Below are 59,900 nucleotides of genomic sequence, written 5' to 3' on the forward strand. Positions count from 1 at the left end.
CTACAGATCCACTACAAGTTGCCCCACTAAAAACATCATGTAAAGTTAGAGCACCGTTGACATGAATATCGTTTAAAATTACCCGATCTATAGATCAAATATTCGTCTAAAGACGAAACTAATAACTCTAATTTTGAAGAAGGGTTCTACATGCTTTGGGACTAGATTTGCATTCTAAGTAATGTAAAACCAGATTTTAAGATTTTTACAGTAAACATTACCATCTTATTGTGATAATTAACGAGTTTTTTTTTTGGTAACGGAGGAAGAATCCTACCGCCAAGCTACTCTATAGACCCAACTGAACAACCCAAATCTTCAAGGGATCTAGCGCGGCTATACCAATCACGGTCTCCCACTTACTGCAGGGTACTCACACGGTGCGAAATTGAACCCAAACCTTGAGAAGTACTCCCAAAGCCTGGGCATCTGTCCAAACCACTTGGACAACCCCCGAGTATTTACGAGAGGTTTAAATTAATTAAGTAGTCACACAAATTCCAAGAAAAAATTCCTTGAGTTACTTCTAATCAAGACAACTTTTGGTGGAAGCAAAGCAAAAAAATTAAAAAGAGTACACTAACAATAATCAGGTGATTCCATATGATTGGTAAACTTCCTGCGAGGAAATTAAAAGAAGTTAGAGGTGGAGAGAGAGAGAGATCAGAGAGTTACCACTGCTGACATATGTTCTAGAGAGAATAGATATCAATAATCTTGACAAATGAGCTAGCTAGGTAATTTTCCATCACATAACCCGCGACCAGGTGCGGGTGCGATAACGCGAGCGCGGACACGTCTTTTAAAAGACCTCCCAAACAACTAAACTTTGTGATTATGTGCAAGAATTTAGAGCACAGAGCGATTCGAAGATCGAGAATGAGAGCGAATGAGATTTTGAAGGATTATGCAACTGAGGTACTACTAATATTACAGTCTCTTCAGTCGTGGGAGCAGAGGAGAATGAGCAAACATCTCCTAATAATGTAAAGCCTCGCTCTCTCCTGCTTCAGAAACCTTCCGACTCCTCTGATGCTGCTGCTGCTGTTTGACAACCTTTTCTTTGAGCCTTCCACAGTGGCACTGCTCATTGTCATATACAGATTCTATGTATATATATATATGAAGAGAGAGAGAGAGAGAGAGGGGTTTCGTACATGCAATTGTGTGTAGGAGTAAAGAGAGAGAAGTGGAGTCTCTATCTTGAGTTGTTTCTCTCAAGGAGCTAAGCAAGAAGGGAAGTATTTAATGGTCCAAAAAGCTAGTAGGGCATGCACGGATTAATAAATGTCCATAGAATTCATTCAAGTCTCTGTAAAAAGTTCAAATTTATATCATTCAACACCACCGCTCCAACCAGGGCCACATAAAAAAGAAGAGAATCTTCTGTATTTTTAAGATTAAAGAAAATATGCGGATCAAAAAAAAAAATATTAAAGAAAATATTGAGAATTATCTCAATCTAAAGAATAAAGCAAAAAAGTATATATTTAGAATTTTCTCAATCTAACAAGAATTAATCTTACCACCTCACAAGTCCTAGGGCTGCAAACGAGCCGAGCTGAGCTCGAGCTCGGCTCGTTTTGTCCTTACAAGACGAACTTAGTCATTTACTAAATGAGCCTCTTTAATTGAGCTAAGCCTTCCTTAATGAGCAGAACCGAGCGTTAACGAATCAAGCTCGCAAGCCGCTTCGTTTATTTGTAGCCCTACTCACAACCACGAAAAATTATTGGGTGGTCTTGGGGCACCCCACTAAGCTAATATCGTAAACATTGCTCAAATCATACTTGTGGATTACATATAATCAGTACAAATGGTAAAGAAGGGTAAACAGACCTGCAAGGTCGGCCCTAACATTTCGTAGGCTTAAAGCGAATTTTGAACGACAACCCTGATTTTTTTCTTTTTGGTTTATATGATCGGTACCAAATTTTGTTCCTAATTTAGTACATTATTTTAAAGGAAATGATTTTGCCACACCTTTTTTTGATAATGCCACACCCTGCAAGTGTATTTTTACATCAAAAAATACACTTATAGGATATGACATTATCAAAAAAGGACGTGCCAAAATCACTATCCTATTTTAAAAGGCATAAAGCGACCCCGTCTCTTAAGCCTAGCTCAGGGTCGTCTCTTGGGGAAAAAAAACATGGCCCCTGCTGCCAGCCTGCCATAAAATTGTAACCCTATTTGCAAAAAGGAGCACTGGTATTTTCACCTTTTGTGACTCAATAGCATGGATTGATCAGTCCGATTGATCAGTCCGTGACCACCTATGGCTATGGAGAAAAAAAAAATTATGGGTACACCATCTGGTGGGATCTGGAGATCTGTAGGACGGGTTGGCTTACAGGATCTGTAGGGTACATCTAGACTGTCCATCTCGACGATGGATGACTCGGATTTTAATCCGAACAATGGGCGACTCAGATCAACAGAAGTTTAGATTAAATCCGAGGCGCCGGCGTCAAAATAGACGACCAGATTGGCCGCCCTACAGCCCCTTGCAATGCGAGTTGCATTGTAGGATTTCTCATTCCCATTTTCGCGTACACAATTTGTACACCGAATTGTGTGGGACACCCCTCAAAGTTTCGAACAAATGATTGTATCCTTTCATTTTAGTTAAAAACATGTTTTCAAGAGCTCGTGTAATAAATCAGCTCCATTCGGATTTCGGTAATGATTTGATCGATTTTCATTCCCTAAATTCATAAGAACAAAATCTTGAACGATTCGTCCCAAAAAAAATTTATTTTTTTTGCAAAGATTCTTAAAATAATGTTGTAAACAAATTTAACGGCTCCTATTACAAGTGTACACCGACTCCGAAATCATGAGTTCCACGCGATCTTGTGTACATTTAATGTGTACACTAAATGACGTGTACCTATAGTTGGGGTCGGTGTGGAGACTTTGAGTTTGAACGATACCTTTGTGAGTCATGTACTCTCTCTCTCTCTCTCTCTCTCTCACTCTCTCTACCGGAGCGGCAGAGCGTAATCCCAAGCTATGGTAGGCTGGCAGCCATTAAAATTGGTTAATTGCGTCCGTACCCTTTTCATGTTGGTCAAAGTTTCTCTTCTACACGGCAGTGAGGTAGAGCTGGGGGCCCTGCTGTGGTACTGTGGTACCACGTACGATGAGTAACAAATCCAAGATTTCACACACGAGGGATTCAATTTTGAATTGAATTGAATGATTGGATATCGCCAATTTATGAGAACAATTTAGAAGAATTAACAACAACAAAAAAAAACTTGTGAAGTTGTGAGGCGTTAGTGGGTTTGGGAGAGATTTTTACGAGCTGTGCGTCGTGGACAACGGAATGGATCGAGTGAAGAGAAAATAGTAGAGAGAGTAAAAAAAAATTGAGGTAAAAAAAGAGAGAGAAATTTGATAATTAGGGATTTTTCCAAACTGCCCTGGCCTCCGTAAGTCCACAATGGAGATCCGTCTTTGAGCATAATATTTTGCTCTTCCTTCAAAAGGGTCTCGTACCTGGCTCACGAGTGTTATCCGAAATTTTGATAATTTTGTCAATGAGATTGATCAGCTAACGGGACTTATGTACAACATCTTTGAGCATAATTATGCGTGTGAAATATGTTTCTTTTTTTTTTATAGAAAAAAAAATTTAAGAATTAAACTTTGAGAGATGCTTCAACATTTAATTGAACTTTGTAGGCTTAGCAATTTTATGTACAACATCGCCAATTGGCTCTAGTCTAAATGGCACATCCTTAAACCTTCTAACTATGAGGTTTTGGATTCAGATCTCGTCGTAGGCGAGGTGGTGTTGCAGTAGTGGTTTATACTCCACACCCCATTTCCTTTAGATATAGAGTAACGTAAGTTCTCCCAACGTTTGATAAAACCATTTATGTACAACATTGCTTTAACATTATAATGATTGATATCCAATCTATAAAATTGTTGCAAAAATGGAATTCTCAACAAACTTTTTAAAATATAATTAAAACGGAAAGTACACCACCTTGAAGATAGTTGAATGTGGTGTACTTTTGTTTCGATCATCATAGTTCTCCATGAGATTGCAGTCCTAAGTGATATAGTCTCACTTTTTAAATATCGAAGGGCCCCATTTGGCCTAACTTTTTGGAACTGCCTTTTCGATTGTTTTCTCTTAATTTTTAATAGATTGAGGTGTAATTCTTACATCACATTGATCAGCTTGACAAGAGAATTAAAAAGATATATAAAAAATAAAGATCAAATTGTTTGGGTCTTTTATGTTCTCAGATAGTATGCACTTTTTAAAATTGTAGTCTATATTTTCTTTTTGTGATAGGAAATTGTAGTCTATATTTTATACTTCGATTTCTCACATCAAGACAAAAAATATAATGTAAAATTTTGACCCGAATCTAGCAAATATTAAGAGAAAATAACTAAAAAAAACCGTGCTTAAAATTCATAAAAATAGGCCTAAGGGGGCCTCACTATTGTGAAGCACCGAGTTTGAACGGGGTGTTTGGGAGCTTTATTTTCGTACTTTTTATATTTTTGGCTTGTGGTCAGAATATATTATCGAATCTATAAAGTTTTTGAGAGAGAGATATGTGCAGAATGCATTTTGCAAGAGAAATATGTGTTTGGAAGATATGTGCATAATACATTCTATAAATCTTTTATATTAAACTAAAATGAGAAAAATAGAAAATGAGAAGTCAAAAAGCTCCTACCCCTCTACTGTTGTCTCCTATCGCTCTACTTTTGACTTTTGTTCTCTAACATCAAAAATCACTAATGCATTTTCATGGAATGTGTTATGGCGAAAGTCTCCCAAACAGTCAAAAATTAGAAAAGGGAAAAATGAAAATTCCAAAAAAATATGGTTTCCAAACACCCCAGAAACATAAAATGGGCCCTGAACGAGACTTGCCTAGCTAAAAGGCTGGCCCAGTAAATTTGACCAGCAAAACCCAACTAAAGATTGCTGCAGATTGAACAGCATTACGAGTCTAGGCCCAAAGCAATGATTTGGGCTATTTGGGCCGGAACCCATTTTGTTGATCCCCCTTCATTCACATTTTTGTAGATTATCCTACCTAGAAATTTTTCAATGCCAATTGGGCACCATGTGGTGTCCGAACACTGCATTCCAGCCGTTCATTTCAGTTTTGGACTTGGACAACTCGGATTTGGAGAGAGAAATAGGAGACAGAGTGATCGGATGAGAGGAGAGAGGGGTATCAATCTGGGCCGTCTAACTCAATTTTTGGACGGCCCAAATACGGTATCTGGACACCATGTGGACACGCGCCACGTGGTATCCACCCGGCACCAAAAAATTTCTCCTATCCTCAAACGTTAGATTCGTTGAATAATCATGGCCAACTGGCCGGTCCGAAACGGACATCTGGTTTCCACATCCCAAAAACCAAAACAAAAAATGCTTCCTTTCCTATGGGCGTTGAAAGCCTTCTTTGACCATTCTCATACTCTCTCTCACACACACACACGTGTAAAATGAGTAGTGTTATCCGTACCGACGGATAGCATACCGAAATTGTACCGACAGTCACAACGAGCCATCTTGGCCACCGGACATTCGATTTGAGCGGTCAAAAAATTCTAAAAAAAAACACGAGGGGCTATCGCCGGAATCAATGACATCCGATATGTGTAGGATATACATATATACACGAAAAATATGGTGTTTGGATCAAGTACCCTACACATATCGGATGCCGTTGATTCCCTCACGGGCCCCCTCGTCTTTTTTTTTTAATTTTTTGAAAGGTTCAAATCGACCGTCTGGTAGCCGAAAATAGCTTAGCACAACTGTCGGTACAATTTCGATATAGAGACTTATTACTCCCACCCGCTGACACCCCCCTCACACACCGTAGCCATTAACCAACAAGAGAAATTTACAACTCCCGGTTTGATTTTCATCTCAAAAATATTTTTTTCAAGTTTTTAACCGTTTCGTCATTCTCGTCATTTTTGTTTTTTTGTTTTTACGCTTTGTTTGTACCGGTGAATTTTTTTAGGCCCTTGTGAACTTGTTTTGAACCTGTAATGTTCGAACCGCTCATTTTATAAATCTTGTCAGAGAAGTTTTTCCACACAATTGAAGATTGATATGTATATTGACAAGTACTCTACTACATAATAGTACTAGCGAATGCCCGTGCCTGAAGGCACGGCGCAACACATTTTGAAGACAACTAAAGTTACGGGTCGAACAATGAGCAAAGGGATGACATGTTGAAAAAAATGGGTAGGAACAATGTAAAATACGGTATATTTTTGTTGTTGCAAAACTTTAATATGCTAATTACCTATGCCTGCAGCACTCCGCAACAAAAAGTTTTATTTGTTAAGCCTCTATCCGTGTGTACATCACTACCAATGATAATCCTAATCACATATACCGAGTTAATTGCATTGATAGGATACACACTGAACTATATTAATTCAAACCACAAAACTCAAAATCAATACCATGTTGCATTCATAAAATCCAATTTTAACATGCATAAAAAATCTAAAAATTTATATAGAGTCAAATCTGATACACTACGTAGAGGAAAAAAAAGGTGTTCAACATAGATCTTATTGTCTTGAAATTTGTCCCTCCATTTGCCTCTCAAGAGTTTTTGTACCAACGCATATCTACTTCATCCAAAAAGTACAATTAGGAACATGAATAACAGCCTAAAAAAATAATTAATGGGCAAGAATTTCTTCTTGTAAAAGTAAAATGATGACTAATAATAGTTACCTTAATTCTATATTTTGTTTATTCGTCTCTCAACACCATCATGGTACGATCATGACATTTGTAGATGTACTTGTGAATATACTTAACAGATTTTATTTCAGGACAAACTTCCACATTGATATGAGAATTATATTTTCTCGAAAGGTATGTATTGTATGACACCAGATTCCTTTTATCAATTCGTTGACCCCTTACAGTACAGAGGGAGTAAAGTAATAATGGCATTGGTAGGCATACCCCATGCATAAAAATACGATTAACTTCTTGCTCATCATGAATCACCACAATTACATTTTTTTCTCGAAGACGCGTAACCTTTGTACTGAAAAAATAAAACAAAGCAAATATGAATCAAATATATAAAATCAGATTAAGCAATGCAATTGAGTAAATAGTTCTTACATTTTCTGTAAGTTACCGTCGAGCTGCATAAGAAAATGAAGAATTCACCGAATGCATAGGAAACAATTAATTTGATTATTACGACCAAGGTATAAAATGAAACGGTTCAACTCACATGGCCATAGACGCTTAGATTGTCCACGATTAGTTAAGTCCCAAGAAGTTATCTGAAATTTGAAAGAGAGTAATAGTCAAAAGTTATCATGGGAATAACAACAGAAAGCATTTTAAAGATATATATAGACTCCCATAATATTAAATGAGTGACAAAAAAAAAAAGGAATACAAAACTCCAGTTTGCGATGTGTTTGGTTAACATCATAATATTTTCATCGATGCATATATGGTAATGTTTAAAAGAGTGTAAATAACAACACATGTTCTAATGAAACGAAGTTTTAAAAAATGAGAAAAAAGGTTTACAATTACTCCATTTGTTAATCTTGCAAAAAAATGTTGTTTTGACAACTATCAAGGGAAAAAAGAATAGGATGTTGCCGTTCAAAAAAAAAAGAATAGGGCGTTAATTAGTTTTGCACTCTTTCTTTTCCTATGTCAAAAAAAAAAAATGAAAGGTTTGAAGTAGCAAACGTTTGATCTTACTGTTAAAAAAAAAAAGTTTGAAAACCACCCTAATTTTCGGCATTAATTCCCTGAATCACAGGGATCCATTCTTACCCGGAAATGTGGCTGTAAGCGTTATTTTTCAATTTATGTGATAATCAATAGAAGTTTAAATGTCAATATTTGGTAAATATGGTAAAAAATTAAATCCCTGAATCACGGGGAATCAATCTCATGCATATTTTTAAATGTGGTAAAAAATTAAATCCCTGAATCACAGGAAATCAATCTCAGGGATCCTTTTTTTTTTTTTGATTAGCCGGATACCAAAATGTGATGATGATAACCCTTGAACAACCAACAGTCTAGATTTATAGATGGGACATTCTGGTCCGTTGGTTGTCTTTTGGATTCAAACCCAGTCCTCCCTTATCGATTTTGTAAAGAATGATGAAGGAGTCAACATGCATGTTCCAAACGACAAATAAAATTGGCCATGAACCTAATTAAAACGTTTATAAGTTTAACAACAAAATCATTGTGAGTGCTCTACTTGAAAAAGGATAGCAATCCAAAAAAAATTTGCAGTACCTCGAATTTAAGCTCAACGCAAGAATTCTCTAAATATATTTCTTGTGATCTTTCCTGTAGTAAAATAATAGAAAGTAAGAAGATTGTAGAATAAACAACAAAAGAAAGTAAGAAGATGGTAGAATAAACAACAAAGTTAGAATTAACGCAAAAGACCCATGCAAGGTTGTCAAAAAAAAATTTCTCGCACACTCATATTTTTTCTTTCAATTTTTGGCAAAAGAAACCCAATATGAAAATTGAACTTGCATGAGAAATGAAAAAAATCCTTTGATGTTTGAATCCCTTGCAATAAAACTAAAAAAAATTAGTCAAGAAACTCCTAATTTACGGCAAAAGAAACCCAATATGAGTAAAACTCGTCCATGAAAAAAATCAAACTTGCATGAGAACTGAAAAAATCAAACTTATATCACTATCGGTAATGGTCGTTCAGGAAGTTGTTTTTGGCAAAAGAAACCCAATATGATTAAAAATCGTTCAAGAAAGAAATCGAACTTTAGCGAGTACTAAAAAAAATCGAACTTACCTCACTATAGGTAATGGTCGTTCAGAAGTTGGAGGACATGGAAAATCTATGCATGTGACAAACAAACCCAAAAAATGTGGACTTCTAAATAGAAGGTATCAATTGCACACAGTTGGTTTTCTAAGAAACAGGGACTTCTAAAACGTAGTGATAAGTTTAAATCTTCTAAAATTTAAATCTTATGTGATAAGGAAATCACAGGGACACTCACACATTCCTAAATAGAAGGTATATTCCTTTTAGGTTGTGGACTTCTTATATATTTTACCTAATGCCTAAATAGGAGGCAAAAATGACTCCTTATATATAGTTTTGTCTATATCCCAAGTGATATGTTCATAATTCTCCTTTTAAAAATGCTAAATCAATTACCTATGGATTCCTTTTCAATTATCGATCTATGGATTTAAAATAGACTAAATCAATTCCATATATGTACGTATTCTCCTTTTCAGTTTATAGTCGATCCCATAAATCATGGGATTTCAAATGTTTGGAGATACATACAAATTGAATTTTAATTAGAAGGGCCACATGTTTTTTTTTTAATCGGAAGGAGTATTTTAGGTTTCATTTCATTAATTCTTTTCAAATATGTCGCTGGCTATACTACCCGTATATACGAATTCAAAAACTAATTACGTGTAAAAAATATGTACCAATCTAATGGTCCAAAATGTACGGATTCAAGAGATGAAATATTTACCCACCAAATCAAAGATTTAATAACTAAAAGAATTCGTTGAAAGATTTAACAAAAATCTACTGTAATTAAGCAATTACGGTGGTGTTCCAACTAAACAAAAGGAAGGTTTTGGAAAAAGGAAGATAATTTCAAGCCAAAAAATTATCTGTATACACAAATAATTTTTCTACCAATATGGATCTTGTTTGATAGATTTCATTGAGATCTTTTATACGGTGCAAGAAAAATCAAAAAATTATTTTTCATTTTCATTATATTTGAGTTTGAAAATTGAAGAAAAAGAAATTTTAAAAAAGGAAGGTTATCTGGAACACCCCTACGTTTACTCCCCAATTCTCTTCCAAAATAGAAAATAGAAGGGGAATGTGTGATTAGAAAATGGTCAAAAAAAGTTATCAATTTATGGACATGCCATTTTGTAGAATGGAGGGTAGAGATTTATGCAGGAGGAAGAGATAAATCTGGAGCGTTGGTTATCTTTTGGATTCAAACACAGCTCTGTTTTATTATATAGATTTTGTCAAAAAAAAAAAAAATTACTCCATAATAGTAGAAATCCGAGAAAATGAATAGATTTGTAAAAAATCATTTTTTTTAAAAAATAATTTGAATACACACAAATTTCACAAAGTAATGGGAGTATAAAGTCAATGGACATCGACTGATTTTTGACACGTTTATACTCAAATTTATACACAATAATTTACGCATGTAGCATCTGTACAAGCGGGGTGCAAATTAATCGAGCCGAGTTTTATAGTGTTCAAATTCGACCGAAAATTTGAGCTTCGGCTCAGCTTAGTTCGTAAATGAGCTGAGCCAGGTTAATTATCTAACGAGCATGTTTAAATGAGCCGAACTTTTGGGTGATGAACTCATCTCATTTACCCAACGAGTTCGAAACCCGAGCTCAAGCGTAATTGAGCCGAGTCAAATCGTAACAAGTCAAGCCACGAGCTATTCAGCAGTTCTATTCGTTTGCAGCCCTTACATGAAACTCAAATCTGTATCTATGTGTGTATATATATAATACACCCTTACATTCACCCCGGGCCATCATCACTTCCTCAGTCCTCAGTCGTCGACTCGTCGCCAGTGCTTTTCCCTTTCTCTCTCCTCAAAATTCCTCCTCACCAAATGGCTGCCTCTTCCTCCTCTGCCGCTCTCAGAGCCATCTCCTCCTCCGTCAAGCTACCTCCCACCACCGCCGCCGCCACGTCCCCTGCCCAAAAACTGCTTTCCTTCAAGCCCTCAAACCCACCTTTCTCCCGGAACAGCAGGCTCACCACCTCCTCTGCCACCGCCACAAGATCATTCACTTGCAAGAGCCAGAGCAACCCATCAGATGCTTCAAGATCCAGTAAGCAAATCGTTTCGTTTTCCCAAATTAACCCTCCAACTTTCCAAATTTAAAAGCGATCTGACAAAATTGATTCTCTGTTTCTTTTTTCCCTCTCTGTTTTTCAATTTCAGGTAAAGTTCAGGAGCTGTTTGTGTACGAGATCAACGAGAGAGACCGCGGAAGCCCGGCTTACCTTCGATTGAGCCAAAAGACTGTCAATTGCCTAGGCGATCTCGTCCCTTTCAGCAACAAAGTAAGTCCAATTGATCTTTTTATTCTCTGATCAAAAAAAATCTTTTTATTCCTCTGGGAAACATTTTCTTGGAAATTAACTTGTTTTTATTCAGAAAAGCGTTTTCCGATAGTATCTGGGTTAGATCGATTCCTTTACTGCAAAAAAAAAAGTCTTACTTTGAGAAAATCTGTGGAACAGTAGGATTGTTGGTTGAAAAATAAAAAATTAATTATGACTTTTATAAGAAAAAAAAATTGTAATTTTTCATAATTTAGCACTTTTAGCCCAGTATTTTTTTTTTGGGCTAAAAGTGCCAAATCTTTAAAAAAAATTAAAAAATTGGTAAAAGTCATAATCTAAAAAACTTTGACGGAAAGTTAACAAATGCTAAAAAAAGTTGAATAAGGGCAAAACAGAGGCTTTTTTCTTGAAAACTAAGCCGGAGTATAGTGTGATGTTGTGATTGAAGTCATAAGATTCCAGTAAGTGAGCGGTCGTGCGAACGTGAAAATATCTTTTAGATATACATCTGAAACTACTGAAAATTCGCAAAAAAGAGTAGAGGATTGAGAGCTCGAACACAAGACAAGAATTGAGAACGGGAGCAAAGTATAGTATTGAAAGATTATGATGCTTTGGTTGCTAAGATAATTTTTTCTTTTTCTTTTTTTTTCCGCTTGTTTCCCCGATAATTAATTATGGTGGTCAATTATTGAGTTTGTGGTCCGGGATAATTTACAAAAGTTTGGTGCAAAACAAAAAAATGCAAAAAAAAAATTAAATAAAGACAAAATAACTTATTTTCTAGTAAATTTAGGAGAACTCAACCTAATTGGCGAACTAATTCTGAAATTGGATGCAGCTCTTGACTTATGGTCCAGTCCAAAAAACAAAACAATTCAAACCATTTTGGATAACTAGGGCTCGGAGACCCCTACGCACAATTCTTAATAAATTTTTTTTATCTATCTCTCTTCATTCGTTACACTTAAAAAATTTCTTGAAAATTCAAACCGAACAGAGTTTTTGTGTCCGGTTTAGTTTACACACGGCACACCTCAACTAAGTATCAGGGGATGAATGAATTCGATCTTACAGGAGCGTGGTTGAATGGAATTCAAGACATAGCTCGTATAGATTGGCCCCGCAAGAATGTACAACTCATAGGGGAGTTTGAACCTGACTTATTAGGTGGATACAAACCTTTAGGCCTCGTTCCGCTAGGATAATAAGTACTTATTTGATTATTTTTCAAATAAGTACTTATTTGTTGAATTAAATGTGTTGTATTGTGAGAGAATGAAAAATAAGTATTGAAAAATAAGAACCTTAGGGCCTGCATGGATGGAGTAAAATTAGGGGGGGGGGGGGGGGGGAAATAAGAGGGGGTAAATGGGGTGGGGCTCATTGTTTTGCCCTTGTTTGGGAACCAAATTTAGAGGGGTCTTAGTTTTCACCCATTTTTCCTTTTCACCCATTTCAGGGATTCTCCGGTACAATTTTTGGGCACCTCTTAGCCTCCCCAAATTTAATCCGGCCGTAGAGGGGAGGAATTTGGACGAAATCACACTGCTTATCCCCTTTCTCCAACCTGAAAGACTCCTTATTTAGTTTCAAAGCTCTCTTAAGGTGCTCATTGAAAGGCTTTAGAACCAAAAATTCATTATGATCATTTAAGATAAAATGATTAAAAAAATAAGATCTTTGCACCGGTTCACACGGATTGAAAATTGGAATACTTATTTTTTTTACACCATTTATATATTAGAAAATATAGTTTAAAAATTAAATGTTCCAATTTTCAATACGTTTGAACCGATGTGAGGATCATATTTTTCTAATCATTTTATCTTAAATAGTCATAATGGATTTTTTGATCTAAGGCCTTTCAACGAGCACCCGAAGACTCCTTATTTAGTTTCAGGGCTCTCTTAGGGTGCTTATTGAAAGGTTTTAGAGCCAAAAATTCATTATGACTATTTAAGATAAAATTATCAGAAAAATAAAATTTTCGCACCGATTCAAACGGATTGAAAATCAGAATACTTATTTTTTTAACTATATTTTTAATATAAGGGTGTAAAAACGTTTTTTAATATAAAATTTTTAGAATAGACATTTTTTAATATTAATTTTTGAATTTATATATTTATTTTAATACATAATCAAATTTAACACTGCATATGGACAAAATAGTCATTTGATAGCTTTTTCCATCCTCTACCTCTTCTTATCTCCCCATTCTATAAACCATCCAAACAAAGTCAAATTTTATCATCCTATTTAATACTTCATCCAAACCACATACTATTTTATCCTCCCCTCATAAATCATCAAAATTAATACCCCTTACTATCTTATCCCTCTTCAAATTTTTTACCCCCAATTTTTTAAGCTGCAATCCAAACAGGCTCTTAGCAGAATAGGTAGTCTCGTGCATTGACCACGAAGTCAACCATTGGAGGAGAGTAATTTGTTATTCTAGCCCAAAAAAAAAAAGTCAATGGCTCAAGGTTTGACCAACTATTGGAAATGCTCTTAGCCTCCCAGCAGTAGTAAATATATGAAGGATGGGAAGTTGATTTTCCTCTATATTTGAAGAAATGGAGGATGGATAGGAGATGCCCGCAGCAAAATACTAGATATTATGCGTCTGCCATTGTTTCTTAACAAATCGAACTAAAATGGCGAGATTTGGCGAGAAACTTCAATCATTTAAGTTCTCACTCGTCTCATTCACTCATGTTTACAGCTCTACACCGGAGACCTGCAAAAGCGGTTGGGAATAACAGCCGGCCTATGCGTCTTGATAAAAAACGAACCGGAGAAGAAAGGCGACCGGTATGAGGCCACATACAGCTTCTACTTCGGCGACTACGGTCACATAGCGGTCCAGGGGGCTTACCTCACCTACCAGGACACGTTCCTCGCTGTGACCGGCGGGTCGGGCATCTTCGAGGGGGTGTTTGGCCAGGTGAAGCTGCAGCAGATTGTTTTCCCCTTCAAGCTGTTCTACACGTTCTACTTGAAGGGCATACCGGAGCTGCCGTCGGAGTTAGTTTGTACGCCGGTTCCGCCGTTGCCAACCGTGGAGCCGTCGCCGGCCGCCAAGGCGTGCGAGGCTGGGGCCACTATTTTGAACTTCACGGACTGATGGGGAAATAGTCGTGATTGTGGCGGAGGGAATGTGTGACATGATGGTTGATGATCGCGAGGAATAAAATTCGCTTTTCCTTTAGGCTGTATTTTGTTGGTTTTTGTTTTTTGTTTTTTTTTGTTTTTTTGGTATGTAAGATATTAAGAGGGGTTAGCGGTTACAACAGGAATTGAGCATCTATTTTACAAGGACTCGAACCGTGGACCTTTCTGTGGACAGTAACAAATCAACCACTCGAACTTAGGACCTCCTCCATGGGAAGTTGTCTTGATTGTGATGCAGGTTAGGGCGATGATGATCGGTAGCAATAAAATTCACTTTTTCTTGAGGCTTTTGTTTTTGTAAAAGGATTGTGATTTTAGCAATCTAAAATCGATGGAGGAACTCCAAAATTGGAATGTGTTGATACACAAAACAACGTCGTTTGTAGTCCCTCCATCAATTTTTGGAGTGTTAAAATCAAATTTCTTTGTAAAATTGGTGTTGTAGGTGTGGTGGCCCATCGGAAGGAGTTAAGAAATGGGTTATGAGAGAGTTTGGTCTAAAATTTTACGGGTGAAAGTACTTGGAGATCCCTAACAGATAAAACTGCATATACACCCCATCAACTATGTGAAATAAAAAATTACCTAACTCTATTAATGGAATGAGGTAAACTAACGATTCTACCCCTAAAAAATAGTCACACTGATCTCCTCATCCATAAAAAATTGTCCACACTTACCCATTTATCTTAACGGTCTTTTTGACAGAAGAGTGCTGATTGGTTAACGATTATAGTTGGGGGGTCTGTATGAGCGATTTTAAATATAAGGGGGTTTTCGTGAAAACAAATGATACTTGAGGAGGATTTCGTGTACCTTCACGATTCTACAATCTACACTATATAGTATAGTACTCCTATATTTTAAGCAAATGTAGTTTCCAAAAATAAAATAAAACTCTATTCTTAATTCTCTCCCCCATTTGGCATTCTCTTAATAAAGAATACCACAAGTTAAAAATAAAATAAAAAAAACCCTTTCAAACTTACTTCCATACTCAAACATTCTCTCATTAAAATTTTTACATTAAATATTAAATCATAAATAATGAGGGGTAAATAATATACCAAGACTTTACCCGTAGCTATAAATAACATTAAACACAAATTGTGTTACACAACATAATATTTTTTATACGGGTAGGATGCTTGTTTTAATTTGTCTTAATGAACTTTTGGTTATATTTCCTTCAATTTTTATTTTTCTAATCTGTAGAAAAAAACTTAAACGTATAAAAAAATTGTGATCAAGTTTTAAAAAATTCAAAAGTAATATAAAATACACAATGTCTTAAAATTCTTTTTTGTCTTTATAAATCGTTTAGGTATATTTTTTTGTGTTCATCTAATCCAGATGAATTCAATACCTTTATTATCTTTAAATAAGTTGAATGAAAAAAGTTGTTAAAATAAATTTATGACATTTTTGACGGATCTTGTAAGAATAAATTTATTTTTGAATACATGTAATTTAAAATTATACACCGTCGATGAGTCCATGACCCAACCAAAACACTCTCCCTACAAAAAGAATCAAAAAATGTTTTTTTTATCTGCATAAAAAAATGTCTTTGTATTATAAACAACAAACGTATTAATGTTTTAAGAGAAATAGATAATTACCTAACCACCCAAAGAAAACTAATCACATTCTCCTCGGATTGTTTGCTATGTTGCAAACCTAATTTCGTGGATTTAAATGTTGAATGAATCGAGCATAATTTGGACAATGGATGTTTAAATATAATAATCATGGGATTAATTGGAATAAAAGGATAAAATGGAATGGATTGCATTTTATAAAATAAAAGTTTGGGCAGTGAGTTCCTGAACGGGAATGTCGTGACACATGGACAACGGATTAAAAGTGCGTGTTTTGTTTTGGAGGTATGGTATGGTGCTGCCTGATACCCTAAGGAGATGCCGGGTCGCTCCCGACATACCGGTGTCCGTTTAGGAGATGTTGATTCCGACATGCTTAGGTGACGTTTCGCTTTCTTTTTAAATCATCTTTTTTAAAAAGAAGATAATTTCAAACTCAAATATAATCAAAATGAAAAATAAATTTTTGATTTTTTTTTTGCACCGTTTAATAGACCTCAATGAAATCTATCAAATAAGATTCATATTAATCGAAAAATTATTTACGTAAACACATGATTTTTGAGATCAAAATTACATTCTTTTCAAAAAGTACTTTTTCCAAAAAACTGGAACGGAGCCTAATTGGCCAAAAAACAAAAAAGGAATTGGAGGATTGACAGTAATCCTATTTTTTCAAAAATCGTGTTACTATTATTGCTAGAATTTCTTTTTGATAAATTATTTAACAAAGCATAAAAAAACCGTCTTGCTATTATTAGTCCAGTGGGCTGATAACAAGCACACTTAAAGACAAGAAAAACACGTATTTCTGTGTACTTTTTACCCCTTTAATACACATTCACACACTTAGGTTCCGTTCAGTAACCTTAAATAAGTACTTATTTTTTAAAAAGATAATTTCAAGCTCAAAAATAATGTATTTAAGTAAATAATTTTCCTACTAATATGAATTTTGTTTGATAAATCCCATCAAGATCTTTTATATGGTGCAAAAAAAATTAAAAAAATATTTTTCATTTACATTATTTTTAAATTTAAAAATATGAAATAAACTGCTTATTTTTTAAAAAGATTTCTGGATCGGTACTTTACTATTGTCGGCTGATTTTAGAATTTTTCTAAAAAAAAAAAGAAAATTATGGGAAAACGACAAGAAAAGACAAGACAACCTTCACTTCCGATCCTAAAATGTGGCTTTCGAGTCCCATTGACTTTCACAAGAAAACCCCCACCAATGCCTCTCTCTCTCTCTCTCTCTCTCTCTCTCTCCCCCTCCTCCCACCCCAATGGTTCCTCTCTGCGCTTCCAAACTCTCCCTCCCCCCTTCTCTCTCCTCCCCCATCTCCTCTCTCCTCTTCGACCCACACTCCCTCTCTCTCTCCCTCTCCCACCCCGACTCCTCCCTCTCCCTCTTCCCCTCTCTCTCCCCCTCCCCCCTCTCTCTCCCCTCCCCCCAAACCCTAATCCCCCCTCCCTCCTCCTCCTCCACCTTCCTCCGCCTCCAAAACCCTACCAACCCCACCACCACCACCCTCTTCCTCGTCTCCTCCCCCCTCCGCGGCGGCTCCTCCGTCCTCCTCCGCTTCTACACCCTCCTCAAAATAACCTCCCAATTCGCTAAAACCCACGTCATTTGCAATCAAACCGGGTTAAATTTCGACGAAAACAAGTCAGGAGTGGTTTTCAATGTCAGCCACGGCGTGTCGATCAAGCTCGTGGGGTCGGTTAACGTTTTTGTTATGTACTCGGTTTCGAATGCGAAGGTTTGGGTTTTTGCAGTGAAGATGATGGATGATGATGGGGTGAGTGTGAAGCTGATGAAGTGTGCTGTGATTGATTGTATTGTGCCTGTTTTCGCGGTTAGTGTTTCGTATGGGTACTTGATGTTGGGAGAGGAGAATGGGGTTAGGGTTTTTGCTTTGAGGCCACTTGTGAAAGGGAGAGTTGTTAAGAGACGTCAAGGGGAGATTAGGGAGTTGAGTAATGGGAAATTGGAAGGTCAAAGTTTACCGAACGGAGTGCATCACACAATCAGAACAATTGAAGGTGAAGGGACTATGGAGATATGTTCTAATAACGGGTACTTGGAATGGAAGAGTGATAAGCATTGCGATTCTGGTATGTACCGATGTACTGTGTTTTATTTTGTGTATGATTTGTTTTGCTAAGACCCGCATAGAAGTATGCCACTGACATGAGAAAAGCCAAAGCAACGGTAGTATTTAATCATTCATAGGTGCGGCTAACTCCCCATGAGGTAATTGTACGATTTTCCAAGGTAAAAGAGCTCCTGACAAATTCGAAACAAAAATAAAGGAACATAGTTCCAATAAAGGGTACCCGAGCTTTAGTTTCAACTTGGTATGCAGTGGCAAGTCTGCATATCTGGCAGTTAGGTCTCCACCAATGACCAAACAATGTTTTGGAACAAATTTGAATTGCTATTGTTTTGTTGAGGTTGAAAATTTGTAGTCTTGTTATGCCTATTAAGTGTTTTTGTTTGCATTTGTTGAAGCACAAGACTCACACCCATGTGCACACTATGTCTATGTGGGGCTTGAATACAATGCCTTTTCCTATTGGGGTGGCTGGAGATTAAACTTAACCTAATGGCTAGTGGTATTCAATTAGTCTGTCAGTCTCCATATACCAACTGTTAACTACGAGAATATTTAGTCTGGTTATCCACAAGTGTTTCTGTTTGCATTTGCTGAATCATAAGACACGAACCGGGGGATGGTGCTGTGTGGCACCGTGACCTTTGGATTGCTAACAGACAGCCCGGATGTGCACAGCACCATCCCCCGGAAATCACAATGTACGGGACTTGAACACAGCACCTTCCCATTTGTGAATGATGGGAGATTCAAAACTTAAGCTGACAGCTTGTGGTGTTCTGTTAGTCCCGGTGTTCTATGTTGATTTGTGTTGTGTATGATTTGTTTTGTTACGGCAATTTACGGTAGTGCCTCTTGTAGTTAGACAGCTTTAATTTCAATTTGGTATGCAGTGCCAAGTCTGCATATCTGGCAGTTAGGTTTCCACCCAACATTGCTTCTGAACAAATTTGAATTGCTGTTGTTTTGTTAAGGTTGAAAATTTGTTGTCTTGTGATGCCTGTTAAGTGTTTTTGTATGCTTTTGTTGAAGCATACAACTCACACCCATGTGCGCTCTATGTCTTTATGGGAATTGAATACACCTCCTTTCCCTGTTGAGGTGGCCGGCGATTGAACTTAACCTAATTGCTAGGGGTATTCAAGCAGTCTGTCAGTTAGGCTAAGATTCTACTATTGACTAAATCAAAATGGGCTAAATTGACTAAATGCACTTGTTTTTCCACTATTCAAGACAAGTCATTTCATCTAAGTAAATGGACTAAATGGTGTTTTTAGTGGAAACAAGTTGTCTTTTACCAACTGGTAACTTCGAAAATGTTTAGTCTTGTTATCCACATGTTTCTGTTCGCATTTGGTGAATCATAAGACACACCAACATTTGCACAATATATGGGACTTGAACACAGCACCTTCCCATTAGTGGGTGGCAGGAGATTCAAACTTAAGCTGACAGCTTGTGGTGTTCTGTCAGTCCTAGGATTTCCCATTAGTGGGTAACAGGAGATTCAAACTTAAGCTGATAGCTTGTGGTGTTCTGTCAGTCCCAGTATGCAAACAAGTATATATCAGTTTGATTGACTTTGAGATTTATATTTACTACTGGTGACTAGAAATTAGGTTACCTGCTTCATCGTTTGACAATGACATGGCCTTTCGACAGAAAGTTTATTCTGTATTTTACTATGGAAGGGAACACCAAATCTAAAACAGTAGACTTGCTTACGGCTTTCTTTTCTTTGTTTCAAAGAAATATTGTGGAAGACCCATTTTTGGTCGATTTGTACCTAAAGCAAGAGCTGAATTCATGAAACGTATTTGGTGTCTCAAGAGGACATGTTGGGCAGAGGGACACCTGGTAGACTCATACTTCAAATTGATGGCGTTAAGGGTCTTATAATTTCCAGCCAATTAATGCGAATGCCATACTGAAACAAATGGTATGCTCCTAATTTTATAAGAAGCTATTGTTGTTCCAGTTGTTTAATCTTGTTGGCATTTATGGTAGGTTTGTTTCGACTTAGTGAAATACAAGATAGTATCACCAATGAGCTCTCTCTCATGTCTCTCAGTTTCAGAAGTCGTGCTTGGTGAGTTGTGCCTAAGTCATTGATTAGCCAATCTTACTGGTGGTTCACTGCTATGTCTCGTTGACCAAATGAAAATATGGTCCGAGAACTACCAAATTTGACATGTTTGGCACTTTTAGTTTGTGCTATTTGTTGATATCTACGTCAGTTGTCACTTGTTTATTAACCTTCCTTAATACTATCACATAGTGTGATTCTGCAAATGACTAGGACATTTGTATTTTGTACTACTATTCAGTTAACCGGGTTGTTTTTGTTTGGTTATCCCTCACCGAATATTTCTTATTTATTGTATATCATTTTTGTATAATTTGATTGCGTTGTCTTTGTTCAACTACAAGTTTCTTCACTTTTGCAGCGTTCCTTATGGATGAGATCTCTGAAACTGTTCATTTTTTTCATTGCTACAGCAGCTGATAGTGCATTATAACTTGCAGTGAAGTTGAAGTCTGTAAAACTGGGACAAGACTCTAAAGGAGGGAGCACTTGTTTTGCGTCATTTAAGAACAAGGAGGTTGACAGCTACAAACTTAGTAAGGTGCCATTGCAGCCGGCAAAGGCAATTTCCATCCAGGCTTTGTCCCCGAAAAAGTTTCTGATATTGGATTCAGTAGGACAGTTGCATCTAATGTGTCTCTCACTTCCTGTCGTCCCTGTCGGCGGGTCAGATATTCATTGCCATGTGAAGCAGTTAACCAACACCATGAAAGTTGAAAAGCTGGTTGTTCTTCCTGACGTGTCAACAAGTACGCAGTAATTATTATCGTCTTCTTGACTTTTCACAATGCATCATGATGTGATGTTTTGCTCCATTCTATCAATAACTTCTCGCATGCTATAATGATTAACAGGAATAATGGAAGATGAATCTTCTTCTTGACTATCTGCAAAACATGCTTCAATTATTTTGTATCTTACTGTCTTGGGCTGGATCAATTAAGTCAACGATGGATTGTTGCTTGCTAGTTGAGAAATTGATACTTAAACCAGTCATTTCTACAATCGCTTTTCAATAATTATCAGAAGTTGATATTGTACAACAATTTCCAGAACAATTATTTATTGGAGTTAGCTTTCTCCTGATGAACTAGTTGATTCTAGATCATAAACTTCTCTTGGGTGTGCACATGATTAGGTGGGTAACCAGCCAACCTGTCAAAAGAAAACACGTACGAAAGAAACTAAAAGATGAAGAAAAGTTGGTAACATGCTAATGCTATGATCTTTTTTCCTTCGTGAAATTAGATTACACTTAATTTTCCAACTGATGTTCACCTCGTTTTTTAATAGGTTCAATCCGAAAAACTTTAATATGTAGGGAGTTTCGTTATTTGTAAAGGTTACAGCAGCGTTTATTGTCCATGAGGCTGCATTTTGTTCTGCCCCGTTACTCCTGACTTTGGAATCGTGACATATGAAAAGTCACTTGCCATGAGTTGTGGGAACCTGTTTACTTTGTTCAATTTTGCCGATGCTTCTTCTGAAAAAAAATGAGGTGGTTATTCTTGATCGCTGCCAACAGCTAAAAGGAAGTTACAATTATCTTGCAGGAACGCAAACTGTTTGGATATCAGATGGATGCCATACATTGCACATGCTGGCAGTATCTGAAATGGATACTTCTGTAGGAGAAAAAGAGAATAAAGACAGCGAGGAAAAGCCTGTGGGGATTTCAGGTCATTGCAGTTGTGACTTATATTGTTTTAAGCTCATTAATCAATCTTGCCTGATTGACGTCTTGATAAAGCCACGACTTTGTTGGGGAAAAAGGCATTTGGATGAAGTCAGGACCCTCTTTTACGTGGTTTGAACTTTTATGAGTTTGCTTTGAGATGGAGCACTGTGCTGCATGAATGACAAAATGAGGAGAACTTGTTTTGCCTGACATCTGTCTGGCTTGCAATCTCATGCCATCATTGTTGTGGTCGATGGGTCGTTAAATGATTTATTATCTGTCTGTCCAGTTTGAACTGATATTTGCATCCTGTTTTTCTGACACATTATTGTCCAGAGTTCAGTTTGATTTTTGGGCAGAACATGCAAGTATTTTGATGTGGTTCTCACTTCTCTTCAATCCTTCAAGATGTTGCCTCTGTAACAAGTTCTCATTAGAATCAAACTTATTACAACAGCATAGCTCTTCTTGTTCCTCTTCTTCAAAGGTTTTCCTTTTATCATCTCCATCCAATTAGGGATTAAAAACTCTCTAAAAATGGAACTAGAATTATTCTCCGAATCGCATGTGCCTTTAGGTTCAATTTGCATGCGCCCCAAGCACATCCTGGTATTCTATAGGGATGCAATGTGCCTCATGCACATCTACTCTCTGCGTCGCATGTGCCCTAGGCAGAATTAGCACGCGTCCCAAGCGCATCCAGGTTTTCTCCTGTGATATGATGCGGCTCAGGCACATTTACTCTGCACCTTGGACGCACTTAGTCAAATTGCCTAGATCATTCCTCTTCTGCCTTTGGCTCATTGGGACTTCATGTTAGCCATTCCTTGGGACTTCATGTTTGCACATTGGGCTCATTTTGTTTTTCCTTGTCATGCTCGGGCATGGAATTCATTTCTAAGTATTTTAGTTGAACCCCCCATGATGTGACCAACCACTTGATTAATTGGATCGTTTCTTTGTGGATTCCTATACCAATCTTTTGTAGAGGTGTCTCAGAACATTAGTTGATCATTTCGCCTAATGTCCTACTCCTACCACTGGGCTAGATGCTTCTTCCCTTGTCTCCCTGGGTAAGGAATTCATTTTCAGGTATTTTAGTCAAACCCCGGTGCAGGTGAACTGCCACTTAATATCTCCCCGCTGGGCAAGATGGCTAGTTCCTAAGTATTTTAGTTACTTTTATCTCTTGTTGTGGTTTCCATATTTCGTTTTTGGGTAAACCCAGTTAGTTGTTTTACTTGGTTTTCACAGAATTGGGAGGCTGCTTTGAGCTGTATTATTTTACATTTCATTTTTAAATAAGTGGATCTCTTGTTAGGGAACATGGTTAACATTTGTTGTCTAATTATCTCTTGCATCTTAACCTTGGATCATAACAACGGGATTCTTGGTGTTTCATAGTATGTTGGGGAATTGGAATTAAACTGTCTTGTTTTGTTTTGCTAGTTATTCAAGCCATATTTGCCTGTGAAAAGATTGAAGATGTGATTCCTTTGGCTACAAATGCAGTTTTGCTTCTTGGACAAGGTATGGTGTTGGGTTTTTTGAAGAGATTATTCCATGTCAATTGACAGATGGTACGCTGTTAGTCATACTACTGAAGAACTTTCATGGGAAATTATATCTAAGCTTTCGTCTTTGCTAATAAAACCTAATGAACTTTCAGTGCTCTAATTCAAATTACTCACTGGCGTATATTTTTGTTCATGTATTGTATATCTGGCACTAGGTTTCTTTTGTGGTTGGTAGGGGAATAATAGTTATGGGCTTGTGGCACATTTCTTCTGGGAATGCTATGCCGAGCAATTAACTTAGTATCAAGATTTAATATCTTAAGTATTTTTGTATTCTAATTCTTCATTCTTTTCTTTTCTTAGTCTTGAGATTTGTTGTATCTACTCTGCAGGAAACTTATATGCGTATACAATTTCATGAAGATATTTGAGGGTTATTCTATAGTGGTGAGTCCAGTTGAAGTTTTGTAAGCCGTTCGGTTAAATAAGCCAAGTGGCTTATTTTTTTGTCCTTATTCAAATTTTTTTTCGCATTTGTTAGTTTTTCGTCAATTTTCTGGGGATTATTGCTTCGTCATGATGAACGGAATCTAAAAAGTAAAAAATTACGATCGAAACCTAATTTTTTTGAATAAAGACAAAAATAAGCCAATAAGCCATTTTTTTCGTCTTTATTCAAAAACAAAAATGGATTTCGATCGTAATTTTTTACTTTTTAGATTTCTCGTCATGAAGAAGCAATAATCCCCAAAAAATTGACAAAAAACTAACAAATGCAAAAAAAAATTTGAATAAGGACAAAAAAATAAGCCAAGTGGCTTATTTAGCCGAATGGCCTGAATTTGCTTAAATTTCTGGTTGATGAGTATGAGATTCACCTGGAAACTGCTGTAGCTGCTCAATATAGAATCACTACAAGTAGAACCAGTTATGAAGTAGTTTCATTAGTTAAAAAGGCTATAGATGCCAACTGGGAGTCTTGTTCCACTTTGGTTTTTAATATGCAGATTTGTGCCTTGCAGCATTTCATTGCCTTGGCTGTTTATTTTCCAGGGCATTTATCCAAGCCAGTTTACTTCCAATTTTTGCCTGTTGAGGGGATTCAGGGATCACAAGTTATGTTGAGGAAGTAAGTTTGATACTTGATTCCACCAAGTTTTCAAATTTAGCATTCCCAATCTACTTTACCAATTGGAAGATGAAATATGTAACTTGTTTTTGTCTTAAATACAGTTGGCTGATCTGGTTCTTTCTGATTCCCATCGGTCCGTCTTTTAGCATGTCACTCTAGTCATGAGCTGCAGTTGTCTCTTATATATTGTGTTGTTCATGACTCCAAGGCCACTGAGCTCTTGAAGGTATGTGGGACCTGGCCCTTAAACCTTTTTTCAGAGGTTAATTTTTTCCTTTCAGATAGACATAATCTTACTTTTAGAGGGGTGTTCAAACAGGGCGAGACGGAATGAGATCTTCCACTGATTCATGGAAAAGAATAGGAGACTAGGAGTTTGTATTTGTGCTAATAACTTCTAGACTTTGCCAAAAGAATTTAAGATACTCTACATTGTGAACACTAATGCAAAAAATCATTTTGCCTTGCAGATAATTTCATTCTGCTAGTATTATTTAAAATCTCCACCCTCAATAGGTAAAAGGTGCATTAATATCCGAGGAAAGTGTGTTGATAGTTGTGAAAGTGTTTTAATATCCAAACTTGTTTAGAATTATTGGGATGTTATTCTCCGTCTAGTGGGCGGAGGTTAGCAAGACCGTTACTCCCTCCATCAGTCCATCCCAATTCGATAGTCCCTCGTTTTATTTTAACCAGAAGATAAAAAAAACTAATTATATCTTTAAATTGGTAATGAAATTTATATATATCAAATATGGAATTTGTTTGATGGATTTTGTTTAGTTCTAGAATACAATGTTTTTAAAATCACAAAACATTATAAATTACAAGATATAATCAATTGAAAAAGTGGCACAAACTCCCAAAAAGAACTGTTAAATTGGGACGGAGGAAGTATTTAATTAACTAGAAGATTGATTATGGTTTCAGTTTAGCTTCTTTTTCCTTATTTTGCCATAAGAAACGTAAGTTCTCTACGATCAATATTCAAACATTTCATATCATGTTTTTATGTCCCATAACATCCTTAGAGACATGTTATCTAATAGCAGTAGCGGCCCAGACTCTCCAGAGCATGATATATTATAGATTTTAAAGTGCCATGACAATCAGAATGGAATTGTTTCATTTGCAAATGATCTCCACCTAAACTTTTGAATTGTACTGTCTGCAGAAAAAATGCCATGGGGACCAGTCGGAGATGCCTTTCAGTGGAGTTCCGAAGAGCAGGCAAGAATAGGATCTTTCAACAAATCTAGCCAATCTCTGGGCCTGCTCGCGTACAAGACGAACGTGTGGCAAAGACACAAACCTTTTGACAGCTATTTTACTGGTTTTCTGCTCCCATCTGTGGTTCTGGTATAGTTTCCAGATTGTCAGGGGGGAGGACCAAACCAGCATCCAGCCGAAAGGGTCATGAAGGTATGGGTTTACTTTTCCTACTGTAAGATTTACTCCAGGTAGTATGTACTGCCATCCATATGCCTGTAAGGATTCGAAAACTAAATACAATCGGACTCCTGCACTCAAACCTAGGGCTGAATCCGCTTTTGTCTGTTATGGCACTATTCGTGCAACCGCCGTCCCCCGAATAGTATTTCAAGCACCATTGATGTGAAGTGCTATGAACTTGCATTCTTTCATGATCTGTTGATTTCCGTTTCTTTTTCTCGATTGAATCCCTAAAGTTAGCTCAAATTAGAATTGTGTTTCTGTTTGTTAAAATGCGGGACTATATGGAGTTCATGCGAAAGTTGGAGGGCTCAAATAGAGAGACCAAAACCTATTTAATTTACCCTTCGATAGATTGGGACCAATTTGTGTTTTGAGACATCCAATGGTCCCCATTCTTTCCATCAGACCTGCAGTTTTTAGTACTCACTGAAAACGGAGTACAGGATATTCAACATTATCTATTCCCTACTACGGAGTACTTCTCTCCATTCATCAATTACTCCCTCCGTTCTCATATTGCTGGTCCTCTACGAAAAGACCTGCAGTTTTTGGAAAAAAAGTTAAAAAGTATTTCTGTTCATATTTTGTTAAACTTATTCACACCAAATTAAAGATGTCAATTAGTTCTTTAATTTGGTGTCAAGAAATTTTAAAAATTTGTGTGCATAGGTACTTTATTTTTAGATTTTGAAATTGTACGTCTTTTCTCAGACGATCGACAATGAGGGAGCGCTATTATGGCGTGGTCAAAAATTTGAAAAGAAAATGGAAGAAAAATAGGATTAGTCCTACATATTTTTCAGTCGATCTATAGATTAATAGTTGTAAAAACTAGAGGATAAATTCACCCCTTTAAATTGGGAGAAAAAAATCCGTCCCCTCCCCGTTTTCCACCTCTGAACGAATGAAGATTTTATATCATGTCACACGAGTTGTTAGACTCGTGTGCCAGACAAAGGGAGGTCCTTCTAAGCCTCTTTTGATGGTTCAAGCCGTTGAGTTGGGAGATTGTACATCGATCGAACCTGCTTGAACAAATTATAGTTATCTTAAGACAGACGGATTGTCAAGTGTTCGCCGACTATTTTCCAAGAGAGATTGTTGATTTTAGTGCTCACCGCCAGTTGAGTGCTTGACAAGCGTGTGAGCGCTAATCAAGCACGGGTAAAGTTGGAGGGTAAGTTGGTTTGGGTGACGTGGTCCTTTTAGTGGGTTCATTTGGAGAGTTCTTAGTTTGGTGGCTCTATGAGAGTTACGAATACAACCGACTATTATTATCTTCTCATTCATGATTCTCGTGACAAAATAGATAGCTCATCAAGCCTTTTCAATATCCGATTAACCTAAACTTTTGCATAAGGATTTAAACTGCTAATAATTGCTACTACAAATGAAGGCTTGAATCTTGATATAAAACCATGATACAATTCACAGGAATTAGATGAATAGGACAAGTTAAGTACATGATATGAAAATGAAGCTCCCTGTTGAATTGAGGGATTTAAATGAAGCAGATGGGCCTGTGGCTGTAAGTACTGGGAGGGAAAACCAGACAAAACCCTATCCCTATCATGAGACCTACTTAGCATGCAGATGAGACAATCCATATGCATGTGTTGCTGTAATATGATGATTATGATAGAAACCCTTTCTCTCACTTCCAGGAGGATGATGATGACAACCACATGCCCCCCCATCACATGCGCACCCTCTCTCTCTCTCTCTCTCTCTCTCTCTATCACACACGCGTATTTTTTTTGGTAATGGAGAAACAGCCCCACAGTCACGCCACTAAATAGATCCCGACTGCGCAATCTAAATCTTCGGGGGAGCTAGCGCGGTCGCATTAGTCACGGCTCTCCGCTTACTTCAGGATACTCACCTCCCGACTACGCAATCTAAATCTCCGGGGAGCTAGCGCGGCCGTATCAGTCACGGCTATCCACTTACTTCAGGATACTCACCCCGTGGGGAATCAAACCTCAGAGCTTGAGGAATACTTTCAAAGCTTGGGCATCCACACGAACCACTGGAGCAATCCTTGGGTGTGACACACATATACACCCTCTCCCTCCTCCAGTAGTCCACTCACTACCCTCTCTCTCTCGGAATATATATATATATATGGGAAAATTTCACTGACCTCCCCTGAGGTTTCTGAAATAACACTGTCCTCCCCTTTTTTACCTGAAAATATCAAGGGACCCCCCCTCTCCGTTAATTGGACGTTAGAAAACGGATGGAAAAGATTATTTCTCTCTCCCCCCACTACTAAAACTAAACTAAACTTCCAACCAAATAAAACCATGTCATTATACTATAATTTTTACAATACCTATATTATTCTCACCAGACTCTTTACCCCTCTTATTTATAAAATATAAAATATAAACATCACTATACTTTGTACCCATTTCACTTTGAAATTTTGTCCTTATTTAAAAGGATTCACATTTGTTAATCTGCTATCAAATTTTTGTGAATTATTAGTTCGTCTCGATAAGAGGAATTCAAAAAGTAAAAAATTACTCCCTCCGTCCCTTTTTAAGTGTCCTGCTTCGTAACTCCAACTTATTAAAAAGACATCATCATTACACCTTTCACATCAACTTTTTCCTCCACTTTCCCTATTTACCCATCATCATTACACTTTTACTCACTAACTTTTCAAAATAAAATCTACTTTTAGGGACAAAATAGACAATACACCAACTTTTACCCCCCTAACTTTATAAAATGGACACTTATTAAGGGACAGCCCAAAATGGAATACTGGACACAAAAAAAGGGACGGAAGGAGTAAGATTTTTTCCAAATATTTTGAGAAATTCAATATTTTGGGTAAAAATAATAATTTTGTACTCTTTTAATTCTTCTTGTTGAGATAAGCCAATAATCCACAAAAATTTAACGCAAAACTTGCAAATACGAAAAAATTCAAATATGAACAAAAATCAAAAAGCCTAAAAATCCTACAAACAAACCCCGTAAAAATCAAAAAACCTAAAAATCCCATCAACAAGCCCGTACCCTCCATTGCCAATAGTTTGTTTTTTGGTTTTTACGGGATTTGTTTGTGAAATTTTTAGGCTTTTTAATTTTTGTTCAAATTCAAATTTTTTTCATGCGGACTTGTTTGTGTTAATTTTTGAATTTTTTTTGTATTTACTAGTTTTGTGTTAATTTTTGTGGATCATTGGTTTGTCTCAACGAGAGGAATCAAAAGAATATAAAATTATTACTTTTATCCAAAATATTGAATTTCTCAAAATATTTGGTAAAAGTCTTAATTTTTTACTTTTTCAATTCCTCTTATCGAGACGAACGAATAATTCAAAAAAGTTTGATAGAAAATTAGCAATTGTGAAACCTTTTAAATAAGGACAAAATTTCAAAGTGAAACGGGTACAAAGTATAGTGATGTTTGTATTTTATATTTTATAAATAAGAGTGGTAAAGAGTTTGGTGAGGGTAGTATAGGTATTGTAAAATATATAGTACAATGACATCGGTTTTGTTTAGTTGGGAGTTTAGTTTAGTTTTAGTAGTGGGTGGAGAGAGAAATAATCTTTTCCATCCGTTTTCTAACGTCCAATTAACGGAGAGGGGGTCCCTTGGTATTTTCAGGTAAAGGAGGGAAGGGCAGTGTTATTTCAGAAACCTCAGGGGAGGTTTCTGTTCGTGTCAGAAACCTCAGGGGAGGTCAGTGAAATTTGCCACATATATATATATATATATACACACACACACGACCCACAGTGAAAGCAACCTAACGACAAATTGCTGGTCTCCTACTCGTCTTTTGAATTTGAATTTGTGAATGGAGCTGGATCCTCACCGATTACTGGAGGGTTTCTGTGGAACTTTTTATGGGATCTTTCTAAACTCGTTTAACAGAAATGCTACACACACAGCAAAAGTGCACAGATTTTTTGTGGGGCCCATTACGGATCCCACACAAATAATTCGAGCCATTCATTAAATATAAAACATTTTTTCAAGGGTCCTTGCAAAAAATCAGCTCAATCCGATATCTATAAGTGTTTGATTCAATCATTTAACTTTTCATTATCCTGAGATTCGAATGAAAAGTTAAATGATTGAATCAAGCATCTATAATATCAGATTGAGATGATTTTTCCCGGATGCCCTTGAAAAAATATTTTACATTTAATGAACGGCTCGGATTATTTAAGTGTGATCCATAGTGGGCTCCACAAAAAATCTGTGCACAAAATCTGTTCACATTTGCTGTGTGTGTAGCATTACTATGATTGTTTAATGATCGAAATCATTCACTTCTAGAGTTCATTGAGTACATTGATCATGCCGAAGATCATGATCATTGGTTGTCACTTGATATATATTGAAACACATTTAAGTTATACAAGAAAAGATTTTGATCCAGCGTGAACAATTCTAATAATTGAAGTGCGCCCGAGATAACCCAGCAAAAGGCTAAGAACTTGAAAGGAGTTGAATCCTTATGAATACGTGTATTGAATAAAAGGGAACCCTTTTCTTTTTTCCGGGTAATAAAAGGAAACTCAAAAGTACTTTTAATAATTTAATTGGAAAACCCTTTTTTTTTCCGGGTAATAAAAGGAAACTCAAAAGTACTTTTAATAATTTAATTGGAAAACCCCTACTTTGCATAAGTTTCACTACAATTTTCAGTCTCCTATTTATTAATATCATGAGAGCATAACAAAGCTTCTCCTACTCACAAACACAGGGTGCAAGGGCCAACATGCGTGGTGGGCCTGGATCGGATTGGGCCGTTCATGTTCGGCAATGAACGGCTCAAATTTTCATCTTGATTGGACAGTTGAGATTTGTTCGACCGGATGGGGCCAACACCCATATTTTCCCCTCGGGACAGCAGGGTAACACTCCTACTCACACAGCCTTTGTTCACCGGACTATCACCACACTTGAGTCACCTGCTTCACTAACTCATCTACCACCAAGATGGTACTATCTGGTACAAGAAGTAATTAAAGCTTATGTTAGGACCCTTCATATACTCAATTTAATGTACAAAACTTCTTGTTTCATTTTTCTAAAAAATTCAGCAATCTTTATGATGGCTTCTGCTACCATTAATGGAGGGAAAAAAAAAACCTTTAAAACAATCCACTAATTTAGGAGTTTCACTTTGATGCTTTTGATTTGCGCTTAGCAAAGACAAATAAGTTTTCATAATCTGAACTGCAAAGAAACACCATTGGCGCAATATGAAAGTTCCTTCGAAGATTTTACGAAAATATAATTGATCTTCACACTCCTTTTTCTACCATTTGTATTCTTTTATAATCTTAACTCGTGAATTCGCTACAATAATACCCTTTTATGTAATGAAAATTGAGCATGTGAAAGGACAATTTTGTAACTTTGCATGAACAAAGACAAAAGCGGGACAACAAATGTAAATAAGAAAATTGTGAAAATTACCACCCTTTTTAACTTGTACTGATTTCAAAACTCAAACCACCCTTATAAAAACTTCAAGTTGTGAAGAGGAAGAGGAAGAAGAAGAAGAAGAGTAAAGGTTGAGACTTTGAAGAAAAAGCCATACGTACATCACAAAAAGGCCAAGGTAAAAAGCACACATTTATGAGCTCAACCACCATGGAAATCCATAAAAGAGATACTGAGCCTGATTTCAACTTGAGAGAATGGGGCCTGAAGGCTAAAATGGTCAGTAGAGAAAACACACTTTCAAGAAGGTTTTCAGCACCAAGCTTCAGGAGAAGTTTCAGAGAAGACCCAAATAAGTCTTTCAGATCCAATATAACCATTTCTAGCACTGCTTCTTCTCCTGGTTACACCTTAAAAGGTATACATATAACTACCCTCTCTCTCTCTCTCTCTCTCTCTCTCTCTGAAGAATTGCAATCTTGAAGTTTCTAGTTGAAATGTAACAACTCTGTTTTTCTTTGCAGAGGAAATTGACCCTTCAACATACTCATTCACTGCTGCTCTCAAAGGTAAGCCTTGGTTATACAACCAAAATATTTGTACAGAACCTTTATATATATAAGCCTTTTGTAATCCGTCGTTTCAAACCAATACCCGCGACCATGGTTTGAAATCGCAGTATCAGGATGACATAATGCAACAACATTGGGATGTACTAAAACAATCTCGAGACACCGTGACTTAATAACGGTGGTTGTGGCATGTAATAGTATATCACGATATCGACCAATACAAATCAAGAATCGAGCGTAGCAGTCGTGATTTTTTTTTTTTTTTCAAAAGCTTCGACTCGATAAAAAAAAATTGCTTTACAGGATCTCAATCTGCTATAATGGCCGAATGGTGGTCACATCGCCAACAAACCAGTTAAAAAACCAAATCTCATTCTCACATCGGTACTACAGTTACCGGAAAGGCAAAAGAACACACCAAAGCTTCTCCGCCATTGTGACTTAAAAATTGTCAATAAGTTCATTCCCATAATGTCATAAGTTCACAACTATAATGTTTTGCTATCGAATTTGAACGATTATTTCGCAACTTTTTTTTTTTTTTTTTTGTGGGTTATGCAGCATTGCAGGCAAGATCAGCATATGGCTGGGAGTGCCTATCACCAGATGGTTTTGCTTTGAATTCCAAGTGGAATGAGGCTGAGAAGTACATTTGCAACCCACTCTCAGGAGAAGTCCCATTGGAGTGTTTATCTGCCAAAACACTCAGTGGGAGGTCTTTCTGCAGCTTAGCAGCTGGCAGGATTACCATGTCTGCCCCTCTCATTTACCCTTCTCACTCAAGGCTGGTCGTTCACTCAAAGACTTCTCTCCCCTCACATGAAATTGAAGCCCACTTTCCAATCGAAGGTGTGTTTTCACTCACTCAATACACACTTAAACATGAATTGGTGTTTATGTGCTTCTGTTTTTCATTCACCTCTCTCAGAGCGAGTTCGCTTGCCGGTGCCCAAGTAATTTGTTAAAGTCGTTTTCTGATAACCGTCAAAGCTGGCCCTGAGCTAAAGCTCGCGTTACGGCCGCTTTAGGCTTCCAAAACTTTTTGAATTTGAAGAGCCTCTCCTACTTTTTTACCTTTTACAATAGTCCAATAAAAGGGCTTCGTTTTTTTATTTTCGCTTTAGACTCTCGAAAAGTCAGGGTCGGCTCTGCAACAACCGTGTTAAAAAGTCAAAAAAAAAAGAAGCAATGTTACTCCTATTTGGTGCTGTTTTCGGCACAACCGTCAATTTCTTTCCTCGTAGGAAGAGAGGAGGGAGGAGAAATTAGTTGGGTTTGGGTGAGGGTTAGGAGAGAAATTTTTCAATGACAGGTGGATACCATGTCACCTGGCTGATGTGGTGCCCGAGCGGACACATCCGAACCTCCAAAAGTGTATTGAACGGTTCAGATTGAAACTAGTCTCTCTCCTCTCACCCCCACACTCTCTCTCCTCTTTCTCTCTCCTTTTTCTCTCTCCAAATTCAAGCTGTCCAAAACCAAAATGGACGGCCCGGATGCACCGAACAGGCACCACGTGGTACCCACTCGACACTAAAAATTTCTTAGGGAGCAAGGTTCGACGAAGCCAAACTTACTGTCAAATTTAGCACCAAATTGGTTTTATGAATATTTGGCACCAAGTTTGAATACCCTCTTTGTATTACTCTTACAAAATTTCCCAAAATTTCTATGGTGATCACATGATTATGCATGTATTATACCATTTCATATTCTACACCCATAAATGACGTATATAGACACTTTTGACCTGATGCTTTACATAGACCGATCACATTATCATAAGATGTTTCCTACTTTAATAAGTGGTTGGTTAAAGTGAGACGTCGCATTAAAATGGAGTTCAAATATAACAAAGAAATATGGTCGCAATAATATTGCTTGCGCATTCTCTAATGTCCAACCATTATACAAGTGTCGATTGACGACTTGTGATAAATTATATATTATGGTTACCGTAACATTATTGTTAAATCAGATTTGTTCTAAGAAGTTGAAATTCTCAAAATCTCTCTCTCTCTCTCTCTCTCTCTCTCTCTCTCTCTCTCTCTCTCTCTCTCTCTCTCTCTCTCTCTCTCTCTCTCTCTCTCCATCCAGTGGCAGAGAAGAAAGTGTGCAGCAAGACCAGAGATGTGGGAACCCAAAGCACACCACCACCTGAGCTCAGCTGCTGCAGCTCTCGATCAAGCAGTCCCAGCCCTGCCCCCACTCCTTCAGTTGAAGAGAGGTCCATAAAGAGAGATGAGGCTGAAATAGACGACTCACCCACCAGTACCAATTTGGAAAAACTCATCAACTTTGGTGAAAAGGTACGTTTCTTCTATAACCCAATTCTTTTTTCAACTTGCAGAAACAGAAACACCTGTTTTTTTTTTCCCTCCTGCTCGAGTACCGGATGTGGACGTTACATTTTCAATACAGCGTCTTCTGTGATCAGGGCCGGCTCATAAGTTTTGGAGGTCGGAAGTGAATCTCTTGAATGAGGCCTCCCTATATTTTTCATACAAAAATGGTCTAAAAAAGTCTCATAAAAAAAACCATTACAAAAGAGTAATTCCACCATTATAAAAAAAACCATTACTCCTCATGCATTTCTTTTCTTTTTCTTTTTCTTTTTTTTACCATCACAGTGTTTCTAATGAGTAATTCTACCGTTTGGGCCTATTTTGTAACTCCTAAATTTCAATTGGACCTATTCTGTGTAAAGAATGCTCAGTGCAAAAAAAAATTGGACCATATATATATACATATATATAAGGATTCTAGAATTTTAAAAACCCTCATTTTTAATTTTTTTTTTTGAGGCCCGAAGCACGTGCTTCCTTGGCCTCTCCCAATAGCCAGCCCAGTCTGTGATGGAACTATCGACCAAGTTCGGGCAGACTTTTTTCAGAACTTTTCGACACGGTTTTTTTTGTTGTTTTTTTCCCTCCTGCTGGAGTACTCAGTACCGGACGTTACATTTTATTTTCCCCAATCTACAGGGCGGGGGAATTAGTGAATTCTAAATACGGTGTCTTCTGTGATGGAACTATCAACCGAGTTCGGACAGACTTTTTTTCTGAACTTTTCGACACGGTCTTTTTAATTTTTTTTCCCCCCTCCTGCTGGAGTACCGGACGTGGATGTTACATTTTTTTCCCCAATCTACTGGGCAGGGTAATTAGTGAATTCTAAATACAATGTCTTCTGTGATGGAACCATCAACCGAGTTTGGACAGACTTTTTTCCGAACTTTCCGACACGATTTTTTTGGTTGTTTTCCCCTAGTTTTGACACGTATACAGTATATATATGTGTCAAAAAGACCGTGTTGAAAGCCCATGAAAAGTTTGTCCAAACTCATCCCAAATAGCCTTGGACGCCACGTACATCTTTATTTTTGGCCTATATTTGTCTTCTGCTTTTTGGTTTCTGTTTTCTATTTTTTTTCCCACATAAGATTTTCTAAATCTGTTTTTGGCAGAATTTTATTCCCAAGTCTTTAGTCTATTACAAAAAAAAATCATGCTATTAACGTAAAATTCCAGGACCACTTTATATCTTTATTTCTGGTTTCGGGCAGGCCTATTTTGCTTTCTTTTTTTCTTCTTCTTTTGTGTATTTTTTTCCACATAAAACACACGAGACATAAATTTGACAAAAAAAATTCAAGACCCTTTTTCGGTAAGATACTTTTGGAAACAACTACTCTCTATAATTTGTGTGCATAATTTGTAAATTTCTTTGCACCAATTTAAGGAACTGCTAATTGATTTTTATTTCAAAATAGTAACCCAAACACGGCCTTTCCTGCCTTCCAATTTTTATATTTTGTAAAATTCCTTAGGCTACTTTCGTCTTGTCTATTTATTTATCCTTCCAAGATTTATCCACTCATCTTTCAGAACCGCATAATGGTTAGATATTAGGATTGTGTTGGTCCCCATTATTTATTAATGAAGGGAAACCAAACAATGCCAAAAATACATTTGAATTGGTAGTGTCTGATTCTTCTTGGACAAAAATTTTGAATTTTTTTGGATACAATGTTTATCTGGATTTTATTTCCTGAAAGCATAGAAATGGGTTTCATTAGTATTGGTACTACCGATACAAGAACAAATTTTATTTTATTTTTTGTACATGAATATTAAGTTCAACGAGCGAAATAAGATGAACGATTTGTATATAATCACTCTAATAGGCATGGGATAAACTGATAAACCCTGATCAGCTCCTTTCCCTACCTAACCCACCTCTCCATCCCCTTAAAACTCCTACATTTTTTGGAAGCACCTCGGCCCACAATTATGCTTGAACCGTTCATTTTATACAACCTACAATGAATAACACGTAGGCAAAAATTGATTCTCTCGAATATCAGTAGGGATGAGAAAAGGTTACAAGTCATTAAGAGAAATAGATAGCGAATATAATGTGATGTTAATCTCATATCGGCTGTATCCCAGCCTCAAGACACTAAGATGCTTAAGTCTGTTTCCACTCGAGGAGTTAGAAAGTAGACAATACTTAGGTCACGAGAAACGGGGTATTTATCTAGGATTTATCATGTATCTTTTTACATAGAGATTGTACGTGGGGCCTTGTATGACGTCACTCGCAACCGCTTTCCTAATAAGGTCATCCATGAAGATTGCCGGCCAGGTGACATGTAGGTAGACGCCATGTGGCCGAGCCATGCCACTCAGCCCCTGCACGGCTCCGCCCTATCATGCTTGCTTGTTCGCCGAACTAGGCCAGGCGAGATACTATGCCCCGCCCGCCATTCCACGGGCCGATCACCCTAGTCGGGCTACTTGACCGACGCCAAGCAGCCCAGTCAGGCTCAACCCACCAGGTTCGGACCGAACGGTATCAAATGTTCGGCATATCACACAATATATACTCATGTGACTATCGATGTGCGATCTCGTTGAGAAGGACATGCTACAAGAGGACTGAATAAATTATCATTCACCAGGGTGGACCACTTTTTCTTTCCCTCAAAAACGTTCCAAGTAATTTCACCCCAAAAATCAACAACGTACAAGTGTGTCCCACGAGAGTTGATGCCTGCCTTTTCTGCCCTCCCTCACCTGAATTATTTGCCTTGCTTTCTGCAGCATAAAAATGCTTATATGCTTTTGTGACCTGCACGTCTCTGTTTCAGACCAGAATAATTTGCCCTTTTTTCGTGTCAAATCAGACAATTATTTGATTATTCCTGTCCAAAAATAATGGGTTTTTTTCCAATGTTTGAGCCATCAGATCAATGCATGACTAGGAAATTGTCGTGTTTTTTTTCTCTTCTTTCTTCCTTTCTTGGATTCTCCGATGATGCTTCTCTGCAGAACATTGATCACTTATTTAGTTCTCCCTTTTTTCCTTTTTGTCTTGTTTCTGGGATCTTGGGTGTTTTTCTTTGACAGAAACTTATTCACGGCTCATCCGTGAACAAGTTCTTTACAGCAACAACCAATCGTGACCGTCCAAAAGTGTTCTGGACGGTTCAGATTCTAATAAAAATTTTGACCATCCATAACACTTTTGAACGGTCGCGATTGGCTTCTCTTTTTCTTTTAGGTGTTTGATTAGGTTAGGTTAGGTAAAGTTTTTTGTTATTATTTTTTTTTTTTTTGTAAAATTATTCTTTACAGATAAATCCAAAAACTCACTTGTTTTCAATTAAGCAGAAATATTGAAACTTTTTTGCTATATGTGGCACGTTATCTATACTTCTTAGGCAGAAATAAAATGAACTCTGGAGTTAATATAAAAAGAGAATTGAATATTCACATTCTCCTTTAAACTTTTCGCGGTACGTTTTTCGGTCTGCACTCTCACTGAAAGTTTAATTATTCATCTTGCAAATCACTTATGAATTTTCAAACTTAACCATAATTTGTTATAAATGTTTCAAAATAGCATGGCAGTCCATATCTGATGTTGATGTGGTGGTGTAATTAGTACTTAATGAGTGAAGGAAATGATGTTGCAGGTTGAAGTGAAAGAAACAATACCAGAGAAAGAAGCAGCAAAAGGAGAGGAGGAAATGGTTGATATGAGGAAAAAAGGAAAGCAAATGTGCATGTGCAGGCAAGGTGGGTGCTTACCATGGAGGGGTTTGTGGATGAGAAAAAGGAAGAGGGAGAAACACAAACCAAGAAAGAAGAATATGTTTTTTCACCATATCAATGGAATTCTAAACAAATCAGCTAGCTAGCTAGCTAGCTACAAAATAAAGAAGACGACGGGAAAAGAGTCGCAGAAGTGTTAGCGAACCAGAAAGTTGTTCAGGAAACAGTTCTAGAATTCAAAACGGGGAAGGCTCAGATGAATCGTGAGGGTGGTGAATCACCCAAGCCTTTCGTTTTGAATTCCGACGCATTTTGTAGGACAATTTTCCGAAGTTCCCTCTACAACTAGATGAATCTGAGCCTTCCGTTTCGAATCGAGACTCTTTCTAGGGTAGTTTCCTGGGACCATAATAGAGTTTCTAAAAATTATAAGTGGTCCTAAGTGAAGTTTTGGTAACGGACGGGGAGGGAGGATGGGATAATGGCTTGTTGCTGATTTTAGTCATGTCTGTACTTTGCCAATGTCATGTTTTGTTCTTATGTTGGTGTTATATTCACATACAGCTCGGCCTTCACATGCTTGTCTGCTTGACGTATGCGTTGGAAATTCTCAGCACTCTCTAAAATAGATCAAACGAAAATTAAGGACGAGAATTGAAAGTGCAAACAGCAAACCCCAGTCAAGGATTATGTGACATAAGTTCCCTCGCCCTCACCCACAAAACTGATCAATGTACTACGCTGTGAGTTCTATCAGATTGGATGGAAAATATATCTGTGCACAAAAGTCTACAAACCGCATAAATCTATGTTCTAATAGGTAATGCGTACCTCGCTTAAACCACAAGCGGTGTAAGTAAAGTTTGCATTGATTAATCAATAAATAGAGCAATGCTCATTGGTTCAAAAAACATTGCCTCGAGTAAAATCGAATCAGAATAGTGAAATACAACTGAGAATAAATTCCGCAGATTCTTACAAATAACATAATTTGTCTAATTTGGTACTAGAACTGTGTGCTAACAATGAGAAATATTGTACAACTATGTTACAGCACTGCAACTTTCAAAAAGTTGCAAGCAATTTTACACAATTCAATCCTCAAACTGGAAGCCACCTTTTGGACTGAAGAGACATAGTTGCCTTCCCTAAAAAAATTGGAAGCAGTCTTCACTACACCTACAAAGACATGGAAATGGCCTTGGCTCAAGTCCATCTGCATCCAATCAACAGCCAACTCTCCAATTTATGAAAAATTATTCAGTGCCCTTGGGCACCGCCACATGCTGCCCCAAGCCTCCCCGTACCAATGTGTGGTGGTGGAGATGCCTGGGGCACCACGTGGTGGTGCCCATCGGCACTGAACAATCATTCTCAATTTTACAGCTCAATAGCCAATAAATAAATAGCTAGAATAGATTGGGAATTTAAGAAATCCAACTATTACTATTTTGATACTCAATGAGTACCTGACATGTGGCATAATCAGAGCAACAGAGATCATGTAACATGGTTGATTACACTGGGTGAATGAGATGATTGATTAGTTATAGAATCATGTCTGCTTTGCTACTTGACCGAATCATGTCTGCTTCGCTACTTGACTGAATTATGTCTGCTTCACTACTTGAAGATGAAGGAACATCCGTTAATTTTTGAGGCCTTAGCCCTCTCTTCCTACAGAAATTGCCAAGGCAGATAAGCACCAACCAAAAGCAAGAAAAGCTAAGTCATAAATGAAACAAGTTTATTTTTTGGTAGTGCAATGTCCCGGGCCAGCTTGTTGTGCACCTCGGACTAATTCCTACAGCCCCTCTCACAGCCTTTTCACACGCTTACGCGTGGGGTGAGGTGAGGTGGCCCCAAGAGTTGCTAGCAAGGGAGATTGAACCTAAGACCTTGGGTGGGAGCAAACCTCAAGTCCCAGACCAAGACCACCGGGCCAACCTCTTAGGACTATTGAAACAAGTTAACCGCTGATATTTCAATGAACGTCCAATTCTTGAAACTGCAGAAAGTAAGAGTTGACATGATAAAAGATTCATGACCAAAAGCTTGCTTGCGGCTTACAAAAAGCCATTGTATGAAGAGCATGGGATGAGAAAACTGACACGTAAAAAAATTGGCTCGTTTTTCATTTCAGAAATCTTTTTCTTTATCACCATCTTCCAACTCAGTTAAAGCCTCAAGGTCCTGAGTGCTTCTGGCATTCACCAACCCTTTTCTCTTTTGAGACATCCCTATACAGTTTGAATCCTATTCTAGACCAACTTCAGAAACAAGTTTGGAAAGTTACTACCAAAAAATAAGAAAAATGCATTTTCATGTTACTATGGCTCATAATACCATTCAAATGAACAGTATAAGTCCCCCTTACAAGGATACAAGAGTTGCATGCCCTTGTATATAAAATGGCTTCAGTGCAACGAAACTTGAAACAAATTACTTTATTTACCTCGAAGAATGAATGTATTTTTCTATCTCTTTTTCCTGTTCAGCATTGAAGGTGTACCATTTTTCACTCAACCCCGCTGTGTCACTGGATCCCACATCTGTATATTGAAGATAGAAGATTGGAATCTGAAACTAATAATCAAATGTTTACCTGTAAATTGTAAACATAATGCAGTAGTTAAAGACATAACCTTGGAGCAGAAGGTTAGATTTGTCAGAATATCCTTTTAATCTCCAATATATGCGCCCGCTAGCATCCAAAAGGATGGGTTTTCTTCTAACAGCGTCAGGTCTTTGTTTCTCTACAGAAATTGTAGTTAACAGTTAATCTAAACTGTAAAGAAAGATGCATAATTGGTAAACCAAATATCTAAACCCTAAATTCAGACAGACACAAAAAACAACAAAACCCATGTAGTCCCCAATCATTGGGGGTATGAGCGGGGGAGGATTGGAGACAGACCTAACCTTTGGCAATATGCACAAAGTGGCTGCTCTCATAATACCACTGAAACAGTGGCCCCCCTATACCTGTTTTGTTGCGGAACCATGCCCCCCAAATCAAAGCCAAATGACATCAGGGAGAGCAGGCCTAGAGACCCAATTCAATTTACGTGCACATTACCATGCTTCCTTCATTGATAGTCCAAAGCATCGATATGCACAATAGACAGACACAAACACAACCATAATAATTGGAAAGAAAATATTACAAGCTCTCAGTTATAGAGGGACTGGATATGAGACCGTAAAGGATTTGGAAAAGTCAACCAAAACTACTTACTCCAATAATGCAGGATGTTGGATTCACATTTCACGAGCTGGTAATTTACAAGCACTTAGACTTCATGGAAACAATCAGCGAGAAACAGTCATTTTAGAAGACTAAACCAGTTTAAACTGCAGCAAGCAAGCAAATGAAATGCAACTAGCCAAAACTGGTTTGTGTTCAACCTCCAGGTGAGCAAGAGCAACTATTGTGCAATATATGCCTGATTGTTTGCAAGTGGTCTGCTCTATAAATGTATGGCATAGTAGAGCCAGAGGACAAAGAAGATGAGCAGAAAAGCAAGGTCTACAATTGCTCCATACTTGCTCCAACCAGGCAAACTAGTCATCTATGATGCACCGACACGGACACGGACACGGATACGGATACCGAAACCGACACCGGGACACGGGAATTCTAAAAAAATGGGGACACAGACACGGCGGGGGACACGCCACGTGTATATTTATTTATTTATTTATATATAAATAATTAATTAATTAATTATAGTTTAGCACCCAGAAATTTAAAAAATAATAATAATTTGGCCCCAAATTTTTTAAAAAAAATTACAGTTTGACCCCGAATTTTTTCAAAAATTACAGTTTGACCCCGAATTTTTTCAAAAATTACAGTTTTGCCCCCAAATTTTTTTTAAAAATTGCAGTTTGGCCCCTGCCGTGTCCCCATCGGTGTCCCCAGCGGTGTCCCGCCGTGTCCCCAGCAGTGTCCCCCTCAAAATTTAATATTAAAATATGAGACACGCCACGTGGCGTGTCCCGTACGTATCTCCGCGGTGTCCCGCGGTGTCCCCGTGTCCTGACACTGCGATTCTTCGACTTCTAGAGGTGTCGGTGCTTCATAGCTAATCATATTTCAAACTGGAAAGTGAGAAGATTAAGAGAGCAAATAATTAGCATGAAGATTAAGCAGCATAGAGCAGAACTGCAACGTCTATAGTTGCTCCAAACAGGCAAACTATTCGTATTTCAAACTGTAGAGTTAGACGATTACGAGAGAGAATTTCTTCGAATGAAGATTAAGCAGCATTCTACCATGACCCAAAAAAGGACCACGCAGCAAACCAAGCTGCACTTGAACAGCCATAAGCTGAAAATTGTAAGGAATTTTGTTCGCAAATAAACCAAGCAAACGTCAATCTGATGCTTTATGCACGAGTTACTAACAGGGATATAAACAATACAAATATACCACACTTCCATGACAACGCACCCAAAATAGTATTATAGTTCTGACACTTGATTAATTTACCCAAAATAGATATAATCCAAACCAAAGACGACTAAACATTATGAAACCAGCGAGTCATGCCAAACAGTCGGTTGGCCTGTGTAAGTCTTTCTTGAAATTCCAACTATGCTGAGGTACTTGAAAATAATCTCAATCACTATCATAACAAGATCAAGGTAGGACATCCATAGACAAACTCGGAAAGGCAGTTCAACACAGCCGGGCTCCACCTCTATAAACATTCTTAAAAGCCAAATCTAACAACTGAATAGCACATTCAACTCGACTTGTTTGACACCAAAAATATTCAAACTCTAATGGAGCACTAAAACCATACCCTTAGTTACCATGCTTTTTGACTCCAGTATTTCGGCATGAGCTTGAGCTGCTTTGGTTTTGATTTGCGTAACAATAGCTTCATGCTCAGATATTGAAAGAGGAGCACCACTTTTTGCAATGATGGCTTCAGCCACCTCATCCTGCATCTTCTGCTTCAATTGTTTCTCCTGAACATGGTCGATTTTAAATTAAAAAACACTTCAAATGACATCATTTTATGCTTCCAAAAGACAAAAGTCAATATCATGCAACCTTATGTTTTGCAGCAACAACTCTTTCATTTGCTTCCTTCACCTTTTCAGCAAGTTTGGAATTCTGATCATCTATCCAGCTCCTAATTTTTCTGCAAGAATTTTTTTTTTCAAAGACAGACCAGAAAAAGCAAAAAAAAAAAAAAACCTAAACAAAGAAAGCAAAGACAAAGAGCAAAACCTTTTAACTTACGCAGTGCAAAGAAATTCGTCACATAGAGAATTCAAGAGTCTAAGCTTCTCAGAGAACTCTAAACGATCGTAATCATCAAATTCCCCACCAAACTGCTCCAACTTCAGTTTTCCCAATACATACTGGGATCTCGAGGCAAAATTTTGTAGAGCATGGAGCCATGAATTTTTGCCAATTTTTGTTGTTATCACGGGAGACCTAAACAGAAGAGACAGCAGATATGAGTTTTCAAGTACCCCACTGTAAGGCATTTGATCACCTACGTCAGATTAGTGCAAAGGTTCATACTTTTCTCCCAAGTCCTTTTGTATCAGAGAGAGCAATTGGATATGAAACCAGACAACTGGAGAATGTTTTCCTCGGCACCCAGGTCCCCCACGTTTTAATTCTCCAAGCACATATTCAGGCTCACCATCCTTCAAATCAAGAATCTATTGAACGAGAATGTGTGGTGAAAAAGTGAGAAAAAGAAGTATGTTATATGCTGCTAAAATCTTGGCATTACCACTAGTCTACACTCTGACATTCAAAACAACCAAACACTTCGGGAGTAGTAATTAGTAAATGATGAACATTTATAGCCACAAAGTGTTACTAACAATCATGCTAGCAAATCTTCAATTAATATAGGAGAGTACAATTTGCGCATGTAAGACATCAACATGAATGCAAATTGTGCTTTATAAATGAATCCAACTAGGAACCAGCAAGTGCTCTCTATAATATCAACTCTCACAACTAAAAAGACTTACAGTTGTTAAGCAACTACTTGCTCTGTAGTGTTGAAGAAAAGATTTATCTTATTGCAAGTAATATCAGCAGAGGCTACATTACACTATTATCTTATTATTAGAAGAACTACAGTTCACTTGCCTCCCTAAAAGCAGCACAGAATTCCAAGAACTGCAAGGCATGGCCAGCGTCTTCTGGTGGTAGCTCAATCCCAGATACACTTGTCAACTCGGTACCCTGGGGCAATGGGATGCTGGCATAAAAATCTTCATTGTGGAACTTCATGGCATTTGTCTTACTCTTCCGACGTTTGCTATCTTGAATCTCTTTTAACCCTTCTTGCTTCATTCGTTTTTGCTTTTTCTCATCAAGGTTTAAATGTGAACTGCTGTTTTCGGTTACAGAATTTTCCTTTCCCCACTGTTTAGGCAAAGCAACAGCAGGCTCCTGTCAAACAAAATGGTTTAGTAACATGAACCGTTGTAGACCCTATCCACAAGACAATAAATCAGAATACTGTATGTCCTTCACAGAAAAGAAACAACATAGTACATACAAGGCCTTTAACACGGAGCAGCTCTGAAACAGAGGAAAATCCAGTAGCCTTGGCTGTGTGCACGAGTCTGCCAGTGGGTTGATGTCCTTGCTTCTTCCTAAAAAGAGCATGTTTCCAGATTCATCACCAGAATACTTAAAAACATGAACCAACAGCCGAAAAGTTGGCAAAACATAAACCTACCTGCAACAACTGCAATTGCAGATGCCTCTGCATTTCAGACAAAGCCAGTCCTCCAAAACTGTCACTTCTTCTACCTTCTCTCCATATCTGTTTCAGGATCAGACAAGTCAGTTGCATTGGGGTTGCGCGTGTATTAAAAAAGCCAAATGTGTAAAAGGAACACATCGCCATGTCTAACCTGTTCAATAGGCAATTTTTACAGTAACTGGTAGTACATGGCTTGTTCTTTTTCTTGTTCTTGCAGGAAGCCACCAAACCCATGGCTTTATGGCGGCACTGGTAAATAATACACTTTAGATTATGAACCAATATAATCCCAATTCCCAAACATAAGAAACAAGGAGACAAATATTTTCCTACTTGTGTTGCTCATGGAAGCTACTTGTATGATCCCGCAATAACATTAGTTGCAGGGATTAGGTGGTAAGTTACTATCCCAAAATAACAGGTCACAGAAATTGGCACAATTACCATCCAATAGACCTAATTTACAGATCTTAAAGTACAGTTGTGACATGTTCTCACCGACCAAGTAGATACATGCACGTATGATTTGGTAGTATTAAATTTAGATATTTGGTTTTAACATCTGTAAGTTCCGCTTCTGAGAATAAGTATCCACACCACCGATAAACATAAACCTTTAGCTCACAGATCCAATCCTAAGAGCATAAACATAAATCTCGACACCTTAAATTTTTTTACTCCTTAGTCCTTAGACCTTATTAACTATACCAATAACCAATTTGTCTAACTCACCTATCTCCAACAAACGCATCTCGAATAATATGAACTAATACTTTTTTTTTACAACTTAGGTGTCCGGACAAGCATACGCGCACCTTGACTAATCCTAAAAGCCCAATCCCACTGCCTACTTGCGGAAAGCCCAAAGGAGTTGATAGCAGCTAAGAGGTTTCGAACCGAAACCGAAAAATATGAACTACTGATTTAAAAGTAAGTGACAAACTCAACTACATCCAACATTACCCGCCTACCGATCAGGAAAAACATCCACAGTACCGACACGTCTCACATGACATGAATTGTTAATTTAAAAAGGCCCACTAACCAACAACCTAGCCCACATTTCGGTTCTCTAAATCTATCTAATTTGCCAGAACATCCAAACAGAACAATCAGGGATCGGATCCTCTCCGGTCAAAGTTTTGGAAGATGGTCTAAATCTGAACCATACATTGACTATCATCGTAAGAGTCTCACAGGAAATCCGATGGTCCACATTTGGACTGTCTCCTCTCGTCCAACTGGACGGAAGAGGATCCAATTCCAAACAATAATTGAATTCGTAGGCTCTGCCACGTAGCTGGAGTAGTTTAGTTTGAAATTGAATTACCCAGCTAGCGTACAGCGCAAGGCAATATGGTTCAAATCTCGAAATCTGCGCAAGGCAATATGGTTCAAATCTCGAAATCTCAAACTACCAATTACAAGACCCAGATAATCAAAACAACTTTCCAACACTATCGAATTTTCTTCAACTATCTCATCGACTAAACTGGCCCCGTTATCACAGAAACTAACAACTGGGTTTTTTTTTTTTTTAAAGGGTTTCATCAAATTACTACCTGGTGACACGTCGAATTCCCATCGCTGCTGCTACGGATCTTCCCGTTCTGCTCAGCTAAGTTAGAGGCGGGGTTCGAACCCACCGCCATGTTCGCCAGCTGTTCTTCAGCGATTTGGCTTCGGTATTTGAAAAAGTCTAGAGAGAGAGATTCGAAAGGAATTTGAATTGTTACTATTTTGGGTGGTGAAATTGGAAAAAATGGGCGCGGGAAGTGAAATTCCCCGGGGGAATTTGGGAGGGGCGCGAAATGGAATTTAGGGCTTGGTTTTTGGGTTTTCTGAATGACGGATGGAGAGGTTGGGCCAATTGGGGCGAACGAACTCGATTTGCAATCCTTTTCGTGAAGAGGGCCGCCATTATATATTGGCTATTTACATCTTGACCACTTTTGAATTTTGACAATAAACTAGTGTAAACGAGATGGACGAGCTTCGCAATATTCGAGCTCGACTCGTTCAAAATTAATCTAGCCTGAGCCCGACTCGACTCGAGACCAAATAATCAAAGATCGAGCTCGGCTCGTTTACTATCGAGGCATTCGAGTTCAGCTCATTTGCTAACTGAGCTCAATAGCTATAGACGTAGTGAGTTATAACTGACTCAAGTTCGGCTTATTAAAAACTACTCTAGAGCCCAAATAAGCTCGAGCTTGGCTTGTGTTTTATATCGAGTGCACGAGCTTAGTTCATCTACTAACGACCGTAAACAAGCCGAACCGTTACAAAAGAGCCGAGTTACAACTAAAGCTCTAATCTGCTAAGGTTCTTATTTGTCAAATATTTATTTTCCGTTTTATAAGATATGTCGTTGTCTCATAAATCATTATACTGTAATCAATACGTGGCTATCAAATGCCGTCATAGCATTATTTTACTCGTTATTTACTCAAACCTTACCCCGACAGTCAACACAACTCCGTGTGGCGGGAGGACCCAATAATATGGGGGAGGGTGCCACGTTTTCAATCTCGTCCACATAACAAAAATTACTATTATACCATTTTGCGTATGAGAGCGAATTAGTGATTAGTTCATCTATATTTTATTTGACAAATTAAATTAAAGTTTTTCTCGCTATCAAGAGCTACATGTTGCAAGTGGAGCGGTAACCAAATGGTAGTAGACACCATATACTCCTGTGCATTGGACAAAATTTAAAATTTCACCAAATATAGCTAACAAAACGCTGACTTTAGCCGAAAAAAAGAGAGGAGCTTTTGTGGATAGTGTTGATGGCTATATTCAACCGCACTTCAATAATGAAAACCATTCATTTGTCAGACCTCATTAGGCCATCAACCGTGTCCAGAGAACAAATGATTTCAATCATCGAAATGAACCCAAAGAGGACCTACAAATAGGCCAACCGCACCGGAGAGGAGTTGCTCCCAGCAATGTGTTACGGTTCGGATCATTGTTGCGTGGCCTCACAATATATTTGGTTCATCAGACGACAGACTTTTTTTTGATAAGCAACAGACGACAGACTTATGGCCAAGGGATGTAGGATTTGAGGCAGGTCACCTGCTCCGAAGTCCCAAATAAAAACTACCGATGCTTTCTTGTTCTTCAAATTTGATGAAAATATAGAAACCAATGGCTTCTAGCCACGTCACAAAATTAAGTCCATCGTAACGTTTAAACTGCATAACTACATCTGGGGTGGTAGTAACAATTTCATGCATAAATAGAGAATTCTCCGGCAATTATTGTGCTTCATAATTGCCGGAGAATGTAAAACGTGTGAATAGAAAATCAATGGACGGTCTACTCTCTGATGAACATGACATAGTTATACAGAGCTCTGAATCTATTTGATCTTGAGCATATGTTGTGATAGCAACACTCCATGTTCAACTCTTAAGATTCATCAGGATGCCATTCTACTGTTGCTAACGTGTGACGGCCACCACAAGCAACAAACTTTGCGCACCAACGTCCATCGGTTTCCCCACCGCTGAGATTTTTTGGTGGTGGGAGGTTTATGGGCACCTCCGAGGGATGACCAGTAGTTACTTTTCTCCCGTATCCTAGACGCCCATGGTCACCTCGGCCAAACTGTCAACACCAAATCTTTTCAGTCAATTAGGAATACCATAAGAAAAAAGCAAAAGAATTTCTTATGTGATGCCAAGATTTACTAGAAAAACACAAAAAGTGAGGCCCAGATAAAAAGAAGTTGGTACTGAACCCATGTTTGTATTGTCACCATTTTGTTTCAGTGAGTAACCATATGGTGAGTTGTCCATCTTATTTATTTTTCCTTGTGGTTTCCACTTTCTACGAAATGTAAAACATGATGTCCCAGCGCTTACCGAAAACATGTGGCCATCACGCGTCAGTGCAACTGAATGGGTTCCCCCACAAGACACCTATATCACGGGAAAAAAATAAGCATCAAAATGTGAAAAAGATTCAACAACTCAGGTGATTGAATGTTCAACGTAGTGGGTTTCGTGATTGAATGTTCAACGTAGTCGGTTTCATTCCCTTTTGGCGTAGCATGGTACGGAACGAACACCTTTCACTAGGGAGTCACAATGTAGGCTTTTGTTTTTGGGCCAAAAATTACCGAAAGAACATTCATCTATCCTTTCCCAGTACTGGAAAAGTAAGAATGTGTTAAATAGGACTTCCTTCAAGTTAAGTAAATTCAAATGAAAGCTCTGTGCAAAATGATATTCCAATAAACTGCAGTTCGTGGACTATAGGGCGGTCAATGCCCCAAGAAGGAAGGAGTAGGCCAGCTCTAAAACATGAACAAAGGCTGATTGTTCATCCCACCTCCTTCGCCAGGCAGGAGAACTAACGAAAGACATTTCTCTCTCCCAAAAATACAGGTGCAAAAGCAAAGAGAGAACAGAGAGGCAACTGGACAAAATGGGAACATAAAAGTAAGTCCATATTGAACCACAGTGAAACCAATTTCTTTAATTGCACATGCAGCAAGTCTATGCAAACCACATGCAATAATTTTAAGATATAAGCAACGACTCCATTCCCAACTCAATCACCATTGGCATGACTAGAATCAACGATGATTCTTTTCCATAATTAGAAAACATCCTAAACGATAAATTGTACCATCACATGTGGGAGAAGACATCAAAACATGTCCCTTGATCTGGTTTTACAAACACATTTACTGATGTACCTGAATAATATCTTCCTCTACAAGAAGTTGAACCCTCTGAGGCACCATTTTACTGCTCTTATCATCTCCGAATCCAAGCCTCCCATGTTCTCCTCTACCCCAACCATATACCTGCAATGAAGACCAAAAAAATGAAAACAGCGTCCTGTACGAAAAGCAGACATCATATAATTGCGAGAACAATTGCCATTTCATCTTTTCCTTTCAAATCCCAGGATGACGGAGAAAACCACACTCAGAGTTCTAGGGATGCAATTAACAAATGTCAACGAATCCGCCCGCAGTTGCAATCTGATTGGTTTTGACCAAACCATTCTTCACATCATGATCATCAAGGAGTGAATTAAAGTATTACTCCTATTTCTTTTCAAAAAGCCTCATCTATGAGGGTCAATGAGTTCATTCTACTTTGCTTATCCCGAAAGAAATTCACCCAATTTGTCCCCATTAAGGGAGCCTCGGAGGGATAGATCAAGCACCGACCTATCCTTCGACCTTGTATGTGCACCAAACAACTGTCATCAGATTTCGAACCCACAACCTCAAGGTTAACTGGTTGAGTTTAACCACAGAACCTTTGGCAGACAAAACAGAAGTAAAGTTTTCCAAATAGATTTCAAAGTTTTAAAAGGTTATTTCATATTTTCCAAGCTTTCATATCTTGAAGTTAATCCTATTGCTTACCAGACAAGTAAATTACGTTAGACCCATAAGCAGAAAATGCACAGCCTTAGCATCTTCGATTGAGAATGAAAAAAACCATGTCTGCCTCTTGAAGTGAAGGGGAATCACACACACAAAACCAAAACAACTCTTCCATGTCATAAAGGTTCCTCAATTATTTGGAATAAGACACCTTAAGCGCTAGTAGAAAAAACAACAGGTGAAAACAAAGAAAAGAATCAATGAGTAATAATTGGATATACTACCTTTTAGCTGCCAAGGAGACATTGTAGATCCTAGGCCACTACTCGATTTCAAACACAAATAATGATGTATTGGTGGGTGCCCATATCAAAGATATGGTAGGGTTTAGGTTTTGGGTTTTCGGCAAGTATTCTACTATTGACAAAAGAGTTCAGATACCTTACAAAGGAGTGATAGTACAACGACATAGCCATTACTATCAACGAAATCTCTTCGGAATTAGAAGGAAGGAAATACCTCTCCATCATCCGTCAGGGCAGTAGAATGCCATCCTCCAGCAGCAATATCAACCTGCACACAGAAAGAGATAAATGTCTAAGTTCTTTTTCACTGTGGACATCTTAAGCACAAGTTCTTGGGGTACTATCATTGTGAGTTAGGAAAGAATTAGCACGTTATCCACTTCAAGCTCATGCACAATTACGCATAACAATCATCTACAGTTGACATTGGTCGCCAACAAAGAAAGCAACCTAAGAAACAATGAAGAAGACCCAACACTTCTACAAACCCAAGAACCAATATCTCACCTAACACCCGACAATCTCTGCATCATCCTCAGTTAAAAGACCAAAACACATGGAGAAAGATTCCCCAAGACCTTCCAATGGAGGCGACATCAAATTCAACAGAGAAGCTGGAGCTAGCTGGCCTAGAGAGAAGGAAAATACTTCAACTCATACATATAGCACCTCAAACGAAGCTCCAATTCCAATATTAACAAGATTTCCCTGAGAGAAGCAATCCTTATATTGTGAGAGCAGACTTCATTTAGATTTTTTTAATACATTTACATTGGCTGACTATTAGGACAACTTAAAGCAGCATTTGATGATCCCCATAAGATTTCTCTGATGGAAGCTAACAAAAGCCTCCTCCTAACTTCCGCTGCATCACTACATCAGATTAAGTTCTCCAGCTCCTTCACCACTAATTCATTTGCATTGAGTCATTGGCAAGTCCTAGTTTTACCTCCCAACATATTTTCCATAATCCTGCAGGCATGACAACAATTAAAAACACTAAAGCCATGCCCCACCCCGTAGCTTCATAATTTATGATTTCCCTTCGTGAAATTGGTGCAACCAACAGGCTATTCATTAGTTTCTGGAATTAGCATGGTTCGTCAGGTTGTTCAGGGCCTCCTTCCTGTATTGTCCCCTACCCTGCTTCAACAGACTACCAAACTTGCCTGGGAATCCCTCTAGTAGAGTCACCATAACAAATGACTTCAAACATGCAGATGTACAAGAGGAAACTGAAATTGCTACGCAAACTTTTCTAACAGCCTATAACATTGCAGCAGTCACACATAGCAAAGAAACTTAACTAAAACAATAGGGTTTCACTATATAAGAACAAAAACAAATTAGACATGATACAAACCAAAGTAAGACCAGACAGCCCTTGGACAGGAATAGGTTGTGATCTTGGCTGGGTATCCCCTGTTCCAAGTTGTCCGTATTCATTGTTCCCCCACGCCCACAAAATTCCATCCTCAAGGAGAGCCAGATTGTGAAAAGCCCCAACTGCAATTATTCGTACCCTTTCAAGACCTTGCACTCTCATTGGAGTGGAAATTTGTTTTCTACAAAGAAAAACAATAAATATTAAACAAGAAAATGGGAAACCAAACAAAAAAAGAAAAATTCATGCATAGCATATGTCAACAGAGTTACATGTCTCCAGGTGGCCATGGTTGACCCCAGGTCCAAACATGTCCTTCACGAGTAAGCACCACTGAGTGTGTACCTCCAGCAGCCACCTAATAAGCGCAAAGCATTTAAAGGCTGTTAAAGACAAGTGACTTAAACAATAGCATGCATTCAAAAAAATGAGTGGAGATATATGCATACTACCTGTACATTTCACACAATGATATCCTAATTGATTCTGAAAAAACTAAAGCATTTTCTTTTATCTTTTTGATAAGTAGTCATGAAGGAACTTAGGCTCTGTTTGTTTGAACTGAAAATACTTTTTCCAAGAAAAGATTTTCTAAGTTTTGCGTTTGGTTGCACAAATATGGGGGAGTATATTTACATAAAATCTTTTGCAGCAAATCAAGATAATATGACTTACCGGGCTGGTTTCGGTAAGCCATTTTACAGATATCCATCAGATCAGACGGTTCTCATCACTCTCTCCCCTCTCTTGATCTGCATCACACCCTATCCCATCCTCACACATTCCTCTCTTCCCCTTCTAGGAACTGATCTATGAAGAGGATATGATGAGAGAAAGTGAGGGGAGAGATAATGGGAGAGGAACCAAGCACAGGGTACAAACAATTGAGCCTTAATGTCTTTACTTCCATCAAAATAATTCCCAACAGTAAACCACAGCCAAACACTAGAGATGAAAAGAATGTACTAACATATTTCCATGCAGATGTTTTTTTATTTGGCAAGTAAACATTTTACATTAAAACAAACAGACTCTAAGCGCTTTTTCTTTTTTGGCTACCAAAGTGTATGGATATCAAATATAACAATATCTTGCATAACTTATGGTTACATCATCTGACAAAGAAATATGCTCATGAAGCAACCGAACTTTCTGCATCCTCTGCACTACAGTGAATAGGTTGCCAACTAACAAAATGAAATAAAAGAAAATCCATTGTGATCAAAATTTTCACAAAAAGTGCATCCCACCAAAGAGTTATCACCTGACGAACGGAAAGCTTTGATGCACATCTCTGTGGAATTATGATATCCCTCTTCAAAGGCCTACCAGTGTCATCTTTCCGCTCAGGTTCTTCACCACACTGGCCGTACTCATTCCCACCTGCCCATTTTACACGATTCATACCCTAATGAAAAATAACTGCCTAATATCTCGTGATGAAGACTTTATCTATGATTATGTTCAATTCCAACCTTCGATGCTATTTGGAAGGCATCTAAATTTATTATTTTGTTCTCAAAAGCAAGGTTCAGCATTGCGTGGATAAATCCAGATCACAACACACTATAGAAAGTATATCAAATTACGCATATGGACATGCATATTAATGTTATGATTCTACATTGACTTGCCTTCTCTTTTTTCTGCTTGCCTTCCCTCTCCTGGGAATATTATATACGCCTTCTATGTTTTAACTTTTAAGGTGGTTAAAGGGTCAGACACTAAGAAGACTACAAGAACTGTCAACCAAATTCCCTCATTTTAGTATCAATTTTTCAACCTCTGGCCCTCCAGATCAGTCCAATATGCATCTAAGTTTGTGTGCATGCGAGGAAAGATAATTAATTCATCCAAAATCACACTCATCCTGGAAAATGAACATAGTTCTCTGCTCAAATGTACAGCATGACTGATTGCATAATTGAGATAAATACTCCACATCCGTGAACAAATAATATAATGTAACATTGACACGTAGATTTCAATTTCTCATCAGTTTCATTTGCAACCAAATGGTTAGAGTAGAGGAGAAGGATTATACCCCAAGCATAAGCTCTGCCTTGATCGTCAACAGCCAAACAATGCCACCCTCCAATAGCTGCCTGAAATCAATAAGCCATCAGTGAACTCCACTACCCCAACTATTCATATTCCAAAAGATCAAATGAAACATTGGGTTACCTGAACAATTTTGACATTAGCAAGGGCTTTAACCTGACTGGGGATGGTCTCAGTTTTGGTCTCAGGTGGGTGCCCCAAAGTTCCTCTTTGGTTCCAACCCCAAGTAAATAGCTGAGATTAAATATTACGGACGGTAAAATAAGAAAACATAGGATTGAGTGATCAACATAAAATACAAGGTTTGAATCTAAACCCCCTAAGCATGATCGGAGAACAAGCAACAATAACCGACTTCCGCTTCTCACTCAAAATGCAAATGAAACTAAAATCTTGAGGTAAAAAACCCTCTCGTATTCCTTTATTCAAACTTATAAAATAATACTAAACTGAGTTTTAGCCAAATTCAGTGAGTTCTGTTTCTTTTAATCAACATCGAGTCCAAAATTGACACCACCTTCTACCAAAACTCGCTACTCCTCTCCTCACTCTAAACCATGAATAAACTTGACACTGACAGTTTCATTGAAATCTGTGTTTGGCCATTTGACTACAAACTCAATTTAGTTTAAGACCCATTTCATTTTATCAAAACCTAGCCCAAACTCAAAACCAAATTTTACCAAAACTTTCTAGTTTCTACTACTCTCCTATACTCTAAACCTTCGACTTCCACTAAACTTGACACTGTTAATTTTATACCGATTTGAATTTTTGAATTTTTTATTGAACAAAACCATTACAGGTGCAAAGGGGCATACCCCAGAATCAAACAAACTTTACACAAGCCAGCAAACCTAAAACTCCAAAACAGGACCCATAAGAGCAACTAAACTGCAGCAAACAAGATACAATCATCTACCAAAAAACCAAAGCCATGCTTTTAATATAAAAAAATCTAGCGCAGCCTTGACACCAACTTCACCAAAACTTCGTATTGCTCTCCTATACTCTAAACCTTGGACTTCCACTTAACTTGACACTGACAATTCCAATCAAATCTGGGTTCGGCCATTCAACAACTTCAAAATTCAAATGAAGCTTTTTACTCAATTTTGAGTGAAGCACAGGTGTGGAGACGGTCAGAATAACTGTAACCAGTAGTGAAACAAAACCTCGATTAGGTTCAGCAATTTAAATACAAACTCCGTCCTAAAAATACTAACCTCGAGAAGTTAAAAATATTGCATTTTTGTCAAGAACAATTCAATTTTCCCCCACAAGTTTTTCGCTATCCATGAGTCCTGTCAATTCATGCATACATGTTACTCACTCCTTCCTAAAATGATAGTCCGCTACGAATACGAAAAAGACGCACAATTTTCATATAAAAAATAAAGTATTTCCCTATATAATTTTTCGAGTTTCTTCATACCAAATTAAGATTTCAATTAGTTCTCTAATTTGGTGCCAAAAAATTCAAAGTACTTTGTTTTTTTATCCGAAAATTACACGTGCCACAAGGGACTATCATTTTGGACGGAGGGACTAGAAATTTATAATATAAAAGAAAGCTTCTGTCAAGTATATACATAGACGTACACATAATAAATAAAGATAAAGATGAGGATGGTGATAAGGGGAGGACCTTGCCGTCATCGCAAATGGCGAGTGAGTTTCGACTGCCCGCGACAACGGAGCGCACTGTCTCGGTCTGGAGAGCTTTGATTGCGCAAACCCATTCTCTCTCTTCGTTGTTTCCGATTCCCAACTGCCCGTCTTCTCCCGAACCCCTGAGAGAGAGAGAGAGAGAGAGAGAGAGAGAGAGAGAGAGAGAGAGAGAGATAAATAGGAAGTAAAGAAAAGAAGCGGTAAGACAGAATGGGGGATTTTATATACAGACCAGGCTATGACAGCGGTTTTGGACGCCATTGAAGTTGAGACTATGAGTAGTGGAGGAGGAAAATGGCTGTGTATGGCTTTTGTAGAAGACGGTGAGGAGGAGAGAGAAACTGATTGTATGTATATATATACAGAGTAGAGACTACACCCGGACTGAGCTCCTGTGCTTCCCTCCAGGCCCGTCTAATTTCGGTATTTTGTGGGCTGTTTTCAGGCCCACAGCACTAATCGGAACTGTTTATTTTTTAGAAGTCGTCGAGAACATCTTCGTAACGAAAATCACGTTGATCGAGTACCAATTGTCATAATTATGAACCGCGTTAATCTTGGATTAAAAAAAGAAATGTACAACACCGGATTGCAACCATTTAACACATTTAATCTAAAACTTAAATGCTTTTAAAAATCTTATTAAACGATATTCAATCAACAAGATCTTCGGGGGAGTTTATTTTCTCGGCAAATCCTAAAAAAAGTGAACCGTTTCGATCATGGTTGTGGATCCAAGAAAAGCCCACAAAATGTCAAAACTAGACAGGACTAGAGGAAAGCTACACTGGACGGAAGCTCAGTCGGTCACACACAAGCATTTCTCTTTTCCTTTTTGTGCTGCAACCTACTCAACTCCGGGAAGTGCGAATCCGATGCCGCAACGCGTTTCTTATCCGCTACAATGGATTAGAAGGATACGAAAAAATTATTTATTGCCCCTGCGCAACGCCACGTGCTGCCCTAGACATTTCTCTTCAATCACGTATTTTTATAGTAGGGCGTGAGACGGTGCCCCATCAATCACACATATCTTTGGGACCCGAGACTAAATGTAAGGGCCCTACAATAATGTGTGGTAGGGAGAGGGTTGGGCCACCGCCACATGTAGGGGTGGAAATTTTCCATATGATACGAGAACACGACATGAAGTTAGCGGATTAAAGTTAGCTATTTCTAACACGAAACACGAATATGACATGACACAAAAACACGAAAAGCTAAACAGATCAGATTAGGATCGAAAGAATTCTGACACGAATACAATATGACACAAACATAATACGACACGATACCAACCCCTACCCACATGCAAGGGCACTAATAATCTATGGTTTGGCTATTGAGATGAAAACAAAATTATCATTGTTTAGTACTCCATTAACTAGGAAAAGTAGTTGTCAATAGAAATTTGGCATGATGGTACTCATTTTCAAACGGATAAGATGTCCAAACCCATTTCAGGGTGATTGATTGGAATCCCTATCGCTCGAACAAACAAAGCAAGTAAGAGACAAAATAAGATAATATTATCTTATTTATAAGGACATAAATAAATAGTATTTTTGTAACGCCTCGAATTTTAGGTACGTTAAAAAGATAATTTATTGATAAAATCTGTAACGCCCTGAATTTTGGGTACGTTAAAAGGACATTTTATTGATAACATCAAATGGAGTCTGGCTCTTATTACAACAATTACTCTCACAAGAGTTCAATATTTACACAAATGAAGGGGGTTCTAAGGTTCCTAACTACAGCTCCTCTTTCTTCTCCATCCTAGCCAGCTCTTCAGCTCCAAAAGCCTCCACGGTGAACTGCTTACCCTGATCATCTACAAAATCTGACACATTATACCAGCGTCGCCACCGATATAATATGTCAGGGTCACCAAAAAGGCAACACCGTGAGCTACAAAGCTCAGCAGAGTAATCCCATACCCGCTAACCCATAACTTAAAACAACAGGAAATAATAACACATCGATTTCCACATGATACATATATACGCAGCTTAACAATGACACATCCACATTCGTTAATCAACTATCGTTGGTGTCCAAGATTTCAGAGTTTCTCCTACGCGACTCATCGTAGACCGTGTCAACATTTTCACTTACAAAACAATCTTTCAAAAATCATTTGTTTAACTCACACAATATTGCATTGGCTCCGTACCGCGGATAACCAAGCTACACACCCAACCTCACAATGGTTCCGTTTTTCCCGGATCCCATTGGAACACACACAAAACACACTCCACACAATGGGCTACCACGTCCGGCCACATTGCGGTTTCCAAAACATTTCCTTTCAAACCAAAATTTGTTTTTAACACACCCAACCTCGGTTCCGCCGCGCCGGTCTCCCGAGTATCCTCACAATGGTTCCGCCGCGCCGGGTTCCCATTGGCACACAATTGCGTTGGCTCCTCTCCGCGGATAACCAAGCCATACCTCACCATGGTTCCGCCGGTCCGGGTTCCCATGGGAACGCACACAACCTCACAATGGTTCCGCTTTTCCCGGATTTCCATTGGAACACACACAACCTCACAATGGTTCCGATATTCCGGATCTCCATTGGAACACACACAACCTCACAATGGTTCCGCTATTCCGGATCTCCATTGGAACACACACAACCTCACAATGGTTCCGCTTTTCCCGGATTCACACACAACCTCACAATGGTTCCGCTTTTCCCGGATTCCCATTGGAACACACACAACCTCACAATGGTTCCGTTATTCCGGATCTTCATTGGAACACACACAACCTCAAAATGGTTCCGCTTTTCCGGGATTCCCATTGGAACACACACACACCTCACACAATGGGCAAGTCCGGCCACATTGCGGATTCCAAAACTTTTCACTCTTTTCAAATATTTCTTTTATACACGCACACACACAACTCACATAGTGCCACTCAAAACCGGTCATTATGTTGTTTCAAAATATTTTCTCCTCGAAAAACATTTCCTTCCATTAACCACACCTTAGGTGTCATGTTTCTACTTTCTCGGTTTTCGTGTCTCGTTTACATGTAAAGACTCCGCGGTAGGACAAACGTAAGCAAGAATCATCCTAACAAGATCATCCAATTCTATATTACTCATCACGCTCAATTACTACTTATAGCATAACGCCACATATACGGACGCTTTTGGAGTGTATCACTTATGCTTTATTCAAAGCACAACGCCACATGTACGGACGTCTTTGGAGTGAAATCACTTATGCTTTATCACATACCACAAGTAATACAAGCAACTCATATACGCATACTCATAACTATCTTAAAGATCAAAATATGAATACTTCTAATCAAACGATAAGTACGTAAGTAAAGATAACCTACTTTATACTTGGGTTGGAAGACAAAGAGATCCTACTTATACTTAGGGAAGTGAGTAGAGGTATTCTACCTTACTTCTTGGCGGTAGTCGGCTACGGAAAGTACGTCGGTGGTCGGGCGGAGTAACTTCCTACGGTGGTCTCCGGTAGCTTTGAAAGAGAAAGGTTTCTCTCGAAACTTCTACTTGACTAATCACTACTCTACTTTTGGATCGAGAGGGTGGTCGAGTGGCGGTTTAGTGGCGGCCTAGGTTGAGTTTCTTGAAGAACTCAAGAACTACTCAAGAACATGAAGAACAAAAGAAAGAACAAAGAAAGGACACAATTTTTCTAGAGAGAGAAGTTGCTAGGTGAAGGTGTGAGTTCAAAGGCATGGGATGGCTTGCTATTTATAGGCAAACTCTTGGGCTCTCCCTCCCTCTCATGGCCGCCCCCCCCTCTCTCTCTACCTCAAATTTTGACACATGGCATGCACTTATGGAAGATCAAAGGCTAAACCCTAGGTTTGCATGGCTAGGTTAGGCTAAATGGTAGGCTTGCATGGCTAGATTGTACCAAGGATTGATCTTTGGGAGATTTGTTTGGAAAGAAGGAGACAATGGTACAAGATTTGGTCATAAAACAAATATGGAAGTACAAATGGGGAGTTAAGTTTGGTTAGAGAAAAGATTCTCCAAGGATTGGAGAAAGATCAAGGAAGGATCATGGAAGGTCAAGAAAGTACAACAAAATCTCTCCCTCTCTCTCTCCTATCTCCCTCTCTCGGCCTCTCTCTCTCTCTCTCTCTCTCTTGCAAAGGTACACACACACACACACACACACACACACACATATATATATATAAGAGCAAGAAAGAATAAGAAAGGTACAAAGGTACAAGATTCTTTCAAATCTAAAAACCAATAAACAAAAATCCAATTAGGCACATGCCCCTTTAAATAAATAAACTAGGATACTTTGAAATCTAGGTAGATCACACCTCCCATTAAACAAATCCAATTTGGTACAAAACCCCAATACAAAATAATAAAAAGG

General features: G+C 38.1%; 5 protein-coding genes and 1 non-coding gene across 10 annotated transcripts; 3 read left to right on the forward strand and 3 right to left on the reverse strand.

Annotated features, from left to right (window-relative positions):
• The first annotated feature begins 10,529 nt into the window (after window positions 1-10,529).
• LOC131304611 (allene oxide cyclase, chloroplastic-like) lies at window positions 10,530-14,614 on the forward strand. The gene is made up of 3 exons (XM_058331921.1): window positions 10,530-10,912; window positions 11,026-11,147; window positions 13,882-14,614. The coding sequence occupies exons 1-3, from the start codon at window positions 10,690-10,692 to the stop codon at window positions 14,281-14,283; spliced, it is 747 nt and encodes a 248-aa protein (XP_058187904.1). The 5' UTR covers window positions 10,530-10,689; the 3' UTR covers window positions 14,284-14,614.
• A 2,567-nt stretch (window positions 14,615-17,181) lies between these two features.
• On the forward strand, window positions 17,182-24,690 carry LOC131304612 (uncharacterized). Of its 2 annotated transcripts, none has more exons than XM_058331923.1 (7): window positions 17,182-18,052; window positions 20,578-20,886; window positions 21,691-21,816; window positions 23,265-23,345; window positions 23,725-23,779; window positions 24,355-24,461; window positions 24,566-24,690. In XM_058331923.1, exons 1-5 carry the CDS (start codon window positions 17,221-17,223, stop codon window positions 23,751-23,753), a joined length of 1,377 nt encoding a protein of 458 aa, XP_058187906.1. In that variant the 5' UTR covers window positions 17,182-17,220; the 3' UTR covers window positions 23,754-23,779; window positions 24,355-24,461; window positions 24,566-24,690. The 2 variants fall into 2 exon arrangements, with proteins under 2 accessions (XP_058187906.1, XP_058187905.1); XM_058331922.1 differs by having other exon boundaries at window positions 24,386-24,461.
• A 6,710-nt stretch (window positions 24,691-31,400) lies between these two features.
• Window positions 31,401-38,118, forward strand: LOC131304614 (uncharacterized). Its single transcript, XM_058331926.1, has 5 exons — window positions 31,401-31,758; window positions 31,865-31,909; window positions 32,474-32,761; window positions 34,010-34,221; window positions 37,893-38,118. The coding sequence occupies exons 1-5, from the start codon at window positions 31,536-31,538 to the stop codon at window positions 38,115-38,117; spliced, it is 993 nt and encodes a 330-aa protein (XP_058187909.1). The 5' UTR covers window positions 31,401-31,535; the 3' UTR covers window position 38,118.
• Window positions 38,119-38,807: 689 nt separating this feature from the next.
• On the reverse strand, window positions 38,808-46,652 carry LOC131304613 (uncharacterized). Of its 3 annotated transcripts, none has more exons than XR_009192441.1 (13): window positions 46,289-46,651; window positions 44,878-44,975; window positions 44,700-44,786; window positions 44,517-44,613; window positions 44,102-44,407; window positions 43,517-43,659; window positions 43,229-43,426; window positions 43,037-43,127; window positions 42,783-42,951; window positions 40,617-40,727; window positions 40,427-40,523; window positions 39,441-39,648; window positions 38,808-39,150 (listed from the first exon to the last, which is right to left on the reverse strand). XR_009192441.1 is itself a non-coding variant. In XM_058331925.1 (13 exons), the coding sequence occupies exons 1-13, from the start codon at window positions 46,376-46,378 to the stop codon at window positions 39,519-39,521; spliced, it is 1,587 nt and encodes a 528-aa protein (XP_058187908.1). In that variant the 5' UTR covers window positions 46,379-46,652; the 3' UTR covers window positions 38,808-39,518. The 3 variants fall into 3 exon arrangements, 2 of the variants coding, with proteins under 2 accessions (XP_058187908.1, XP_058187907.1); XM_058331925.1 differs by having other exon boundaries at window positions 38,808-39,648; window positions 44,102-44,214; window positions 44,245-44,407; window positions 46,289-46,652; XM_058331924.1 differs by having other exon boundaries at window positions 38,808-39,648.
• On the reverse strand, window positions 40,958-41,066 carry LOC131305808 (small nucleolar RNA snoR100). The gene has a single exon (XR_009193366.1). It is a non-coding gene; the product is annotated as a small nucleolar RNA snoR100 (small nucleolar RNA).
• A 1,179-nt stretch (window positions 46,653-47,831) lies between the features above and the next one.
• Window positions 47,832-55,895, reverse strand: LOC131304615 (ultraviolet-B receptor UVR8-like). Of its 2 annotated transcripts, XM_058331927.1 has the most exons (11): window positions 55,742-55,895; window positions 55,487-55,631; window positions 53,962-54,072; window positions 53,822-53,882; window positions 53,042-53,160; window positions 52,050-52,135; window positions 51,757-51,958; window positions 50,608-50,661; window positions 49,444-49,554; window positions 48,605-48,661; window positions 47,832-48,347 (listed from the first exon to the last, which is right to left on the reverse strand). In XM_058331927.1, the coding sequence occupies exons 1-11, from the start codon at window positions 55,768-55,770 to the stop codon at window positions 48,150-48,152; spliced, it is 1,173 nt and encodes a 390-aa protein (XP_058187910.1). In that variant the 5' UTR covers window positions 55,771-55,895; the 3' UTR covers window positions 47,832-48,149. The 2 variants fall into 2 exon arrangements, with proteins under 2 accessions (XP_058187910.1, XP_058187911.1); XM_058331928.1 differs by lacking the exon at window positions 48,605-48,661.
• Between the last annotated feature and the right edge of the window lie 4,005 nt (window positions 55,896-59,900).

The sequence above is a fragment of the Rhododendron vialii genome, chromosome 10a, assembly GCF_030253575.1.
Source record: "Rhododendron vialii isolate Sample 1 chromosome 10a, ASM3025357v1".
NCBI lineage: Eukaryota > Viridiplantae > Streptophyta > Magnoliopsida > Ericales > Ericaceae > Rhododendron > Rhododendron vialii.

What these genes read in the sequence shown, in the direction of transcription:
- LOC131304611 (XM_058331921.1), top strand. Translation starts at nt 10,690, where the DNA reads ATGGCTGCCTCTTCCTCCTCTGCCGCTCTCAGAGCCATCTCCTCCTCC. An exon ending in ATCAGATGCTTCAAGATCCA is followed by an intron (nt 10,913 to 11,025) that starts GTAAGCAAATCG and finishes TTTCAATTTCAG; the next exon opens with GTAAAGTTCAGGAGCTGTTT. An exon ending in TCGTCCCTTTCAGCAACAAA is followed by an intron (nt 11,148 to 13,881) that starts GTAAGTCCAATT and finishes TCATGTTTACAG; the next exon opens with CTCTACACCGGAGACCTGCA.
- LOC131304612 (XM_058331923.1), top strand. Translation starts at nt 17,221, where the DNA reads ATGGTTCCTCTCTGCGCTTCCAAACTCTCCCTCCCCCCTTCTCTCTCC. An exon ending in TCTTCCTGACGTGTCAACAA is followed by an intron (nt 20,887 to 21,690) that starts GTACGCAGTAAT and finishes ATTATCTTGCAG; the next exon opens with GAACGCAAACTGTTTGGATA. An exon ending in AAAGCCTGTGGGGATTTCAG is followed by an intron (nt 21,817 to 23,264) that starts GTCATTGCAGTT and finishes TTGTTTTGCTAG; the next exon opens with TTATTCAAGCCATATTTGCC.
- LOC131304614 (XM_058331926.1), top strand. Translation starts at nt 31,536, where the DNA reads ATGAGCTCAACCACCATGGAAATCCATAAAAGAGATACTGAGCCTGAT. An exon ending in TCCTGGTTACACCTTAAAAG is followed by an intron (nt 31,759 to 31,864) that starts GTATACATATAA and finishes TTTTCTTTGCAG; the next exon opens with AGGAAATTGACCCTTCAACA. An exon ending in TCATCAACTTTGGTGAAAAG is followed by an intron (nt 34,222 to 37,892) that starts GTACGTTTCTTC and finishes ATGATGTTGCAG; the next exon opens with GTTGAAGTGAAAGAAACAAT.
- LOC131304613 (XM_058331924.1), bottom strand. Translation starts at nt 46,378, where the DNA reads ATGGCGGTGGGTTCGAACCCCGCCTCTAACTTAGCTGAGCAGAACGGG. An exon ending in GGAATTCGACGTGTCACCAG is followed by an intron (nt 44,976 to 46,288) that starts GTAGTAATTTGA and finishes ATTATTTACCAG; the next exon opens with TGCCGCCATAAAGCCATGGG. An exon ending in AAAAATTGCCTATTGAACAG is followed by an intron (nt 44,787 to 44,877) that starts GTTAGACATGGC and finishes ATCCTGAAACAG; the next exon opens with ATATGGAGAGAAGGTAGAAG.
- LOC131304615 (XM_058331927.1), bottom strand. Translation starts at nt 55,770, where the DNA reads ATGGCGTCCAAAACCGCTGTCATAGCCTG. An exon ending in GGCTGTCTGGTCTTACTTTG is followed by an intron (nt 50,662 to 51,756) that starts GTTTGTATCATG and finishes TTCTGTGTGCAG; the next exon opens with GTTGATATTGCTGCTGGAGG. An exon ending in CCCTGACGGATGATGGAGAG is followed by an intron (nt 49,555 to 50,607) that starts GTATTTCCTTCC and finishes TCTTCATTGCAG; the next exon opens with GTATATGGTTGGGGTAGAGG.